Raw genomic sequence first — 72,089 nt, 5'->3', positions numbered from 1 at the left:
AATTTCAAAACCGTGACTTTCAAAATTTTTGTGAGGTTAATGGATACAATCACAACTTCTCCACTCCGAGGAATCCCCAACAAAATGGAGTAGTTGAAAGAAAAAATAGAAATCTACAAGAAATGGCAAGAACTATGTTAAATGAACATAGTTTACCTAAGTATTTTTGGGCCGAAGCCGTAAATACGGCTTGCTACATCATGAATAGAGTCCTAATAAGACCATCCTTATCAAAAGCTCCCTATGAATTATGGAATAACAAAAAACCAAATATTTCCTATTTTAAAGTTTTCGATTGTAAATGCTTTATTTTGAATGAAAGGGATGCCTTAGGAAAATTTGATGCTAAATCCGATGAAGGCATCTTTCTTGGTTACTCTTCCGTTTCTAAGGCTTTACGGGTTTTTAACAAAAGAACCTTAGTAATAGAAGAGTCTATTCATGTAGTTTTTAATAAAATTTCTAATTTAAAGAAAAATGATTTTGATGATGATCTTGGTTTTGATAATTTGAATTTAAATGAACCCCCTCCTCAAAATAGCAACTTGGATGCACCTTCTTCCGAAATTTCCTTACCCAAGGAATGGAAGTATATAGATGCTCATCCAAAGGAGCTAATTATAGGAGATACATCAAAAGGGGTTCAAACTCGTTCCTCTTTCAAGAATTTTTGTGCTAACGCCGCCTTCCTTTCTCAAATCGAACCTAAATGCATTGACGAGGCCATAAAAGATGATTTTTGGGTTATCGCAATGCAAGAGGAATTGAATCAATTTGAGAGGAATAAGATATGGAAGCTTGTTCCTAGACCTAGTGACCATTTAGTCATTGGTACTAAATGGGTCTTTAGAAACAAGTAAGACGAAAATGGTATCGTGGTTAGAAACAAGGCTAGATTAGTGGCCAAAGGTTTCAACCAAGAAGAAGGTATCGATTACGAAGAAACCTTCGCTCCCGTGGCTCGATTAGAATTCATAAGGATGCTCCTTGCCTATGCTAGTAGTAATAATTTTAAACTATTTCAAATGGATGTCAAAAGTGCTTTCTTGAATGGTTTTATTTCCGAAGAAGTATATGTCGAACAACCTCCTGGATTTGAAAATTCTCTTCTTCCTAATCATGTATTCAAATTGACTAAGGCTCTCTATGGCTTGAAATAAGCTCCTAAAGCTTGGTATGAAAGGCTTAGTTCCTTTCTTATTTTAAATAATTTTACCAAAGGCAAGGTTGATACTACATTGTTTATTAAACATTTTGAAAATAATTTTCTTATTGTATGGCTGGGTGGTACCACTGCCTGACACCCTGTCACTCGATGGTACACTATCTAGTCTGGTGGTATCACCTCCTGACATAGTCTCAAAGACCGTACCATTGACAATTCCACCTATTGGGTTAGTCACCATTTAGGCCTTTCACTTGGCCCAACATAGCCCAAACTTGGGCCCAATTGGCTCCTAATTGAGTTGGCCCAATTCTAACCCAATTACACCTAAAACCTACTTTAATATAGATAATTATTACAAAGATAAATCAAATATTGTTTGGCATGTCATTGGTTCATAGATATCTCGTCTGATTCTTCGACTCATTATCCTCTCTTATGACCTATTATCCAAACGGCTAGTTGATCTCCGTAACTCCGATTTTCTTAGTATAATTTTTGCTCTTCTTGGCCCGATACCCGATCCCATGGCACGAAGCCTTCTATCGATACGTCGATCGATCCTTCGGCTCGATGTCCAATCTTCTAACATGTTCCACTTCGACCGAACATGATTCTTCCTACTTTAATTGTCTCTCCCTAATCAAAGCTTCATATGTCACTCAAAACATAGATTAGATCATAAACACTATCAACTGGTTTCATCATCAAAATCTGAGATTCAACAATCTTTCATTTTTTTATGATGACAATCAATTGATGACGAAGTTAACCTTAACTCCCCCTATCAATATGTCATGTTGATAGAACTTTTGAATTCAAAAATCCAAGCAACATGTCATTATAAAATCATATATAAGATTTTAATATCGTCATCATACTTCTCCCCCTTTGTCATCAATATAAAAGAGAAGTGCATCTAGCTAGTTTTTGAGATATGTAAGTTTTACAATATACAAGCTAGTAATAATTTGTTAGGACTCTAGCTAAGAGAGTCCTAATTGAGAGGGGCATTCATGTAATACCTACCTAGTCACCCCTATTAAAGAGATGAAGAGGCCAACTAAGGTTAAAAGGTTGTTTCTTATAGAAGCATTAGGAGTTGTAAAGGAATAGGAGTCTTAAGTAAGAGTCCTATTAGGAGTTGGGGTTTAGAAGCCCTATAAATAGTCATGTATTCATCATCTTTTCTCAAGCAATAGATGAATCTATTCTGTAGCCTTTGAGTAGCAACTTGGAGGAAGGAACCCCTATAGAGTTCCAAGGAGGCTGATCCCCTAAAGAGATCAACCTCAAGCTTAGAATCTACAAGGGTTCTAACACTTGGTATTAGAGCAGTGTTCTTAGCATCTCACTGCCCTTCCATAACCATCCATCAGCCCTCCACAGCTGCCCAAAGTAATTCCCACAATTGCTTAAAAGATCATCGTCGAATTCCATCGTCATCTCCACCACCGCAAATCATCCTTTGATCTTCTCGTGAATTACAATAGGTTCTGGTTTTCTGCCTTACTGTTACTACAATTTAGTTATCCTTATTCAAAAATTCATCCATCCATAAGCCCTCCACAACCACCCAGAGTAATTCCCACAATTGCTTAAAAGATCATCGTCGAATTCCGCCATCATCTCCACCACCGCGGATCATCCTTTGATATCCCCGTAAATTGCAATAGGTTCTGGTTTCCTACCTTATTGCTTCTGTAATTTAGTTATCCTTATTCAAAAATTCAAAAAAAAGTTGTTCCTATATTACTGCATAAAGTTTTCATCTCTATGACAAAAGATACACTGTAGAATTCCAACCGCATAGCACAACCTATTTGATCTTGCTATTATACTTTTTTTATCCAAATCTCTACAAAATTTTTATGACAGCTTTGATACTTCCTAACAATAGATTTTTCTTTGATTTCATTAAAAAATTCTCAATATAAACTATTCATCTTTTATATGCAAGCTGCTACACTTGAAAATCTACACTATAGAATTCCAATCGCATAGCATAGTTTGTTTGATCTTGCTACTATATTTTTTCTATCTAAATCTCTATGAATTTTTTATGACAACCTTAATACTTCCTAACAGCAGATTTTTCTTTGGTTTTATCAAAAAATTCTTAATATAAACTACTGATCTTTTACGTCCAAACTACTACACTTTAGACATAAAAATCTGCTACAGTACCTTTCCGTGATCCTCAATTCTTTCGAACCTTCCACCACCCATGCCATTAACCCATCAATAGAAAAAAAAAAAAAAAGGATATCTCTAATCCACAAGTATATGCTATAGCTTCCCAAGATCCAATTGATGCCAAATTTGAAGCATGGGAATCTTGGATTGAATCATGGCTTGAATCGTGCTTGGAGGACAAATTACGCACTTTGTTTGCATAATTCAGAATTGGACAACCGTCAAATCCAACCAAATCTCAGCGAGGATAGAGTTTAGAGAGACCTCCAGAGAAGGAGGGATAGCCCTCGGACATGCTTTAGCCATACATGAGGGTGGACTTCTTGCGATGGGAAGAAGACCTAGCGGGGTGGATTTCATACACCGAATGTTACTTTCACTACTACCGAACGTTAGATGATGCTATGGTGGAAATTACTGTCATCTACCTTGAAGGGGATGCTATTCAATGATACAATTGGCTAGAATACAATCATGGGGCTCCAATGTGGAATCAATTTAAGAACACATTGCTGAATCGTTTCGGACCTACGGAGTATGAAAATATCGATGGCCAACTCGTAAAGATTCGACAAACCTCTACAATTCAAGAGTACCAAACCAGGTTTAAGAAGTTATTCTATTTTGCTCTGATTAGACTGACCATCAATTATTAGGAATACTTATCAAAGGACTCAAGCCAGAGATAAAAGGGAAGGTTAAGGCGCGGTAGCCCCATACCATGATAGGTACGATTTCTTTCGCCCAAATATAAGAAGAACGACTCAACCAAGATGCTCGGAGGATAAGAACATCTCCTAGGCCCATGGCATATAAACCTCCTTCTGCTCCTAGCCATTCTTAGCTGCCAAAAAAATTGACAAGAGAAGAACTACGTAACCGATTAGCAAAAGGTCTTTGTTGGCATTGCGACGAGCCATGGAACCGTGATTATCGCTATAAAAGAGGCCGCCTCCTACTGATTGAATCTCTTGAAGACATAGAAAAGGAGGTCTAGGAGTATGAGGAAGAGGTCACAGATGAAGAACAATAGTCGGTTGACATTACAATGCATGCCCTTGCCGGTTATGCAAACCCGCAAATGATGAAAGTGGGAGGAATTCTGAATCAACAACCAATCATAGTTCTTATTGACACCGGGAGCACTAATAAATTTATAAACAATAAGGTTTCTGTTCGAATGGCCTTACCTATCGAGAATTGTAGCAGGTATGACATTAAGGTCGTCGACGGATGAATTTTGAAGTGTGATCATAGGTGCCCGTGAGTGAAACTATTGCTGTAGGACTAAGAGATAATTGTAGATTTCTTCCTCCTCCCTCTTGATGATTATGAGGCCATGCTCAGCATTGAATGGCTAACAATATTAAGTGATATTTCCTAAAATTTTATGAAACTAATTATGAAATTTTACAATAAGGGGAAATAGGTGATACTGCACGGGAAACGTAGGGGCGACATAATGACGATTTGCATACAACGAATGGAGAAGGTTTTGTACAAAGCATATAGTGGCTTTTTAGTACAACTTGAGCAGTAAACTAAGGGAGAGCCAACAAAATTTGAAGATCCAAACCTACTTCCTTTGCTTGTTGAATTTTCAGATATATTTGACGAACCGTACAACCTACCTCCTACCCGTCGGCATGATCATTGTATACTGATTCTTTCGGGCAAACCTCTAGCAAATACTTGGACATATTGGTATTCACATCTCCAGAAGGATGAAATAGAAAGAATTATAAAAGAGATGCTCAAAACAGGAGTTATTCAGCCAAGTTGTAGCCCCTATTCTTCACCGGTGCTCCTCGTACAAAAGAAGGACGGAACATGGTGAATATGCATTGATTACCAAGCTCTCAACAGCATAACCGTCAAGGACAAATACCCTATTCTAATAGTAGATGAATTGCTTGATGAATTAAAGAGAGCACGAATCTTCACAAAGCTAGACCTTCGATCCGGGTATCATCAAATATGAGTGTACGAAGAAGAGATACCGAAAACTGCATTTCGAACACACAACGGCCACTACGAATTTTTGGTAATGCCCTTTGGTCTCACCAATATTCCCTCCATCTTCCAAAGCCTTATGAATGATATTTTCCGGAATTATCTTCATAAGTTTGTACTGGTTTTCTTCGACGATATCCTTATTTACAGCCCTTCTCTTAAAAGTCATTTTTAGCACTTGCGACTTGTTTTGACAATTTTATGAGAACATATTCTTTTTGTCAAAAAATCAAAGTACAACTTTTTTTAATAGAAGATGGAATATCTAGGGTATATCATATCAAAGGAAAGTGTGACAGTGGACCCCTCTAAAATTGAAGCAATGCAAAACTGGCCGACCCCGAGGAATATAAAATCGCTACGTGACTTTCTCGGTTTAATGGGATACTTGTTGAATCTCGTATTTTGATGATGAAACTACTTGATATATATTTATGATTTAATCTGCGTTTTGAGTGACGCAGGGTGCTTCGATCAGGATGAGACAATTAAAGCAGGAACATCATGTTGTGCCGGAGGAACATGTCAGAAGATTGGACGTCGGGCCGGTGGATCGGTCGACGTATCGACAGAAGGCTTCGGGTCGTGGACTCGGGCATCGGGCCAAGAAGAGCGGGTATTGTGCCAAGGATATCGGAGTTGCGGAGTCAACTGGCCGATTGGGCAATAGGCTGCAGGAAAGGACGATGCGCCGAAGAATCGGACGAAGCGTCGAGGGACCAATGACATGCCGGACAACTTGGTTAATTGCTTAGGATTAATTGTCTCGATCGAAGTTTTTGTTTTACATGTGCAGGATTAACTACGATGAAAGTAAGACATGCAGCAGGAGTTGCGCCGGAGTCATGACAATGATCACGTTGGGAGTTCGAGAGCTCGACGGAAGTTCGGACAATCGTCGGAGGTTCTGCGGGAACAAATCCGAGAAGTCCAGAAGCTTGCCAAAGGAGCTCGTTGGAACTTGCCAAGTGGATCGTCGCAGTCCAGGAGTTTGCCGGAAGTCCGCAGGAGCATCACCGAGGGTTCATCGGATGATCGACGGAAGTTCGCCGGAAACTCGCCGGAAGAAGCAAGTGACGCACCGAAGCAAGCTGCAGAATATATCTTAGGAAATAATCGTAGTTAGCACTTTGATTAAGTTAGAAATGGGAGATGATCCCATTAGCTTAATCCTGGGGGAATTGGGCCCCTGAAGAACTCAAATTGGGTCGAATGGTTCAACCCATTCGGACCCAGGTTGCTGTGAGAGGTGCAACCGCCCAGGCAGGGAGGTAGCACCGCCCAGGCTATGTCTCCGAGCGAGATTGGGCGGTGCAACCGCCCCAGCCAAGAAGTGCAACCGCCCAGGGCTCAGTCTCCGAGCGAGACTAGGTGGTGCAACCTCCTTTGTCAGGAGGTAGCACCGCCAGAGCTCAAGTTTCGAGCTCTGCCAGGCGGTGCAACCTCTCCAGTCAGGCGGTGCAACCGCCTGAGCTCAGTCTTCGAGCTCTGGCAAAGAGGTGCAACCACCCCTGATAGAGGTAGCACCGCCCAGAGGCTCAGTCTTCGAGCTCTGCCAGGCGGTGCAACCACCCCAGTCAGGAGGTGCAACCGCCTGATCCTGGAATTCCGGGATTTGATCGTTTTGAGCTCCAAATTTGAACTGGGTTGGGGCCTATAAATACCCCACCCATTCAGCACTGAAAAGATACAGCACTACATCGAATTCTTGATCTTTTCTGTGAATCTAAGAGCTCAAATTTGTGTAAAGTCCAAAAGTTCTCCTCTTTCTGTTCTTCAAGTCTTGAGTTGTAAAGAGAGGAGAGAAAGGTTCTGTAAGGGTTGTCTCCTGAGCCCGTCAAAAGGAGTGAAACTGTAAAAGGGCAGTTGGCCTTCGCCTATTGAAGAAAAGCCTCTAGTTGACGTCGGTGACCTCATCGGTGGAGGAAGCCAAAAGTGGAGTAGGTCAAGACTGACCGAACCACTCTAAATCTCTGGTTTGCTTTTATTTTGAGCACTTTATCATTACTGCAAACCTCCTACATAGCTACTGCTCTCTGCGCTTTTACGAACAAGTTTCTAAGTTCTGATCTTTCCGAATCTGCATTCAGACGTAAATCGGTGTTTTCGTACGATCTTTACATTGCAGTTTACATTTACGTTTTGATTCTATTTATAACTGCAAACTGTCTTCTGCACTTTTACGAACGAGTTTCTTTGCAGTTTACGTTTACGTTTTGATTCCATTTATAACCGCAAACTGCGCTTAGACGCAATTTGCGCCTAGACGCAAACTGCGCTTAGACGCAAACTGCGCTTAGACACAATCTGAGCTTAGACGCAAACTGCGCTTAGATGCAAACTGCGCTTAGGCGCAATCTGCATTTAGATGCAAACTGCATTTAGACGCAAACTGCATTTAGACGCAAACTGCGTAAACTGCGCTTAGACGCAAACTGTGTTTAGACGTAAACTGCACTTAATCATAAGTAATCTTAGAATTGGCTTTTGCATCAAAATAGTTTTTATCGAACGAACGCAGCTTTCGATTTTAATCCCTGAAAGATTTCCGCTGCACTAATTCACCCCCCCCCCCCCCCCCCCTCTTAGTGCTCTCGATCCTAACACTACTACCGTAAGTTCATGAAAAACTATGGAACCCTTACTTTCTTGCTGAATAAAGATGCTTTCCAATGGTCAGATAAAGCCACCACTGCCTTCAACGAACTTAAAGTCGTGATGATGACAACGCTCGTACTAGCGCTACCCAACTTCGGTAAGACTTTTGTTATTGAAGTCAATGCCTCCGGAGTCAGAATTGGTGTTGTACTAATGCAAGATAGCCGCCCCCTCGCTTATACTAGTAAGGTATTATCTCCCTCCCATCTCAAGATAACTATTTATGATAAGGAGATGTTCACGATTGTGCATGTGGTGGCCAAGTGGAGACCGTGCTTGATCGGGCGACGCTTTCAAATCAAGGTCGACCATAAAAGCCTAAAATATTTCTTAGAGCAGAAGATATCTTTCCCAAGTAGCAAAAATGGGTAACAAAGCTTCTTGGATATGATTATGAAATAACTTACAAAAAGGGGAAAGAGAATATTGTTATAGATGTGCTTTCGCGGCTACCCGAGCAAGCTGAATTTTCTGTCGTTTAACTTCCGACCAACGACTTCCTTGAGGATATTAAAAGGGAATGATAGGAAGATCTGGAGACTAGTAAGATCATAAAAAAATTAGAGGAAGCACTAAGCACCGTGGCTCATTATAGTTGAGACTCAAAAGAATTGTGCTATAAGGGACATATTGTGCTTATGCCAAATTTTACTTGCATCTTCACGAGTAGATTTTGGACAGAGTTATTCCTAATGTAGGGCACTAAATTAAAAAGGAGTATGGTGTATCACCCACAAACCGACGACCAGATGAAAGTGGTGAATAGATACTTGGAGACATATCTCAGATGCTTCACCAATAACTGGCCAAAAGAGTAGATAGTGGCTTTCCTAGGCCGAATGGTGGTATAATACAACTTATCAGTCATCCATAAAATGTACTCCCTATGAGGCTTTGTATGGCCGACCTCCCCCTATGATCCTAAAATATGTGTTGGGCACCACTAAAGTGGAACAAGTAGACATAGAACTACAAGACCGAGACAAAATGCTGAAGTTGCTAAAAGATAATCTTACTGTAGCTCAAGCAAGGATGAAATAACAATATGATCAACATAAAGGCAAAAGAGAATTTTTAGTAGGAGATTGGGTCTTCCTATAGCTCCAACCATATAAGCAAACATCAATCCAGACCAGAGCATCTATAAAACTTTCACCTCGGATCTATGGACCCTACCAAATTTTGGAGCATATTAGAGCTATAGCATATAAATTGGACTTACCCACCAGCTCTCGAATCCAGCCAATCTTCTATATGTCATGTTTAAAGCTCAAGCTGGGATAAAATGAGACAGCACAAAGCCATCTACCAAATATGACTACCCAAGGAGAACTCCAGACCCAACCGAGTGCCATTATTGATCGACGGATTGTCATGACTCGATGATGATGATATTGAAGTGCTAATACAATGGACGAACTTACTAGCAAAAGGTGCCACTTGGGAGAACTATGATGATTTGAAGATCAAATTCTCAAAATTCATGAATCGTCAATCTCGAGAACAAGGCTGATTTGAAGAGGGCGGGTCTGTTAGGACTCTAACTAGGAGAGTCCTAATTAAGAGGGATATTCATGTAAAACCTACCTAACCGACCCCCATTAAAGAGGTGAAGAGGTCGGCTAGGGTTAGGAGGTTGTTTCTTAGATAAGCATTAGAAGTTGTAAAGGAATATGAGTCTTGAATAGGAGTCCTATTAGGAGTTGGGGTTTAGAAGCTCTATAAATAGTCATGTATTCATCCTCTTTTCTTTAGCAATAGATAAATCTTTTATGCAGCCTTTGAGTAGCAACTTGGAGGAAGGAACCCCTATAGAGTTTTAAGTAGGCCGATCCCCTAAATAGATTAACCCCAAGCTTAGAATCTGCAAGGGTTCTAACACAATTTTAAGTTGTGCAAGTTTGCAAATTTAGCTTCCTTTTTGAGATATTCAAGTTTGCAAGTTTTGCTTCTTGAGATAGGCAAGATAACACATTTTCTTCTCTTGAGATTGTAAGCTAGTAATTCTTTGTGATGTTCAAGATAGCAAGTTTCCTCTTCTTTTTTGAGAAATGCAAGCTAGCAAGTTTTTGCTCCCTTTGCAAAGTGTAGGCTAGCAAAATTTTATCACTTTAAAATATGCAAGCAAGGTAGCAACAATTTTGAGTTTTGCAAGTTTGTAAATTTAGCATATTTGCTTTTCTTTACGATGTTCAAACTAGCAAGTTTTTGAAAAAGAATGTGAGATAGTAAATGATCTTGATTCATAAAAAAAATCTCATGTTATAATTCCAAGAATTCACAAGAAAAATCATGATTCATTTAAATAATTCTCCTTTTTAGTAATTAGCAAAAAGAAACATAGGAGTTCTAAAACAAGATCTTGATTCATAGAAAAATCTCATGTATCAAATATCGAGAAATCAATATCATGATTTGGATAAAAAATAAATCTCAATCCATAAAATTTTCTTGTAGGAAATGCCAATTCATCATCATTATCACTTTGGGCATGATACCAAATCAATAAATTTTCAAATCAATATTATTTGGATATACATGATACCAAAACATAGTTTCAAGTCTTCAAGATATAACATGCACAATTTCAAACCATTATCAAAGTCATAGTTTGTTTGCATGAGTCTCTTCTTTAGTAAATGGTAAGAAGGAACCATTAAAGATAGAAAATATTCTAATTCTCATAAAAGATAGCTCAAGTAGAGAAATCAAAAGAAAGTTCATGATTTGGTTAGAAAATTTTCATTCAAATTCAATTTATCAACTCCAAACTTATCATCAAAATCACTTTTCTTAATTCAAGAGATAACATAAAATAGATTCATCACTAAGAATCACTTGTTAAAAAAATTGAAAAACTTTAGAGATATTTTCAAGAAATATGCATTCTCCCCTTTTTGTTTCAATTTAAGTGATTTAATTTTATACAAGCATGCCTTTATCTTTTATGCCAAACAAAAATATGTATCATCATTTAAAACCGAAAAGGAAACTTTCATTATGACAAAAGCCATAAATCATAAAAATCATCATGCATAATTTTGAAATATAAGCTCATTAACAATGATTTCAAATCATCATTACTTTAAATTATTATTACATCATTAAATCATCATGATTTCATTGAACATAAGGTATTTTCAATCAAAATCATTTTTGACATAAAGTAAAATGATTTACAAATTCAAATCATCATAACTTAAATTTATAAAATGATCATTTTCAATTAAAATGAATAAGTGAATCTAACTCATCATACTTATAGGAGTTAATATGCCATTGTCATGCTCAATTTTTTATTTTTCAAAATCGGTAGAAAGATAAGCATGATCCCAATTTTTTTAACAATTTATATATAATATTTAAACCTAATTTAAAACCAACTTATGAAATGCATCAAGTAATTTTAAAATAAAGTAAAGGGTTTTTGGTTACCTCGTCATTGAAAGTCATTAAGGCATAGTTCGCCACCTTGTCTTTGTTAGTTTGCTTCTCATCTTCGGATAAGCTCGATTTGTCCCAAACCACCTTGAATACTTACTTCTTCTTTGGTAGCTTATTTATTAGTTTATTTTTATTTTTTAATTCTTGTTTTAAAATTTTTTTATTCTTTATTGTTAAGAGTTCAAAGTCATCATCACTTAAGCTTTCGCTTAAGTAGTCTTCATTTATTCTAAGTGTCAAATCCTTCCTATTCTTTGGAAGGTTGTTCTCAAATTCATTATGTTCATCATGTGCCTTACATGTCATTTTATATGTCATCAATGAACCAATAAGTTTTTTTAGAGAAAAATTATTTAAGTTCTTTACCTCTTGTATTGCGGTTATTTTTAGATCCAAACTCTTTGGAAGGGATCTTAATATATTATTAACAAGTTCAAAATTTGAAAAACATTTGTAAAGAGCTTTCAAACTATTGACAACATCTATAAAATGAGCATACATGTCAATAATATTTTGATAAAAATGATGTCAGTTCTAAAAATCTTCATTTTGATAAAAACAATATCAAAATGCTTAACTTTGAAAATGTATGGAAGCGTAGTGAAAGTAAAAAAATTAGTTTACAATGAAAGTAAAGAGCTTAAAGTATATGCAAACTGAGTTTTATAATGGTTCAATTATCATAACCTATATCCACTCCCGATTTCTCTTCCATCGGGGCTACCAGTATCCACTAATGATCTTTTCTTGTAAAGAGCTTTTTCCTTTTCATAAGTTTAAGAGACAACCCTTACAAGCCTCGCACCTCTTCTTAGATGATTGCAAAACTAAAGAGAGAGGAGGAGGAGGACTCTTTGCATTTTTACAACACTTTTACACCCCAACACTTAAAGATTTTTTTTCACACTTTGATTGCCCTTTCATGCAGAAAAGGATGGGGTATTTTCCAATGGCTTCAAAATTGAAGCTAAAAAGTATCTCATCCCGGGTTTCTAAGGTACTGGCGGTACCACCGCTTGTGTTAGGTGGTACCATTGCCTACAGCACTAACACTAGGTGGTACCATCGCCCAATCTGACGGTATTACTGCCTGACAAAGCCTCGAAGATTGGGCTCTAGCGGTGCCACCACTTGACAAGGCAGTACCACCGCTTGACAGTAATAATTACCGACAGTATCACCACCTAGGCTTCTTGGAGACTGATCCCTTGGTGGTTCCATCGCCCCAATCTAGTGGTGCCACCACCAGACAGGGTTCAACAACCTAGTTGGGCCTTGAATCCAGCTCAAACCAATCCAATTACGGGCCCAATTGGCCCTTAACAGGTTCAATTGGATGTCCTCCTAAACCTAAGCTTAATTATGTGCTAACTATAAGTTTTAAGGCATACACTAAACAAAACAAGTCTAGTAAGTCTAGGTTTTTTTCGGCGAGTTTCCGGTGGATTTCCAACGATCTCTCTGCAATCTTCCAGCGAACTCCCGACAAGCTCTTAAACTTTATGATGATCTTCTTGGCGAGTTTCGATGAGCTTTTTGGCTAATTTTGACAGCACTTTCAACGAACATCTGGACTCCCGATGAACTCTCGAACTCCCAACGAATTCTTAATCTTGACTCTGGTACTTCGTTTTGCTTTATGTCTTGATCGCTATCATAGTTAATCCTACACACTTTTCTCAATATATAGATTGGATCAAACAATTTATCAATTGATTTCATCATCAAAATCCGAAATTCAATAATGTATCCTACCAAATTGTTGCCACTCCTTTCAACTTATATGCAACAAGCTTGACTTACTTGTAATCAGGAACATCCATCACCTCAAAGAAGTTCTCTACTTCATAACTCTAGTAAAAAAAAAGCTTCAATATTGAGGTGGCCAGTAGATAGCATATTTTGTTTAGGTGATGCTTGGTGTCTTTTGTATCTTTCACTGTTATCTTTTGAGTCATCATCGTATGCTGTTGGTTGTTGTGGACGGATAGTATCACAATGATATAAGTGTCGAGGTTGAGCCGCACTTGCATCTCTTCTTTGGTTGGTTCTATAATAGTCCACAATTCTTTCTTCTTCATCTGACACATCTTCATAGGCTAGTTGCTTATGTTAGATTATTAGCCTATGTCGATGATTAGGCTAGCCATAAGCATCAACTCCAACATGATTGATCCTACCATTATCATAAAATCTATTAGCGTTTAAACCTAAATTAGCAAACATATCATGAATCTCTCGAAGTTCCTAGGTCATCGTCACTTCTTGTGCTTTTAACATTGCCTATAAGGTTGGCACCCCCCATCATTATTGTTCGGGTTATTATAATTGCCTCCCTATCATTGTACAAATTAAGTTTTTAATACATAAGATCCTAGCGAGTATAGAATATACCTTTTAATTTTCTAACCATAAACCTATTATTCTAACACTAAAAGCAAGCCTCCGATACAAACTGATGTACAATGGAAATAAAAAAAAAAATTACTATCAGAAAGGATTCTAGTAAACGGACTTGATGAAGAAAATTAACTCCTTACGGTCGAGAAACCTTCACAATACTTGAAGATATTATTATTTTTTATTATTTTATAAATTTAGATGAGGTTTTTATTTATACTAATTATAGGCCTTCAAAATTAGCTATCTAACAATGTGAGACTATTGAAAGAAATATAAAATATAAAAATTAACAATGTGGGATAAATAAAAATAATAAGTGGGTAACTTGAAAATAGTTTCTTCTTATTATTTCGTATTAGATATTGTAATGGAACTAGATTTTGTAGCTACTTGGGACTCTTTTTGGAACTGGATATTTGAAATTATAAATGTTAATAAAATTGAAGTTTTTTGTTTTTAATTGAATCTCTACATGTAGACGAATTGCAGGAGTTCAAACTCTTGTAGATCAAGCATCATATTCCTTAGGGGAAACTTATCACCAATTACTTGTTGTGGGCTGCCTTTAACTGTTGATGCATGGTTCATGTATGCAGTAACATGCCACGAGAAATATACCATTTGGAAAACTGTACACTTGTGTTCTTTTCTAAAGCCATCCAATGCAATCTGTCATATTCTTTCCACATCTGCATCGAGTCTTGTGATCACAAAGCAAATTATCCATTCCTACACCTTTTTTGTCTTTTCGTCTAATGGATGGATATCCGCCTCACACATTGTGTCGTCTTCTCTACTTTAACTGCAATTATGTGCAAATATTTTATATGGGATCATCCAGCTATGTTGATAACAATAGGTTTTGCCTGTAGGCATTTCTAGCCACAGGCAATCAAATATGAGGGCTCTCATCTTATCTTACTCCCTGCTTCATCCTCAAACAATCAGAGAGAGCAGTTCTTTGAGAGCCACCGTACGTGTTTCTCGTGCGGTGCCTCAACTCTAACTCTACAGCAATCACAGCCGTGCATCGCCGGTCCTCCCGGAGAAAAAGGCCAAGTCAACCTCAAATGCATGTAACACAAGCCAAAACCACGTGCAACTCTCCCTCTACATCAAGCAATCTCTCCAGTGGAATTCAACCCTATGATGAGCAGACCATTCAGAACAAGTAATCCCCAATCTGTTGCTTAATTCAAAGATCAACAGGTGCGCCTCTCTCATCAAAATCCCTGAAACCGAGGATCCAATGTATAGTATATATGAAGTATTAGTTCCGCTGTCTTGCTTGCATCATTCATGAATCAAACATTCCATGAGAATTAAGCAAACCAACTCCAAAATCTAAGCCGTCCCTCACGGAAGGCGTAAGACCGAAGACTAAAGCTGATAACCATATGTTCATGTGCATATATATATATGCGCTTGTGGATGAGGCTTTCTCATTCCTCTTCTCTTTACGTTCATAACCAGCAGCCGAAGAAGAGATCGATATGGCCTCCTTCTCATCCTTCGTCCTGCTTCAACTCCTCATCGGCGCAGCGACGCTTTGCGTTGCCTCCGCTCGGAACGCGACCACCGAGGGTGCTGTCGTTAAGTCGAGCCGCGTTAGCCCGGCGGCCGCGGTGGCGGAGTTCGTGGCGGCGCACAACGCGGCGAGGCGGGAGGTGGGCGTGCCGCCGCTGACTTGGGACGCGAAGCTGGTGAGGTTCGCCAAGGCGTACGCCAACCAGCGGCGGAAAGACTGCGAGCTGGTGCACTCCCCAGGGTACGCCTACGGGGAGAACATCTTCTGGGGGCAGGGGCGGCGGTGGGCGATACCGGACGCGGTGGGCAAGTGGGTGGAGGAGAAGCAGTGGTATCATCACGACACCAACTCCTGCTCCGGCCCCGAGTGTACCCACTACACCCAGATCGTGTGGCGCACCACGCAGCGCCTCGGCTGCGCCAAGATCATTTGCAACAGCGGCGACACCTTCATCGTCTGCGAGTACGACCCGCCCGGAAACTACGTCGGAGCCCGGCCATACTGAACAGCCCAACACTTGCTCCTCTACGTACTAGTACCACTACTGTTGTTATTATCATTATAATTCGAGACTGTCGATGATTGTACATATAGCGTATAGCCCTCCACAAAGTTTTATGTATGCAATTTACGATAATATAATAAATAATTTATAATAGAATCTATGTTGGCATTTTAGAATTCCAATTAACGATTGTGGACATGTACAGATCGAAAATATGTTTAAATTACATCATTAACTAAGCACATCTTCATCATACATACATAATACACGTCCTACAACATGCAAAGAAACTCCAAACCCCCCATCTTCACACATAATACGCGTCAAACTTGAGGTCAACGATTTGTTCGAGTGAGGAGCCTGTAATAATCTGCCTGCATAATTATCCATCCACTCAACGTACCAAATAAAAACCAATTAAAACTTGAAGTTTAGTAGCCAAGAACCTCTGCCTCGGTGGGTGGTGGCCTTTGATAATTTACTGCACTAGAAAGGACTAGGCTATGATATGAATTGTTTCTTGGGTGAAAACAGAAGACGATATTTCTTGAGAAACAAGACATTATTTTCCATAGGAATTAGCACTTGCTGTGGCCGCCCGCCATCACGGCCACAATCGAGTAGACAGACTACGATTTCACTTGAATCCATCATCCATACATCCAGTTGGCAATCGATGTACGGTGGCAAGACATCCGGGAGGCAGCAGTGTCCGTCTGTTTCACCAACCCCGCTTCTCCTTGCCTTGTTTGCTGCATCTGCAACATGAGAAACCATCACAAATAGGTAAAAGCTGTTGCCGGCATGCAGCTAATATTCTTTTAGGAGAACCAGAAACTGTCACCTCAGCGTGAGCTTCTCCTGCAAAAAATTCTTGCAAGGTACACCCCAAGAGGAATCTCAGGAACCGGGATGAGCTTTCCAAGGACTGCCAAAGGCCAACTGAAAAAAAGAAGAAAAAAAAAGCATCGGAAGAAGCCAAACCCATTCTTATTTCCGGATAGATCAACAAGTACTAATCGAATGGCGAGCAACATGGCAAAATCCAGATTGACTTAGTTTATGAAGGAGCGTCACACAGTACCTTACAAGAGCGATCGCTACCGAGACCAGCCACAGCTTCGGATCGAGCCTGACAGTCGATGTGAACTTCCCAAGGAACTCGACAATAAGAACCTGCATCAAGGAGCAGTGCAGTGCAGTGCAGTTGGCAAACGATAAGCAGTACCGGAAGGTTCGCTTCCAGTCCCTTGATACAGAGAGTCCACTACAAGTCTTCTTACCTGAAGGAGGAAGGTGGTTCCTATTATCACCATAAAGAAAGGGCTCTTGGTCACCCCTCGGAGTATATTTATCTCATCCGGTTTGCGGGCATTGAATTCATTGAATATCTGTTGCATGTCATTCAGAATACAACGGACGAGAGCATAATCTGAATCAGAATTCGTTTGAGAAATAAAAGCAGTAGATTATAGTTTATAAGTTAATCTTAGAAAAAAAAATTAATAACCAAATAATAATACAAATATCTCAAAGAAGGCGATAACGAATAGTCTTAAGCAGCACCAAAGCTGACATCAGTTGCTCATAAATGTTGTTTCAGCTTGTAAGCTAAAACATACTTACTTGGCAGAACACAAATGTATTGAAAACAAAGGTATTCTTCACTTTTTCAGCATGTTCCAAAGTTTCATGCTTCAAGTGCAGTATACTCCTTCCACCAAAGTTGAAAATGAGCAAGATTGCCACTTGATATAAAGCCTGCAGCTCACAAGAAAGGTGTGTGGAGAAGATGGGGTAAGGAAGGTGAAAAGAACAATGTTGTTATAAGACATACCTGTACGAACAAATTTCTCCACATAATATTTGTAATCAGAGGTTCCCTACGAATAATGACAAAGCAAAAGATATATCATTTAAAATAACTCTACTTACACAAAAAAAAAAAAGGAATGGTGCAATAACGATTCACATGATGGACTATAAAACAGGATAACAAAAATTTCCAGATGCCAATGCAAATTAACAAACATTAGCCGGTGATATTTCAACTAATTAATTGTCATCTAGAAAACAAATGTCATCACCATTGGAGTCCTTTAGAGCCAAGAGGGTGCAGCGTGCTTCCATCACCACCTTAATTTGGTTGTTTATAAAGGGGTAAGAAATCGATATGGACAAACTAGAGGTGAGGACATGAAATCCTCAAGAATTGGTTAGACCATGAAAGAGAAAAAATGATTGTTCATATCCCCTAGATACTTTGGTGACCACAGGCCAAGGAATCTCCATATACTCTCATGTTTACTAGTAGAGAAAAAAAAAATCACAATTAAGAGGTCTGGATTTGTCTTTTCAAATTATTGATCTACGATGTGGAATGTGAAGAAAAGGCTATGTCATTCATCCAATACCATCCATATGTGGACTAAAACCAACAAAAGGAAATTGCAGATTCCTTTTCAGGGACAATCAGTGGGCAGGTAGCTATGTTAATCACAAAAGGCTTGCTTGACAACTTGGGCGGGTAGCTAAGTCAAAAAGTTAATCACTTACTCAAATTAATAATGCCAAGAACAGTGAACATATTGACAGACCAATAATGATCACAAAAAGATTCAAAACATGGGGTGCTTGCATCGGTTCCAACATTTGCAAAGAATCGGAAGAACAAAGATTGTGTTATGAATAAGGCAGAATAGCAAAAGTAACTTCAAGGTAGCTGTTGATGATTGGTGTATTGGTGTTCACAGACCAACCCAGATGATTCTTGATGCATCATTGACTATATTATGTGCATTACATTCTAAAATCATTTTCGTGTATTTCCATTCAGTTTTCACTTGAAATGGAAAGCACATAAGCAACAACAAATTCTGACATCCAGGAGAAATGTTTAGATAAAGAACACTGCAATGTTTAATGACACTAATCATGAATAACTAAAGACGAAAGCGTTTTAATAGCCTGTAACAAGTACATTGACACTGCAAAAATGCTAATAAAGCAAGATTGATTCTGACCTGCGGCCAACAGGAGATCTTTTCATAAGTTTGTCAGTGGGTGGTTCCGTTGCTAGTGCTAATGCTCCAAGAGTGTCCATAATTAGGTTGACCCAGAGAAGCTGTTGGACACCAGAATGGGTTAAAAATTTTGGGCATTTGAAAAGAACCAACGGGTTTCCTTTGCCATAATAATAGTTTCTCATAATCAAAGAGACTAAAGAAGCCATTAGCAAGACCGCATAACAACCTGAATTGCTCATTGTGGTTATTTCATTCCTCTAAAAGCAAAGATCAGTTTACATATAGAATTTGATTTCCTTTGATCATGTTAAAGAAGAATGATTGGGTAATCATAAGCATTTGTAGCTGGCAAGTATTAAGTTAGTGTTGGCCTTACATAATCCTAAAGTTAGAAAACTAGGAAAGGAAATTTGTAATTAACCTGAACGGCATTTAGAGGCACGTCTCCAGATGAAACTGCAGCCACCACATTTATAACAAGTGCTGCAACATTGACAGTTAGCTGGAATTGAATAAACTTCTGAATGTTTGCATATACAGAACGGCCCCACCGGACAACCTAAAAAAAATAATATATATGGACTTCAACATACTGAACCAAAAATCCAAAATTAATCACAAAAAATGATGTCTCAAGAATTCAGGCTAACCTTTACAACAGATGCAAAGTTGTCATCTAATATTATGATGTCTGAGCTCTCTTTTGCAACTTCTGTCCCCTGAATACCCATTGAAAGGCCTATATCTGCCTAAAGAAGAAAATGAAAAGCTTGTATGATATATCTACATGGTAATTTTATATTTAACATATAGGGTGTTAGAAAAAGTAATCTGCAAGCAGATCTCACACCTCATGTAGTGCTGGAGCATCATTAGTGCCATCCCCAGTAACTGCAACCACATGTCCTTTTTTCCGTAATGCTTGGACAAGTAGAAGTTTGTCATTTGGTGAGGATCTTCCCATTACCTGCAAATAACTTACAGAATTGAACATACAGATTTGAATATAATCACCAGAAATCCGGAATAACTAAATGTGCATTAATCTGGAGATAAGAAGGTTGACCTGTATGAAGTAAGCATGTCAGCAGAAAATACATAGATTGCACAAGCAAAACGTATCTATACTATATCGTGTTTCCTTCCATTTGAGATAGGAAATGCAAAAATGATACTTTAATAATCTTCAGATATGGACAATATTGCTATTGTCACAGATAACAATGAGTTACATATGTGCAATTAGATATGGAGAGGATAGGATCATAATCCACACGATTTATGTCTATACAATGACATGCAAAGATCTTGGTGACAAAAGACTGACAAATGCAAAAGCAGAATTTATTCTAAGGTCCATAACATGTTAGTTATCATCTATCTGTAAACTGACCGTCCTCAAATGCACACAGCGCATAATCTTGCTTTTTTAAATTTGTATTTTTAATGGTGGATAGAAATGTCTGAAATGATAACATTTCTATGTTTTTAAGGTTTCACGAGGTTTTTAACACCAATCCAATACTGATTTTGGTAACCTATCAAACTGACACGATAGTGATATCCTGGGTGCTGTATCAATATATATTATATACCACTCATTATCATTAAATAAAATAATAAAAAACCTTTTTGATTTTTAAAACCTTGTATGTGTAAATAATAAAGTATTAATACTGGATGGTATGCTAAAGTCTAATTGGTATTTATAAGCTTGGTTTCACATTTCTATTTTCCTAGGCCATGCTTAGAAATTTCAAGCCAAAACCAAATCACTTAAACACCTCACATCTTTTTTAAGACATTCAGTGCAAGTAAGATTCACTAACGAGTATTTGGAAAAGAGTTCAAGAGACTAAATTGTTATCAAGCATCATGGAATTCTTGTAAAGGCGTAGCAGGTGAACAAAGTAATTGTATCTTAAAGCATAGTAGGCATTCTGATTGCGAAACAAAATACAGAGGGATATAGGTGGATAATATCAGGATCCTGAGATCTTTTCCAATTTCTTTCCAAACTAAAACATCAGAAAGCTTCAAAACATATGAATGGAAAATGGGAAATAACAGATCAAACAAAAGTAAATAAAAAGGATCACACTAATAAATTCTATAAGCACCACTTCTTAACATGTAATGTCATGTTCGGTTAACAAGGACACTAGCATTTTAATATAGTTTTTCATGTGTCTGTCTTGATGTCATATTTTGTCAACACTAGAAGTCTGATTATGAGCAATAGTCAGATCTTAAACTAATGACAGGAAATAATATTCAAATATTTCACCATCTATTTTATTTCCTAGCACCAGACTACATATATTACAGATTATATAACTATGCAGTGTAACACAAAACTATAGAAGACTGCAGATTGGATGTCATCCAACTTGATCACATAATTTACAATTTAGAAATTAAATTTGTTTACATTTTTCAAACTATATTTCTTGATATTTGCCAACTTTATCACCAATTAGAATGGATCTGATTGAGGGTTGATCATAAAGCTTTTACTGCATTATTTACTTACAAGGATCCAGTTGTGCAATATTCGTGATGAAAGAGTATAATAATGTTGTGTAATTAGAATGTTGTGTAATAATTGTGCAAAAATCAGCATAATTATAGACCAAGAAGTAGTTCAGCTAAAAGAAATTTAGAACAAGTTCCATAAATCCAAAATTTTCGTGATGAAAGAGTAAAGAGCAAGAGTTTTTTTTTTTAACTCAACTCTAAAGTTCTAGCCAAATTCAAACTATTAGACCTAAAGTAAAGTCTAAACCAAATTCAAATATTGGACGCAAAGCAATGCTATTAAAGAGTTAAAGCCTTTCTCAATCAAATTTTAAGAGGAGATTATGTCCTGACTATAAAAAGTCTAAGGAGTATGTTTATTGTCACTTATGAAGGTGCTTATCAATTGAAAAAATCAATGTCTTTTTTAGAAGATAACACTTGCAGGTTTTCTACATTTATAAGTCAGCATTTCAAACACATCAAACTACTTACTAAACTTAGTAATTAGACATACAGAAATTTTCTCCGCAATTGCTTCTCTTGCTGTTTCAGAAAGGGCACGGAATGCTCTGCCCTCTATAATGGTTGGCTCAGTAAGATCTTCACTGGTATCAAGTATTCCACACTCCAAAGCGATGGCCTTAGCTGTCTGAATATTATCACCGGTGACCATGCGTACCTAGTAATCAAGAGATAATGGGAATAGCATCAAAAGCTGATAATGATACAAATTATAAATGCAAATCAAGAAAACCAGTAAGATCTATAATCTCCAAATTTGAGGAGTGCAATTGTTAAAAAGGTTAGATAAGTAGACTTCAATTCACGAATGGTGCATGTGACATAAAAGATCCAAACTATTTGGAATTGGTTATATGGGCTCACCATTGAGATCTTAGTAGAGGAATATCCCTATTATAACCAAAATGAAATGATTTATTAAGACTAGCCATATGTCCACTTTTCCAAATTGACAGGTGGGCACAACCAATTAAGTACTGGAACAAAAGTATGATGAATTATTCTTCTACAAAAAGTGTGATAAAAGATCCCAACCAGAAATTTCTAGAATATGTATTGTATATACAATTTATGCATCATATTGGAAGGGATACCTTGACACCGGCAGTAGTGCATAACTTTACAGCATCTTTTACGCCTGGACGGCAAGGATCCTACATGCCCAAAAATATTGTTAAGCAAATTTGTAGAAAAATATAAAAAAGAGATCAGCAATATAGAGCAACCAAATCAGTGCAGAGAGAACCTGGAATAACAAATTCTGGTGTTCCATTTAAAGAATAATAAAAATTAATTATAAACAAGGAACAATGTGCTATTTCAGATTAGATCCAGGCCCAGTACTTTTTAACCTTTTGTCACGAACGGTTGTCGCGCACCCGCAATAACTTCGTTCAATGAACCATTCGTCGCTTTTGCATACTTGTACAGATGCTTGCCAGCATGTTTTACCTTAGTTTTGTGTATTTTGCTTATAAAAATATAAGCTCGAACAGGTTGCAGCGCTACAGTGCGACTGCTTATTGCGCCGAGTAAAACTAACCCAAAATGGCTCCGTTTTTACGTGTCATGACCCTGTTTTCTGCAGACCACAGCTGTACACAAAACACCAGCCATTCCAGCACCTTGGAACCCCTGGGTGGCATCAAGGGGGATGGGGTTTCGAGATAATATCGGGCATTAAACACTCTTCACAAGTTCGCACGTTAACTTGATGGGAACTTGCCTTCGGGCCTGACACCCGGTGAGCAGTTGCCAACAAGACAAAGTGGAGCAGCGGAAGCCAGTGGGACTTTTGGAGTCATTGCCCATACCAAAATGTCGTGGGAGAGCATTTCCTTGAACTTTATATCAAGCTTGCCGACGGTAAGGGGACTCAGATCGATACTTGTGGTGGTTGATCGATTTTCAAAGTATGCAACATTTATTGTTGCACCCCTACAATATTCAGTAGAGGAGGCAGCCAAGTTGATGATGAAGAATATGGTGAAGTATTAGGGAGTCCCATACAATATCATCAGTGATCAAGACGCTCGGTTCCTAAGACGATTATGGACTGCGCTATTCAAATTGTTGGGGTCTAAGTTATACTTATTTACAAGCCTCCAACCCCAAATGGATGGCCAAACTGAAAGGATAAACTCGCTCATTGAGCAATATCTTTGGCACTACGTGAGTGCCAACCAACGAGATTAGGTAAAGCTATCAGATATAGCCTAATTCTCTTACAACTTGCAGCGGACCTCTGCATCCAATAAGAGTCCCTTCGAGATCATTATAGGACAACAACCATTGACTCCTCACACCTTGACTATCGATTATACTAGGAGTAGTCCATCAGCCTATCACTTTGCAAAAGAATGACACCGAAATACAGATATTGCATGGGCTTATTTGGAGAAGGCGACCAAAAAGATGAAAAAATGGGCAGACTTAGGAAGGCGACCATAGGAGTTCAAAGTTGGTGATTTGGTATTGGTAAAACTCCAACCAACATCACTCCAGTTCTTTAGGCACAAAGTGCATAAAGAATTGGCACACAAGTATGAAGGGCCCTTTCTAATTATCAGTAAGGTGGGCAACGTCTTCTATAAGTTACAGCTACTAGCATGGCTCATAATTCATAATGTTTTTCATGAGCAACTTGAAAGCCTATCACTCAGATCCACAAGATGCTTCCCGAAGTGTTCCAACTCGGCTACCCCCTACCAAAGCCTCCTATGAGAAGAGAGTTGAAACTATATCGAGAGCTTGATGGACAATGTAGTAGAGGAGATTGGACCACAATATATTGTCTAAATAGTCATTGACAATGAATCGAATTTCAAGAAGGTCGGTTTACAATTGATGAAAAAAAGAACAACATTGTTTTGGATTCCATGTGCAGCTCATTGCATGGATCTAATGCTGACGGATATTAGCGAGCTAAACGCAATCAGAAAGTGTGTAGCTCAAGCATAGTCAATTATAAAGTTTATATATAATCATCATTGGGTCCACTCTTTAATGCAAAAGTATGTACGACTTAGAGTTAGTCGATTTGCTACCAATTTCATTCCATTAAAGTCATTACAACAAAAGAGGTAGGACCTCAAAGCAATAGTCACCTCACAAGAATGGTATGATTCTAGGTATTTGAAATTGAGCGATGGAAAGAAGATAGAAAAGATTATTCTTTCTTCTAGATTTTGGGAGACCGTGATTGAAATCGTAAAAGGTGTTTAACCACTTTTTCTTGTCCTTCGTAAGGTCGATATAGACAAGCATCCACAGATGTCTTATCTTAAACACATGCTGATTATAGCAAGAGAAGAGGTCAAGAAAGCACTCAAAGATGATTTTAAGGCCAACCAATATATATAGATCATTGATTGTCGGACTAAAGTTTATATAGATCAAGATATCCTTAATGTAAGTAAATTCATATTCACTATAATTTAATTCATAATTTTTTATTGTATAAAAATTCCTACTAACAAAATTTTGTCTTACAGAATATTATCTAAACCTAACAATTTAATATTGATATACTCTTAAAATGCAAAATGATTTACTAACAGCACTAAGAAATATTATAAATCGACTCTTGTCAAAAATTGCTAATGCAATCAATGCTACGATGGAGGGCCAATTATTCCGAGATTCAATTGATTCATTCTCCGACGTTGTAGCTATATCATGTTGTTATAGTATAGATTTTGGTAATGAAAAGTTACACATTGATTATCAACTATATTTGATATTAATTATTTGTTATACTAAATGCTAATAAAATCTTATTTATATCTTTTTGCAGTCAAGTAATGAATATAATTTAGAGGGGACGCACCAAATTTAAAGGTTACCGTTCATGCACTTTCACAGACGATGGCATCTAGTGGTTGCAAACGTAATTGATCAACATTCGTATTGATTCATATGAAGGTCCACAACAGACTATCATATAGACGATTGAAGAAATTGGTATATGTCCACTATAACATACGGCTAAGGTTGCAATGTGCTAAGCTAGACAAGGAACCAGATAAATTAGAGATTGATCTCATCGACCTCCAATTCTATAACGAAGATTCAAAACCGATGTTAGAGTGGGTTGAAACCAAGGATTGAAATTCCGTATTGTACCAAAACTTCTAGAAATATATATGTATACATATGTATACATGTATACATGTATACATACATACATACATATATATATATATATATATATATATATATATATATATATATACAAGGTATGCAATACCGTACCGTACCAGTGTTTCGAGGTTGGCTCGTTACGGTACGGTGCCGGTGTACCGAACGGTACATCTTGGTGTACCGAATAATTTTATATATTTTCTTCATACTGTGGCATCACTGTAGCACTGTTACTATATAGTACTGTAGCACTGTAGCACTATTACAGTGTAGTACTGTAGCACTGTAGTGATACCAGACGGTCCGCGTACCGATATGCTGTCGGACCGGTACGTACCACCCGTACCGGGCAGTACCATTCGGTACTGCATACCATATATATATATATACATGTACATATATATACATACATATACATATATATATATACATATACATACATTTATATATATGTATATATATGTATATATGTATATATATGTATATATGTATATATATGTATATATATGTATATATACATATATACATATATATACATATATATACATATATACATATATATACATATATACATATATATACATATATACATATATATACATATATACATATATATACATATATACATATATATACATATATACATATATATATATATATATATATATATATATATATAAATATATATAAAAGAGGTAAACCATTCGCTATACCTCTCTTCTCCCCACATACGGCAATGTCACCTTGGCGACGTCGCGTTTCTTTTCGAGCGACATCGTAGAAAAAGAAAGAAAAAAATTGCAACGTCGTAGGAAAAAAAATTTCAATGAGGCGTTGCCTCTTCGCCCCGTGACGCCGATACTCTTCTCCCCGCACGTGGATGAGAAGTCACCACAAATGAGGAGAACGGCGTCGATCTCAAGTTCTCCTTTTTTTTTTCTTATTTCTTTCTTCCCCTTCTGCCTCTTCTTTCACCTTCTCTCTCTTTCTTCTCCCTCGGTCACCATCGATGATAATAGTCTCAATCGATACTATCGCTTGGTAGCAGGCGGTTCGTGTACTAGTCTGTTAACAGACCAGTACATACCACCCGGTACGAGCAGTATCATTTGGTATTACAAACCTTGGTTGAAGTAACGAGTAACCTCAACATTCTTCGCATTTTATCACTGAGGCAATAAAAGAAGAGGAAGTACATCCCCAATAGGAGGAAAATCTCCCTCGGTCAGAACGTGGTGGAAGGAGCCAAACAAGATCGAGTCAAATTATTCTAAAAACTAGAGACACCCAACCATCAAAGTCGTCCACCTAGTGTACAAAGGCGGGTAAAGGAGACAGCAATAGCAATAACTACACCGTTGGAAAGAATCGAGTCGGGCGATAAGACACCTTCACAATCACATTCAGTAACTTGCTCAATCTAGAGACATGGTAGCAATGTGGACACTAGGGAGTTGTTGGGTCCTATCTACATAATTTAGGGAGCAATATTTTACACATGCCACCCATGATTCAGATCATGGAACTTAATAAGGTATTGGTCAAGTTTATGCATGGAAGGAGAAGGGAAAGCTAGTGGATTATTTTGAGCAGATGTGATAGAGCCTACACTATGTAGACACAAAACGAAGCTCATCGTATTCACAACCATCGTATTATGGAGAATCTTACGGCCAATAGCAGTACGATGATAGTTGATCATACTTGCCTGAGGAGCTGCCTAGCATTCACTAATACATGCATAAGGAGCTACCTCGGAGACATATGATTCACGACAATTAACCTTCAACCATCATCATATTGATACACCAATGGCATACGGTATATCAATATAGTATGTTGTGGAATCAATTTCAAGATTGGGTCCGACAGACATATCATATTGATATATAGATACATAGGATCGAGGATCCCGATCCATCACCCATAGAGGCTCATCGTTCGTTTTGTTGGTAGAATTAGGTATATCTACATATGTGATTTCTTAATTTATTTGAATCTTAAAGTTTAAGTTGTATACAAAATAAACTAACAATTCAAATAATTTTTCTATAGATAATTTAATATTAACAAAAGGACGAATTGAAACAGACTGAAATTGTAAATCTTGCACAAAGCTACTCTTCAAAGCCCAAAAATGATATGTGGCACTGTTCTTAACTAATTTACATTAGTTTTACTAAAACTATACTAAATATATATTTATTTCTAACTTAAAAATCCCATCCTAACTATTTTTTTCTATTTTTCAAGTATTTTTGGAGGGTTTATGCATTTTTTAGGTATATCGCTCGATATCCCGTATCGTACCATACCGAGTAAAGCTCAGTACACCAGTATGGTACGATATTTAGAACCTTATTACAAACCCCTATCATCTGACATTCACAAGAGGACAAGCCCAATTCAACCGAAGATACCACATCATTGGTTCCATTTTGGTGCTCATCAGCTCATCTTCAGGATCTTTATCTAATTAGAATAGAGGTATGAGAAAATAGTGTACCACCCTGCCATAGTTGTGAGAATCTTTATGGTAGGCTGTGCCATTTGGCAAACGTGGTAGTAACTTCTATGAAAAAAGTGTGGATGGGCAGAAACATCCTCCTGGTAAACAAACCATCAGCCCGCTGAAACTGTCATAAGTAGTGCTCATCAAGACAACAATGCTAAAGAAAACATGACTTAGAACTCTTACTATGATAAGCTTTAAATTGGAACGCTTGACAGAAAGTGATAATTCTAACTGTCCTCAGGTAATAAAATTGCTTGTCACGTAATTATTGACCTACAACATTCCCAAGACAGTATTATATACCTCTACATAACTACCATCATCATTTTGACATGGATCTGCATGAACATTCATGGTTTTAAATTTGTAAATGCCATGACAATCCAATGCTAGGAACTTATGAGGCCAGTGTGTACCACAGCACTCGACCTACTAAGGAGATGGATCTGAACATGACAATGCCCATTAGCTGGTAAGGTATTTGTGCAGATTGGCATGGATATATATGTTGTCATTTAATATGAAGTTGAAAACAACAAAGTGTTGTAAAACCAGGGTGGATGAAAGATGCTTAGATCAAGAAGTCACACTGGTGCTGGCTTCTTCAATACGTCAAGCAATATACATAACAGCAAATCATTCTTAATGGACACCAGTGCCCAATGTTCTATTTTAACTTCAATATCAGGAAAAGAGAAACTTATCTCATCCTTCTCTAATTTATTTTGGCAGAATATTGACTAAAATACATACCATGAGATGTGATCTATAGACAGAAAATAGTTGACCAAGAAATAAACTACCTACTTGGTCAATTAAGACTTTTTCAAAAACAAATTATGCAACAATTTCAGTTGAGTGTTAAATTTATCTTTCTCTCATCCCTAGGTTTTAATTGACACTGCTGTGCTCCCTGTATATTTATGTCTTGTATATTTTAACTGGTCTCCACAGAAGTCAATGACAATTCAATTGCTATTTCATGCTCAAAATATAAATCCCAACAGAAAAATTAATTCAGGAAGCTACACATAGCAAGGGACTGGACATGGTCGATAGGAAATTGAGCAAAGTAGGCAACAAAAATGATATATAATAAGCATTAATATTTTTATTCGAAACAGTTCCATGATAATATACCAAGTCTTTTTTACAATCTATATGCCATGGATTTGCTTTGAAAAAGAACCATATATTAAAATCTCTAGGGAATGATGGTTAGTCTTACTGCATTTTATTATATTTATTTTGGTTTTTTTTTAAACATCTATAAGTGTGCATTTTACCAACAGTCCCGGGTATTGTATCAATGCCTTTAATGAGTTTAAATATTCAACTTTCTTGTCCTATTGCTTTTCCTTTAACATATAATTAAACATGGCTTTTATGATGTAATGTGCAGCAGCTCTGTTAGAAAGCTTCATCTCCTTCTTGACATTCTGTCAATTTGTACATTAGAGGCCAAAAGAGATACTTTTAACTCTGGATGTTGTTGCAAACAAGAATTGAAGTTTGACTGTATGGGTTGATACAGCTTATTTATACCAGTCTGATGGCCAACCAATACATTAACCAGATAATGTCTCACCTTCTCCTTTTCTTCCTTGTCCTCCTCCTTGCTCATGTGTTGTAAGCCTCCTCCTCCCCTTTCTTTCTTACTCTCTGCATGGCTTACACCATATCGGTGTGGCTATAGAACATTATCGATTCTAGACCATGATTTTAGTTCATGTTGTTCGGTACAGGCATTATACGGGTCCTATTGCTGACCAGTATTAGTCTTGGACCAAAATTTAATCCATGTTTGGAAGTTGGAACTACTTGATAATGGACAACTAGTTACCAGAAAAATAATTAATGGACTGCCAAGGGTTAAATTTATTTATTTTTTCTACTATAAAATGTTATGACAAGGAAGGACTCAACAATCAAAACCATAGTTCTAATGTATAAGATCAATCACTAACTAAATTATAAAGATTAGAGCAAGACATGACTAAAAACCATACACATTAATAATTAAGGGAAGAAACTTAAGCAATCGTCCATGAAAATATCAAATTTATTTCTGAAAAACAAACCTTTATTCCCACTATAGCGAGTAGAACAAGTTCATCCTCAGGCAACTCCCACTTGTCCCTTTTGTCCTCATGTGGAATTTTATCTAGATCATATAATCTGTATGCAAATGCAACACAACGTAGGCTAAGTGCTGCCATGTCTTCAATTGAATTTTTAAACTCATTCACCTGAAAGAACTTGATATGTTAGAAACATAATTGATAGTAAGGTCAATGAAATAAAAGGAGCTTTTCCTTGTCTGAAGTCATTGGACGAATAGAACCATCGGCATCAAACCAGCTCGTACAAGCAGCTAAGATTAGTTCTGCAGCCCCTTTCCAGTGCACATGAATCTTGGAATCTGCCTACAATTATAAAGAAAGAGAAAAAAGCATACAAGGAAATAGAATCAACAAATTCAAGCACATAGGATTAGATGAATCTGAAAATTTAAATAATATGAAAACCATATATAAGGACAATCTGCAAAGAAACCAAATGGAAGAACAGTTGCTATAAAAAAAGTGCTTAAAATAAATATTATTGCCAAGAGATGAAAATTCAAGCACAGATCAAATGAGCAATAATTTGTCAGATATGAAACATTGTACTAGTATCACTGGTCAAATTTAAGTATGTACTTAATCGCAGAAATGGAGATATAAGAGATAACAAGTTATTAACTAGTTTACTGAGTTGAACTACGTGAAGGATTTTTAGCCACTGACTTCAACTTGCAGGAACTCCAAGAAGAGTCTGTTTGAAACTCTGTTGGAACTGTCTTTCTAATTCTGCTTGGTTTTCTTCCATCTTACAGTGTCAAACTAAACACTATTATGTCTGCTGATGCTGCTTTGATTCTACCTCCCATATCTTCTTTGAATATTCGTTTGACAACTTCTCAGCTCTAAAACAGGCTTCTCCTTCAATTACCTTTCCACCGGGAAACAGGGTGATTGGTTACTAGAAGGTTCTCATCTTGGAAGAGATTTTGTCAAAAGAATTCAAAGTTTGATAGCCAAAACATTGTGGTTCCTATGGTTAAACAGGAATAGTGCCAAGTTTTGCAACAACCTCTCCAGCCATTCATTCCTAACTTGGAAGTCTCTAGCCCTCACCAATGACTTCAGCCCAAATCCTTTTTGAATTCTAACATCCCTAGAATGGAGTCTGCCATAACTATGACTTTACTTGAATGTAATGGCTCTTTTGATAATACTACTTATGCAGGTATAGGTTATATCTTTAAAAGATGGGATGGATTTACCCTTGAAGCTGGATATGTACCATGTCAAGCTAACCACCCTAGTGCAGTTGAAGGCTTGGATTTATTGGAGGCTTTAAACCTTGCTGAACATGGATGATGGCACAATCTATTGGTCAGATAGGATCCTGCCAATATTATAGCCATGTGCTTAATGGAGAAGCTCTGGCTTCCTGGATTCTTCATGAAATCATTTTGGGTATCCAAGCTGGAGTTTCTAAATTTTCTGTAAACAGTTTTTCTTATTTTAACAGATCTCTCAATGTTGACTCCCACAAACTTGTAGAGCTTGGGATTTGGGAGAATCCATCATACTTATTTTTGTTGGAAGTTGAACATGATTTCTCCTCAAGCGTTTTATGATATAACCAGTGTACTAAATAGTAAATATATCTTATTGACTTGTTTTTGTTTTCATTAAAAAAACTCAAAGAAGAATCTCTCAAGTTTTCATCAGCCCATTTTTCACCATCCCATTATACAGATCTTTATAGAATAGATCACATCATTGGGTTATCAAGCCTTCGGCAAACTTTTATAGAAAGTGCACTCTTCCTATTCATGAAAAGGCAACACTGGTTGTTTATTACTTTATTTTGAGAAAAAAATAACAATTTAACATGGCATGAACCTAGAGAAATCAAATGTAATTTGCACTACGAATTCGATTATTTGGCAATCCAGAAGATAACACCTCTCCGGAGATTACTTCAAGTGAATCAAATATGCAGAAACTTTGCTAATTTACTTCCAAAATTGTTGTATTAGCATAGCTACACAGAGTAATAGAAGCTGTCATCCATATCAATGAGGTTAGCCACATCAATTCATATTGGATTGCATGGTTTAAGATCTCTTTAAGTACAAAATGAAGAAATTGGACCTTTTTTGTGACCTTTACTGATCTTACGGGCAATATAATGATTAGGAGAACAAGGGCCCTTGCTTTTCTCAAGCTTGTACAGAAACAATCAATGATCAATACTACATTTTAGTCAAACTGATTTTTCCTAGCCTGAATTTTTAGCATCAACATAACATGAAATCTTTTTCTTATCCCATTAAGTGACATTCCTAACCAAATTAGTGTGAATAACAAATATATTAGTTCTCACTGGGTTAATAGTTCTCAAGCATTAATCAGATGGTAGTAACATATGACGGTATCATATAACATCCCGATTAGTCCTACATTGGAAGTGAATAAGAGTAAGATTGACTTATAAAAGTCTGATCTGATGGATAAACTACTGTCAACTAAAGTTTAAACATTTTGAACTAGTGGTTTGGGCTCAATTATCCTATCAGGTCAGATCATGACAATTAATCTCAAAGTCGACCTAATATTAGATATTGTGAGGGGCTCAAGTAGGAAAGGACTATTGGTGGAAAGAACCAAAGGGTACATCACGACATGAAGCCACTATTACATTAAATCTTATATACTAGGGTTTCATAAGAATATTAATAATTGTATTTGACTACGACAATTTGTAAAGACAAATAGAAATAAATTCCATGAGAACTAAGAAATAATATAAATTACTAATCATAGTCAACATAGAAGATATTCTATAAAATTTAATTACCACCTTTATTGCAACACCACCATGCTTTTTCTCTGAGTTGAAAGGAACTACATGAAGAATTGATGCTGCTGCCCGCACAACATCAAATTTCATTCCTAGCTATAAAGATGTGGTTCCATTCATGATCTCAAGTTGATAAAAGAGAACAAACAGGGAAGAGGAAATAATTATATAATTTTTTACCTTGATTCCCCAAGAAAGAATGGCCTTTTCTGTAGGTGAACCAGAGACCTCTGCAGGTCCATCCTATTGCAAGTGGGATACAGTAGTAAGTAGTTGAACATGGCCCGCAAGAGTAATGCCATTAATAGAACAATAAATTATGGTAAATTTGAAACCACAAAGTCAAAGAAAAAATACAATATGATTGAGCAATGAAATCTCTTGGGTGCCTGGCATGAATACTTAACATTAGACTAGTCAATTAAAGATCTTATAAACAAGTATTCAGCAAGTCAAATATGGATATTTATGTAGCATATACCAACAAACAGTATCTGGTGTTGTTTGAAACCAACCATACTAACACATAAAGTGGTATATCATGTTTTTGCTTCTTATTACAGTGTTAACTTTTGCAGCAATTGATTAAGCATGAAAGGAAGGATTTCAATGGAGATTTGAACTTCCTGCAACTTTTTGTACACAATGAAATGGGTTAGAAAATTTTCTTCTTCTTGATTAGAGAATATTTTTAAGGACATTTCCATTGTTTCCATTACACTTGTAAGTATATGAATATAAATTACAATGAGAAATAGGACAACTCACTTCTGGCACAAACACATTGCCAGTTGTATTCTGGGCGATGCCTTCAATCAGCAGGTGAGATGCAGCATCGGTCAATATATCACAATTGTCTGGAGAACTTAATTTCATCCCTCCAACATTTGCCTCCACTACAGTCATCTATAACATTACAGTAAACCTTTCAGAGCCAAAGACATAAGAATTTTTTTTTTTTTTCTTTTTTTTTTTGTTATAAACTTTCATCACATGACTGTACATTCAACAGTTATGCTTTAGACTCTTCAAGTAATTAAGAGCACTACATGGTAAGCATATACCCAGAAAATATAAGTTTGCAACCTGATTGAGTGTCAAAGTTCCAGTTTTGTCACTGCATATTGTTGTTGCTGATCCCATGGTTTCACAAGCTGAAAGCCTCCTCACCTGTGATTCAACCATTTTATATGATTTAGTTCTTTTATACTCTTGCAACACTTGATTGATTCATGAGAGATGCATACCAAGGCCTTGTCTGCCATCATCTTCCTCATTGAGTATGCAAGACTGATGGAGATAAAGACAATTAATCCAAAGAACCGATAGAGAGACAGAGTATCAGATAAAATATATATTACATAGAACAGCATCTAATATTCTTACGTCAAGGTAACAGCCAATGGAAGTCCTTCTGGAACTGCAACAACTATTATGGTTACCTAGTTAAAGTCGGTTGAGAATAAGCCACCTTACTGAAAAGTTCTACAGACTTACAAAACAATTGATACATACAGCAATAGTCAGGATTTTAACAGCACCATCAATGGCAGCCTTTGCACTTGTAAGCCCCCTTATGAATTGAGCAGTTCCATCAGGGTTTTTGGTGTGCCCAGTGAAGTATCTGAAATTTGCACAAATACATAGTTTTGATATATATACGAGTCATTGTTTACACAATTGCACATACTGACCTAGCCCAAAGAACAATGAGAACTGCAGCAGCAACTGTCAATCCAACTGTACCAATTAAAGTGGCAACACCATTCAATCGTACCTTTAGCAGTGAAAACCATCCATGTAAAACACAAAAAGCATGTTTCTAGTTTCAGAAAAAAATCACAGCAAGACAAACCTGCAGAGGAGTTTCTTCACCATTATCCTCTGAAATATTAGCCATCAACATACCCCATTCAGTATTAGTTCCAACAGCAATCACCTGGGATGATTAGAAAAGACATATAAGATTAGGTTAGTCACAGCACGTCCTGCATAAAAAAAGTTTTGAAAGAAGGAAAAAGAAGTGACCAAAGTAAACACATTCATATATGATTCTCGGAATAAATTTTTCAAATTTCTGAGTTTTAAGACAACAATAAGCATTATCGGATAGATTTAGTAATTGCATTATCATTCTGCTTCAGCATTTGTGTCCTGGGGATGCAACTTGGGCATGCAGATCAAATTCCATCCATGAGCACCAAAAATTGGTTTGAACATTTTTTTGGACAATCTCTTCCTGGATTTAGAATTAAAACATGCATCAAATACCACTAGTAACCAACCAAAATTGAGGCCAGTATCTGAACATTTTCTGCACAGGCTCACTGCTTCAATAATAAAAGCTGCACATAAGTTCAAGTAGGGGAAAGCTTGAGCTGAGATATCTGCTAATGTCAACATGTCATCCTTCTGATCGTTTCTGACTGTTGGTCAGAAACCCAAATAACAACCAGTGTTTGACAATTTTCTTTTTGTTCATGAACTCAACATGTTTAATTATGATTGCTCCTTATTTTTGGCTAGCAATAGTACTGTCAAATGAGTCTCACAAGTAACATAAGCTCATTACTATTAGCATCTGTATTGCTCTGATCTATGACATCATACTATTGTCATTTGGATCTTACAAGTAATATTCAGTAATGCAATTAAATAATGAATTATAATTATAATATGGTTAATAACTTCATATAATATGCATATGGAACTCCGATTCAAAATAGAAAATACTTAACAATGAATATGGAAAATTGCTTTACACACCCTATTTATTAAACACTGATCATAAACACTGGCAAATTTCCCCTTAATTCCATTCCCATCAGTTATGCCTCAAACCGTGCAAACCACTTATCAATTCAATTCTTTGTTATTTTGTGAGAGTTTGAGAAAGGAGGTAAGATAAGGACTCTTTAATATGTAAAATTACATAATTGAAAGAAAAGTTTATCTGTGGATTGAATAGTTTAATGGGTATGTGATGTGAAAATTGCAGGCTTCAGTCACAAACTTTAGATAGCAGCTCTAATGGATTTAGCAATTAGACTGCCGGTAAAAGCTCATGAACATTTAAAATTCATTTACAAAAAATTACAGGCTCCACCACTACTCATGAACATTTAAAATGCATTTATGATAATATTGTGTTCCTGTATGAATGTTTTCTTGCAGGAATTTGACTTATGCTTTATTGCAGGAATTTGACTTACAAAAAAGTTTCTTAATGTAAGTGCAGTAGTGGAGAAGCCAAGATTGTGAATGTTAAACTTTAGTAGATATCATACTTCAAAGCAAGAAGCAAACAAAATCTTTGATGAGACATTGAGAAAATTTCCAGTCAACATACCTTACCCATATATACATGTAGAAATTTTCCATAAAAGAATTTTAAAGGAACATATTAGAACCAAACTTCCTGTTGCCAAAAATGCTACATATAGAAGGAGCCTCATGCACTAATATCCAAAGTAGAATCTGAAGAATTATCAGCATATTAAAATGCTCTAATATCATAATCAGATTCTCAATTTAGGCATACAGCATTTTTCGACAATAAAATACAAAATGGAATCTGAAGAATTATCAGCATATTAAAATGCTCACCAACATGGTGCCAAAGCCATCAGCAACCTTGCAACCAGACATCAAAAATGGTGCCTTTTGGTCCTTGTGAACCTGAGGAAGAAAATCATATGTTCAGATATGGTTATCAAGTAAATCAGTAAGAAAAAGAAAAAAAATGAAAACTCACAATCTTGGCTTCCCCGGTCATGCTAGATTCATCTATAGCAAGAGAATGGCCATCAATTAGAATACCATCAGCTGGAACCTATAAAGCACATACAAGTAATTAGATCATTTTACACAATCGAGGTTTCAATAAGTTGAACTGTACCTGATCCCCAATTTTAAGTGGAACAATATCACCAACCACTATATCAAATATTGAAATTTCCATCCTTCTACCACTTCTAGTTACCTAAAACAATACAGAATTTAATGAGTTTGACTTAACAAGACTTGATATTCAAGCATATGAATAAGAAGTCGTATTCCAGAAAAGAAAATTCAGAAAGAAACATTTCTGTAAGCTAGTACATACCTCCAAGTGAATATTTCGCTTCTCCTCATTCAGACACTGGAACTGGAGGGATTGTCTATAGTCGCTGACAGCTAAAAAGAAGATGAAATCAAGTGAATTGAAGAACTTTAGTAGCACTTCCTCCAGGATACCAAAAGCAAAACTCACATGCCAAAAAAAAGAAGCCCGATCATAAAGACTAATAAACCTAAGACTGAAGGGGGGAACAAGCAAAATCTTCTGATATTATTGTCACAATTGTGAATGCCATTTTCTGATAAATAACATTTGTTCAAACAATAGAAATTTCCAACCACACAATGCACACAGACATGCAAATTCCCAGAAGTATTGATCTAATAGATGGTAACCAAGTATTTAACCAAGAGCAAGAATTTGTGAATGAATCATCATCCATATTCCACAGCTTAATTATGCAACTAAATGTTGTCAAAATTGCAACAGTTTTTTTTGTCAAGTAATGGATAGATCGTCGTCATGTTAAACACCCTTAGCAGGTATAGATAGATGCAGAAGTTTGCATCTGGACAAGGTTGTATGTTAGACACCCTTAGCATGTATAGATAGCTACAGAGAGAAAAAAAATTCGAAATATCTAGGAGATACTGCTATTCAAGTAAAACTTGTTGCTACAAGAAAAATATGAATCTACTATGGACACAATCCTCTATCCAATAGACAGAACAAATATTTTCCACAGCTTTTATGACCAAGAGAAATCCAATTAAGTGGCCTAACAACTGATTCCAATAGACACCCACAGATGAGGAAAAAGAAAAGCACTTTCTTGGTATTGGGAGGAGAAAAGAAGCTTTTGTTGCATCAATTACTAAATTATTAACTGCAGTTAAACATTATTCTACTCTCTATTAGCTATGATAACATTTCGCTGCCTTTTTATTAAAACCTCTTCAAACATCATCTTCAATTTGGATCTGACCTAAAACACTTCTGACTGCTCAGTACCCTCCCAAAATCAGAGGTTGAGAAAATGTAGTAGGCAAGAAACAAAATAAAATACAAACAGGAAACATGAAAAGCTATTAACAATAAATTTAACAAGCAGACACTAATGGCAAATTTCTTTAATTGGCTTGACAATTTGACCATATTGTGGCTTCATAAGAAAATCTCACAAACTATCAACTATAGAAATAATAGGTTCACAAAATCTTAATCCAACAATAAACAATCATTTTTTTAATCAAGTATATTTTTTAATTTTTTGTAGTATCAAAATCCATATTTCTATGTCTTGTAGCTAGGAAGAAGTCATATCCATTACAATTTTGCTGATCTTACAATGAGAAAAACCAATCGTACTGCATTCAGAGTTCAGAATCAAACCTAAGCTACTTTAGGTATCTATTATAGATAATAAACAATATTCTTTTTTCTGTTTGAAAGGAGATACAATTAAAAGAGTGAACGGGAAAGGAGGGTGAAACTGTGGTAGGGAAGAAGATGGGGTTAGAAGTTGGGTGGACCTTGCAAGCAGAAACAAAGATAGACTCAATACTTCATCATAACTCCATATATGCTAAAGTCTCTTGATCAGACACCTATTACACTAACAAAGGAAATATCTAGTTGAGAAATGAATTAAATAAAGACTACACTTAATTTATTCTACTATCTCTTCTCCTTCCCTAATAATAATCTTCAGTATTGTCACATCAAGGCTGACTTGTTGTATGTTGTCATATTTATTCACAAAAGTAACTCATGATCCAATCAAATATAATTAATCATAAAAAATCGAGTAATATTCAACCAATCTATTTTTTTTACTCGATTAAGGACTAATTTAACTGAATTATGGATTAAATCTGATTTCCATCACAGAATTAAAATTATTTTCTCAAATTGCTTATCCTCGGGAAAAGACCTTTCTAATAGTTGACTCTTTCACATTGTGGACTTGGAAAATCTTGGTATTAGAAAGCTATAGTCATACCTCAGCCATGCATGATGCCACTCTACAAAAACTTTCAGCCATTGAATGAATAAGATTTATTATGCTCAATCTATGCTGGACTTTGAATGTTATCATCATCATCATCATTTCAAACACTAGTGACAGTTTGGATTTTAGCCCATGAAGAGAATTTCAACCTTGTTTAAGACAAAGAAACATCACGCCCAGAAGGAAAATCTGGCCTCCACCTCCATTCCCCACCACCATCACCACCCTTCCTTTCTTAGGAAAAGAAAAGAGACCTGAATCACGTGCTCTCTGATTATAAAACTTTTTTCTTATTATCTTATACTCAAGTCCATTTGCAGTGACAGCATCCTGATTGCTGTTCTTTGGATGGGACATGTATAAACATACTTCTTTTATCTTGTATAGTCTTCCAAGTTGCAAGTACCCTCCATAACCATGAAGTGAAAAAATATTAGAATAAAAATACCACCGGTAGAGGCAAATATTAATCACAGAAGTAACTAATAACAACTTCAAAGGGGCACACTCTTACTGCAAGTTGTTTTATCAGAGGTTAAATTCACTCAATTAGTAAAAGCAAATAGAGAAAAATTAGATACTCATATATGAGATCTAGATATCATACCTGTAACAAGTACAACAAGAATTACAGCAAAGGCAATGCTTCCACCGTCGTACCATCCTTCACTTAGGCCCTAGGTAGTAGATAGTAGTACATCATTAGAAGAAAATTACCAGGCATTCTATAGCCAATATGTTATGGATACAACTAGCTGATCCATCAAGCAACATCCAAAGAAATCTAAAGAATGCATAAGATTCCAAAAAGTTTGGAGTCTCATCAAAAGCAGAGACTTTCAGAACTCTCATTTGCAGCTGGCCATTTATAATATGGGAACACAAATATATGTACATACCTATGGAACAAATTCATTCACTGTTTTGATGCATTTTTCATACAGAAAATGCAGAAACATAAAGTATGTGGAGTCTTTGTAAACCATATTAATTAAAAGAGGTGGAAGGGAAGAGAAGAGAAGAGAAGAGAGGAGGAAAATAACAAGCCAAATTACATGAAGAATCCTTCAACTTTGGGTGATATTGCAAGTTCGTCTTGAAACTAAAAGAACAAGCCAAAGATGAGTTAGTGTGATAGTCAATTTAATTCTTTTCTTCACATACCTTTCAAAAAATACACATGATATCCACATGACATTTACATGTCACAAAAATCATAAACTGACTATTGAAAACCTTAGTTCCTGTGTTTGGTCCCAAAACCATCAAATTTTAGTTTTTAATTTTCCCTATTGACTTGATCATTGACTAACATTTCATGTAGATAGCTTTATGTCAAGCGCATTGTCACAAATCGCGTTAGAGTCAACTTAGCATTGGGCATACTGAGGGGTTCAAGGACAAAATGGCTATATGTGATGCGGTTAGAAGCACATCACAATGTGAGTCACCACTGGATTGAGTCTCACGTTTACTTAACATGGTTCGTGACAAATTATAGTAGCCCCCATGTAATCCCACGGCAAAAGTGGGAAAATAATTTAAATAGGTTGTAATGGTTTGATGAGTATAATAATTAAGCAAGGAATGATATTTTACTCAAACCAATAACAAACGAGTGGTACATATCGGTCTGAGCGTCCGTTGGTACGTGGACTGCACCTGGTCCGATCCACCATATAAAAGGAAAACTTCTTACCCTAATCACTTCCACTTTTCAAGCATGCCGCCTCCACTTCTTATGCAATTGTGACCTCTGTTTCTCACCATGACTTCTCACCGCGATCGACACCACTGCTTCTCATGCAACCATAACTTCACAGCCCAAATGACCTTTGCTTCTCATGTAGGCCACTAGGTCACCACACATTGCAACCTCCACTTGTTGCAATTTCATTGCACATTGCTGCCATGCATGACCTTTGCCCTAATTACTTCTCCGGTATGCCTCTTCTCCTTGTCCTCTTTCTCCTGCTTCTTCCTTCTTTTCCTCCACTATCTCCTCTTCTTCCACCTTCCTCCTTCCTCCTCTTCCTTCATCTGCCCTTTCTCTTCTCTTTGTTCTTCCTCTCCGAAACACTAGTAAGTACCACATTATATACCAATACTGACTAGTATGTACCGGTCCGACCAAATCACCAAAACAGGTCCCGTACTTGAAACCATGGTATGCAATACCGAATGGTACCGCCCGAGCGTTACGTACCGGTTCGACGACATACCGGTACGTGGACCACCCGGTACCGCTACAGTGCTACATTATTAGACTGTAGTAGTGCTACAGTGCTACAGTTCTATACTGTAGCAATATTACAGTGCTACAGTAATGAAGAAAAATATATAAAATTATTCGGTACACCAGGGTGTACCACTCGGTATGCCCTGGTGTATCGCTCGGTACGTCGGTACCGTACCGTACCGAGCCAACCTCGAAACACCGGTACGGTACGGTATTGCATACCTTGCTTGAAACGATGATCCTTGATAATAAGTATCTTGGACCATATGGTTTTGTTTATCAAGTTAAAAGGTCAATTTGGCCATGATAAGACCACATAACTATGAGTGATTCTTCGAGTTAGAACAAGTTGAAAAGTTATCCTTGATGGCATGGCATTATCACCAACTAATGTAGGACAACAGAAGATGTTGCAGATATGGCAACTTATAACATTTGAAGACCACTTAACTAATAAAAATATAATGAATTATGCTTATATCTAGGTCAATTAACATTCTATTAAATAAAAAAGTTATGCGTATAACTATTATGTAGTCTTTACTCCAGGGTTTTGAATACCGGTTCATACTGACGTATCGAGCAATGTACCAGTATGTATCATCGATATGCCCTAGTGAACTAACAATATATCCTAAAACCTTAAAAATATCTCCACCTACTACGCTAGGGCATACCGATTGGTATGCCTTTGTAATGGTCGAAATCAGGGGTAATACCGGTCAGTATGCCTTGATACTAGTCAAAACACTAAAACTATCCAATAGAGAGCAGTTCATATACCGATATTCTCTCGGACCAGTATGTACCGATCATACCGGGTGGTACACATCGAAATTGAGAACCTTACTTTACTCAACCATGGACTTACCAAATTACATATGTATCATTTGATAGGATTGATTTGATATTTTATAGTTTAATATTCTTGCTTCGAAATGACCTTTTAAATGATACACATTAGCAGCTACAAAATAAATATGGATCAGGTAAGGGCGACCAACAAAGAGATAAAGAGCAACGATGGTGGCAAGATAAAAGACATTATAATGTTCTTCATCCTTAACCTAGTATTAGGGATGGGAAAAAGAATATTTTCTAAATTGAGTTATGGAGATAGGCTTTAAAAATCAAAAGGTTTGATTTCAGTATAACTAAGAATAAATATATGTGATGTAATTTTAGTAATACTACAAGGAAAACTATGAATATAGTTAATATGAATGGACAATTAATTTCAGTAAGAGTACTAGGTATCTTGGCTTTGTTATTCAACATGATGAAAGATTGATGAAGATATTATATACAGAATAAAAACTAGTTGGCTAAAATCTAAAAAGAAATGGCTCCAAGTGTCCTTTTAGATTAAAAGAACAGTTTTACAAGATAGTTAAGATATTCATGATTTATAAATGTGAGTGTTGGGTGATTAAGATGCATCATATACAAAAAAATTTTGTAGCTGAATGTGAATGTTAAAGTGGATCTTGCTTGGAAGCCAAAAAAAAATATTTCCATTTCTGTACAACTAGTCTTAACTCAGGTAAAGAATAATATGAGGAAGAATTACCTAAGATGACATAGACGTGTTCTAAAGAGAGACATGGAAATGCACGAGTGAAGGCTTTAATTAAAACTATAAATATGGATATAAATCTTTTAATTTAACTAAAGATATTTATTAAAAGGATCAATGTCAGAAAAAATTCATGTAGTTCATCTCAAATAATTAAAGCATTATAGTTTGTGGTTGTTGTTGATAATGATCAAATAAGGGTCCTCATGGATTATACAAGAGATAAGGATCACTTGGGAGCAACATTCATACAAGAGCATAGTAACTCATTAGATAAAAGGTCATTTGGGAAGAAATGTACAGACTGAAAACTCGTGCATGAAATAGTAAAGAATTTTACCTAAGGTCTTTAATTTTGAATAATACTGTGTGGAATGGGCGATACATACCAGTCCATCAATAGACCAGTACACGGACCGCCCGTTACTGGGCAGTATATATATATATATATATATATATATATATATATATATATATATATATATATATATATATATATATATATATATATATATATATATATATATATATATATATATATATATAATAAAAGGTGATGTCGCCTTTTCCTTCTCCCATGCAGGGCAATGTCGCCTTTTATAAAAATATTTATATATAAAAAAATCTTATATATATATATATATAAGATTTATTTTACTTATATATATATATATATATATATATATATATATATATATAGGTGACGTTGCCGAGGCGACATCGCCAAATGTTTAATTTATTATATATATATATACCTAATGGTATACCGCTTAGTATACAGTAATACCGTACCGAGCGAATGTCGAAACTCCGGCACGGTACGATATTTCAATCCTTGATTTTACCTATTTACTATTAGAACTTCATGTAAATAAATTTAACTGACAAGTGAAAGACTTAGGTATAAAACAAAGTATCACATTGGGTCTCCAAATAATTGTCCTATTTATCAAACTAAGCAAAACAGCAATTGAATCAGAAAAAAGGTATTTATTTCTAAAAGCTTTATGATTGGATTGATTATAGAATTCCACAAACTTAGTAGGCTTGACAATCAGATTAGCGTAACTTGTATTTTGATAGCAACAAATTATTATGCTTGTGGCAATATCTATCGTAGAGAGATTATATGGACATCTTACTTCTGTTTTTATGCCCAGTACCAATGAAATAACAGCAGCAACCATCAATATGATGAGTGTCAAATCTTGGCAAGCCTCCCACAGGAACACCTACAAGAGGCAGATGTAAAAAATGAAGTTCATCTGTCAGCAATTGTAAACAAGAAGTAGAAATAACAATACATACACAAGCATAGTAATTCATACCAAAAAGTTCCGCCCTTTCTTTTGTGGATATGTATTTGCTCCAAATATGATTCTTCTATGCAACAATTCAGATTCATCTCCGATGATACCCCTCTCAATGTTGGATTTTAACATATGTGATAATCCCTTGACCTAATCACCAAGATAACCACGTAAACAACATAGGATGAAGATTAACAATAATGCATTTAAATGTCAAGCTACTTGCCCCTCCATATTCTTGCAGCCTGGCGAAGTCATGTTCCCTGGTTAATGTAGTAAGCTTGTCCACACTGATTGGAAAACCATCTTTGGGAATTACTGGTTTCTCTCCAGAAGCATCTATGTTTTAGGACCAAAAGATATTGATGCAAGAAAGATATAAGACCACATAGCAACACAAACATCAGTCATAATGAATTAAGCAGTGAAATAAGAGATCTCTGAATAAAAAGCATGAAACAAGGTACTAAAGAAATAATAGTCAACATAATTTAATTTATACATTTTGTGACATTGAAATGCATGATTATCAAGTACAATAGAACTATTAGGCATTAAGCAGAAATTGATATAGCAAGATGCCAAAGTACCTGGTGCCTCTCTTTCCCCAGCTTCTTTGAAGAGAAATGCAGCCTGGAAAAGAAAAAAACTGATGAACAAGCAAAAGCCTAAGAAATATAAAAGACACGTGATTGAGGATTATACCCGTATAACTTGCGCATGAGTCCTTATTTTCCTCCTTAGGTCTTCCTTCTCTTTCTCCTTTTTTAGGTCAAGAGTATATCTAAATCGACGTGATGCATTCAACACAAGTGCTGCTTGCTGTCAAAAGAGCAAATAATTATGTTAGCTGCTATGTTGCATTCATCTCTTTAGTTGGGAATTTCATAATGCATAAAGTTATTTTCTCATTTTCGTTTTTTATTTGTCCCAATCATCATCATGTTTTTTGGCACTATCCTCTTTACTTTCTTTAATCATTCTTTTCTTGCTTTTACTATAACACATTAATAACTCATTAAAATTTAGATTTTTTTAACCTTTTTGTCATTATATTTCATAATTTCAAAATTTCACAACTTTGTTTTTGATATATATATATATATATATATATATGTGTGTGTGTGTGTGTGTGATTGTGTGCGTGTGTGTATATGTATATATATATATATAATCTAAAATATAATTTAATTTTAAAATATATTGAACATGTAAACCAACAAAATTTGGAGTCCCATACAAGTTTGGTAACCATACTTTGTCCTTTCAATAATGTTAAAAGTGTACATAAGAACAAAAATTTTTGTTTAAATCATTTTAAAATTTTCAACTCACATCATTCTCTCAAACTCTTTCTCACTCATATCTCTCTCTCATTCTCACATTTTCACTCTCTTAAACACAACAAAACTACGATTTTGGAGGATTAAGCGGAAGAACACTCTAATCAAGAGGAACTAGAGACACCCAACCGTCATAGTCATCCACCCAACATATAAAGGCAAAGGCAAAGGGGAAGGCAGTAACATCAGCTACGCCATTGAAAGAATCGAATCAAGCGATAAGATACCTTCACAATCGCATTCAACAACTCACTCGGTCCAGAGACATGACAACTGTTAGGATCAAGAACGGCACTAAGAAGTAGGGTGAATTAGTGCAACGGATAAAAACGATAAATTTAAACAATTTCAAAAAATTTCGTATGATGAAACTCTTAGTTCGACAAAAACCATTTTGGAAAGAAGTTTGACTCGAATAAGTTTGTAAGTGAGTAGAGAGGAGGGAATTGGACAGTTTGCAATGAAGTAATAGTATAATGCAGCAAAAGTAAAGTATGCACCAAGAAGAAAACACGCCAATTTTATAATGGTTCAGTCGTCCGACCTACATCTACTGCTGACACCTCCTCCAATAAGGTCACTGGTTTCCACTATTGATCTTTCTTGAAGGGTAAAAATCAATCACCCCTTTATAGAACTTTCACAAGTGGCTCACTCTCCTTTTACAAACTTTCACACTTAGAAACGGTGGAGGTGAACTCTCAACTTTTGTAAACTATTTCACTATGGTTTCAGTTCAGTTTTTATCACTTCTCTGTGTGTTACCAACTGAGAAGTAAGGGATATTTATAGCCCTCAATTGGCTTTAGAATTGGAGTCAAAAAGTGTCACATCCTCGATTTTCGGGATACTAGCGGTACTATCGCCATTATTGGGCGATACTACTGCTTGACACTCTGATACTAGGCGGTACCACCACCCAGTCTGGTGGTACTATCGCTTGACAGAGCCTGGAGACTAGGCTCTGGCGATACACCACCGCTTGACAAGGTAGTACCACTGCCTGACATTATTAACTGCCGACGGTACCACTGCCCAATCTGGGCGATACCACCACCTAGACCACCTAAGAGGCTGAGCCTCAAACGGTTCCATTGCCCATCCTGGGCAGTGCCACCACCTGGCAAGGCTCCAAGTGGCTGAGTGAGCCTTCCATCCGACCCAACTTAGCCCTGTTTTAGGCCCAGTTGGCCCCTAATTGAGTTAGTGAGATTACCTCCCAATCCTAACCCTAATTATGTGCTAACTTCGATTTTTAAGGCATACACTAAAGAAAACAAGTCCGGTAAGTCTAGGTTTCTTCCAGTGATCTTCCGGCGGACTTCCGATGATCTCTCGATAATCTTCTAGCGGACTCCTAGCAAGCTCCTGGATTTCACAATGATGTTCTTGACGAGTTCCGACGAGCTTCTTTGGCAAGCTCCTGGACTTCTCGGCCAATTCCGACGGCACTTCCGACGAACCTCCAGACTCTCGACGAACTCTCGAACTCCCAACGAACTCTCGATCTAGACTATAGCACTTCGTTTTGCTTTATGCCTTGATCGCTATCGTAGTTAATCCTACGCACTTTTCTCAATATATAGATTTGATGAAATAATTTACCAATTGATTTCATCATCAAAATCCGAGATTCAACAATCTCCCCATTTTTTATGATGATAATCAATTGATAATGGAGTTAACCTTAACTCCCCCTATCTATATGTCATACTTGAGAAAAGATACTCTTGAATTCAAGGTCTTTGAATTCAAGCATCAAACTGATAAGTCATATACATTTAAACTTATGCACATCATAATACTAATCATGATTTACCATCTCAAAATACGATACCACATATTTATCATAATAAAAATGATGTCAAAGCATGATATCCATTTTCAAGTCTAATATCGAATGATCATTTTCAAGTATGTACAAATTTCAAATATGAAATTTAGTAAGATTCAAATTCCAAGTTTGATAAAAGATAACAATTCATCAATTCGAGGGATGATACAAATTGAAAGTAAGAAATTAAGCATGATAAGTTTCATACCTCATCATAATGATAGACATTCATCATTTTGTTACGAAATCAAGTATGATTTTAAGAATGAAACATTTTCAAGTATCCATGTCACATTATGATGTGTTTCAAGCATGATACATTTCAAGTATTTACGATATATTTGACGATACTAATCATATTTCAAGCATTCACAATACATTCAAGCATTTATAATATGATACATCTTATACATTATTTCAAACATTCATAATGCTAAGTTGTCATTAATTTATCACATTTCTCCCCCTTTGTCATCAACCAAAAGGAGAATCATTCAACAATGCAAGTGTTTAAAAAAAATTATCCAAGTAAGTTCTATACCAATTTATCCAAGCTAGTAAAAAACGAAGTTAAGCAAAAAAAAATTTTACATGATAACTACTTTTGATTTTTGAAATGGATAAGCTAGCATTTGTGTTTTAGATGTGCAAAAGCTTTTTGGTTCTTCTTGAGATGTGTAAGTTTCTTTCTTCATTTGTCATAAAAATAAGAGGAAGAGGAAGAAGAGTAAGGGAGGAATTCATTCTCCACAAGAAAATCAAGAACCAATTTCTTGAAAGGATTTGAACCAAGTCAAATCTATAATAAATGAGTTTCATTGAATCAAGTTTCTAGTTTAGCAAAGAGAAATAATTCATTAAAAGGATCAAGATGTTCATACAAAATCAAATCCCTATTCCTGGAAATGATCATCACATACTAAAAGTCCATGAATAAAAATTTTATAAATCAAATCCCTTTTCTTGTAAATAGAAGGAAGAAGGATTCAAAGGAATTAATAAAGGATCAAGTCATTTATCCAAAAATCCATGAGTGAAGGGACTAAATGTATCAAAAATCATTAAATGATGGAACAAGGGTATAGAGTAAATTTGATACCAAGTTAATAGAAATAAAATAAATTCATGACTCATGCATTCGTATGGTTTAACATCCCTAACTCTCTTCTAATGAAATTAAATTATTCTTTATTTAAATGTTTTGTAAAGATATCGGCTAATTGATGTTTTGTATCAATAAACTTTAAAGATATATCATTGTTATTAACATGATCTCTTATAAAATGATATCTAATATCAATATATTTAGTTTTAGAGTGTTGAATAGAATTTTTTGTTAAACATATTACACTCGTGTTATCATATTTTATGAGAATATTCTTAAAATGAATGTTATAATCTTTTAATATATTTTTCATCCATACAAATTGTTCACAACATGCACCAATTGCTATATACTCAACTTCGGTTGTAGATAATGCAACTGAGTTTTGTTTCTTGAAAGACCAAGGGACAAGTGCATGGCCTAAGAATTGATATATTCCGGATGTGCTTTTTCTATCTTTTCTACATCCAGTAAAATCTGCATCAACATAAGCAAATAATTCAAAGCTTTCAAATTTTGGATACCATAATCTTATATTAGGGGTTCCTTTAAGATATCTAAGAATTCTTTTAACAGCTTTAAGATGAGATAGCTTAGGATTAGATTGAAATATAGCACAAAGTCATGTGCTAAACATGATGTTCGGGCTAGTTGCGGTGAGGTATAGTAAACTACCTATCATACCCCTATAAGTTTTTTGATCAAAGCTTTCTCCACTTTCATCCATGTCTAACTTAGTGAAGATGCTTATAGGAGTATTGATAGCCTTTGAACCATCTATATTAAACCGTTTTAGCAATTCTAATGCATATTTGGTTTGACTAAGAAAAATATCATTACTAAGTTGTTTGATTTGTAAGTCTAAGAAGAAAGTTAGTTTACCTATTAAACTTATTTTTAAATTCTAGGCTCATACTCTTGACAAACGATTCGCATAAGGATTCATTTGTAGAACCAAAAATAATATCATCAATATAAATTTGAACAACAAGAAAGTTATTTTTAAAATTTTTAATAAACAATGTAGTATCGACCTTACCTTTAGAAAAATTATTTTGGATAAGAAAGGAACTAAGTCTCTCGTACCAAGCCCTTAGTGCTTGTTTCAAACCATAGAGAGCTTTAGACAATTTAAAAACATGATTCAGAAAAGTGGTATTCTTAAATCTGGATGGTTGTTTAATATACACTTCTTCGGAGATAAAGCCATTTAAGAAAGTGCTCTTGACATCCATTTGAAATAACTTAAAGTTATTACTACTAGCATAAGCAAGGAGCATCTTTATAGCTTCTAATCTTGCCACAGGAGCGAAGGTTTCTTTATAATCGATACCTTTGTCTTGGTTAAAACCCTTGGCCACTAATCTAGGCTTGTTTCTAACCACGATACTAAATTTATCTATCTTGTTTCTAAAGACCCATTTAGTACCAATAACTAAATAGTCACTAGGTCTCAGAATAAGCTTTCACACCTCGTTTCTCTTAAATTGGTTCAACTCTTCTTGCATTGTAATAACTCATAAATCATCTTTCAATGCTTCGTCAATGCATTTTGATTCAATTTGAGAAAGAAAAATGATGTTGGCACAAAAATTTTTAAAAGAAGAATGAGTTTAAACACCCTTTGATGTGTCTCCTAAGATTAGCTCCTTAGGATAAGTATCTATATACTTCCAATCCTTAGGTAAGGATTCTTTGGAAGAAGATACATTCAAGTTACTAGTGGGAGGAGAGGGTTCATTCAAATTTAAACCATCAAAATCAAAATCATCATCAAAATCATTTTTCTTGGATTCAGAAATCTCATTGAAAACAACATGAATAGATTCTTCTATAACTAAAGTTCTTTTATTAAATACACGAAATGCTTTAGAAGTAGAAGAATAACCAAGAAAAGTGCCTTTATCGTATTTTACATCAAATTTTCCTAAGGCATCTTTTTCATTCAAAACAAAATATTTATAACCGAAAACTTACGAAACATTGGGTTTTTTATTATTCTATAACTCATAAGGAGTTTTGGAAAGTAATGATTTTACTAGAACCCTATTTATGACATAGCATGCCATGTTAACGGCTTCGGCCCAAAAATATTCGGGTAGGCTATGTTTGTTTAACATGTTTCTTGTCATTTCTTGTAAATTTCTATTTTTACTCCATTTTGTTGTGGGTTTCTTGGAGTAGAGAAATTATGGTTGTACCCATTTGATTCACAAAAGTTTTAGAAATCATAGTTTTGAAACTCACCACCATGATCACTACGTATAGATACAATTATAAAGCCTTCGTCATTTTGAACAAGTTTACAAAACTTAAAAAAACACTTAAAGCAATTACATTTGTGTGCCAAGAAGTATGTCCAAGTATATCTACTAATAATCATCTATAATTACAAAGACGTATGTGTTATCTCCTAAGTTTGTTGTATCAATTAGTCCAAACAAATCAATATGGATCAATTGCAATGGTCTAGAGGTGCTTATTTGATTCTTTGATTTAAAACTACTTTTTATTTGTTTTCCTAGTTGATATACATCACACACACTTTGATAAACTTAATATTAGGAATGCCTCTTACAAGTTTTCTAGATAAGATTTGAGAGATTAGTTTTATGCTAGCATGACCTAATCTCCTATGCTAAAGCCAAGCATCGTCATTCAAAACTGAAAAACACATTTAATTACAAAGATCATCAATGTCAATAGTGTATACATTATTTTATTTTAAGGCAATCATAGATATATTTTTATGTGGTTTTTCAATAATGTAAGTATTGGATTCAAATCTAATGATGTATCTTTTATCATACAATTGACTAACGCTCAAAAGATTATGCTTTAAGCCATCAACCAACAACACATCTTCAATCAAAAAGTTAGATTCGTTACTTATGGTTCCTTTGCCAATGATTTTACCATTGTTATTGTCTCTAAAGGTGACATATCCTTCGTCTAGGCAAGTGAGCTTAGAGAATTTAGATGGATCTCTAGTCATATGCCTTAAGCATCCACTATCAAGGTACCATCTCTTGCTCCTAGCTTGGATGTTAAACATTTCTACAAAAAAGGATGATTTTTCGATACTCATTTGACCTTGGGTGCCTAAAAAATTGATCTATTCAACTTATCATTTTGCATGGGGTTCTTTGCGGTTCCTTTAGGAACCCAAATCAATTTGTGTGGACTATGTCTCTTAAACGGACATTTATAAGCAACATGCCCAAATTTATAGTAAAAATTATATTTTATGAGGGGTGATACATGTAAGGTAGGGCCTTTAACAAAGGTGGTTGGATTTTAGTGAGAGCTACTCACGAATCAAATTCCACCTCTTTTATGAACGTGACATTTATTTGCAAGAATCATATTCAAGGACTTGCTACCAACCTTAAACTTTTCTAAAGTTTCTTTGAGTAGCAAGTTTTCCTTCTCAAGTGTCCCGAAGTGTTCACACTTAGTGCATGGAGGCAACGAAGGATTAATATGCTTAAGTTTTTCAAATTCATTATTTAAAACAACATGCTCCTTTTTCAAAGAATTTGATTTTTTACTCATTATTCTACATTCATCAAACAAATCATGAAAAGCACTTAAAAGCCCATTGAAGGATAAATTTGCATCTAATGAACTACTTACCTTATCTTTGATAGCCATTAGTGCGTAGTTGGCGATTTCCTTGTTGCTTTGTTCTTCATCTTCAGAATCGTTAGAATTATCCCACTTTGCTTTGAGCGCCTTCTTCTTCTTTGGTTGTTTCTTCTTCACTTGGGGACATTCGCTTTTGAAATGTCATGACTTCTTACATTCGTAGTATATAACTTGTTCTTTCTTGGGTTTAATTTTATTTTTAGTGTTATTTTTAGATTTATTTTTTTTATGAATTTTTTGAACTATCTTGTCAAGAGTGACAAATTATCATCATAGTCCTCATCACTTGAACTTTCTTTCAAGTGGTCTTCATGAGTTCTTAGTGTCATATCCTTCCTCTTCTTTGGAAAGTTGTTCTCAAGCTCTTTATGAGCGTTGCAAGTCATCTCATAGATCATTAACGACCCGATAAGTTCTTCGAGAGGAAAATTATTCAAATTCTTGACCTCTTGAATGATTGCTATTTGAGGGTCCTAACTCTTTGGAAGGGATCTCAATATTTTATTAATGAGTTCAAAGTAAGAAAAACTTTTACCAAGCGTTTTTAGACTATTGACGACATCCGTAAACTGGGTATACATGTCTCCAATGGTCTCACTTGGATTTATCCGAAACAATTAATAAGTATTGACTACAAGATTTATTTTGGGCTCCTTTACTCTACTAGTGCCTTCGTGAGTGATTTCGAGTGTGTGCTAAATATCAAAAGTCATTTTATAAATAGACACTCGATTAAACTCATTTTTATCTAAAGCACAAAACAAAGCATTCATAGCCTTGGCATTTAAAGAAAAAGTCTTCTTCTCTAACTCATTTCAATCATTCATTAGAAGAGAACACTTTTGAAAGCCATTTTCTATAATGTTCTATAACTCAAAATCCATAGAAATTAGAAAATTTCTCATTCTAGTTTTCCAATAGGTATAATCTGTCTCATTGAACATGGGTGAACATGTGATTGAGTGACCCTCTTGGTTGCCGACAAACGCCATCTCTCTTAGGTTTCAAAACAAAATAAGAGTAATCTCACTTTGATACTAATTGTTAGGATCAAGAACGGCACTAAGAGGGGGGCTGAATTAGTGCAGTAGATAAAAACGATAAATTTAAACAATTTTAAAAAATTTCGTACGATGAAACCCTTAGTTCGACGAAAACCGTTTTGGAAAGACATTTGACTCGAATAAATTTATCAGTGAGTATAGAGGAGGGAATTGGACAGTTTGCAATGAAGTAATAGTAGAATGCAGCAAAAGTAAAGTAAGCACCATGAAGAGAACACGCCAATTTTATAGTGGTTCGGTCGTCCGACCTACATCCACTACCAACACCTCCTCCAATGAGGTTATCGGTTTCCACTATTGATCTTTCTTGAAAGGCAAAGATCAATCACCCCTTTACGGAACTTTCATAAGTGGCTCACTCTCCTTTTACAAAGTTTCACACTTAGAAACGATGGAGGTGAACTCTCAACTTTTGCAAGCTATTTCACAATGGTTTCGGTTCAGTTCTTATCACTTCTCTATGTGTTACCAGCTAAGAAGTAAGGGGTATTTATAGCCCTCAATTGGCTTTAGAATTGGAGCAAAAAAGTGTCACATCCTCGATTTTTGGGGTATTGGCGGTACCACTGCCATTATTAGGCGGTATTATCGCCTGACACTCTGACACTAGGCAGAACCACCGCCCAGTCTAGCGGTACTATCGTCTGACAAAGTCTCGGAGATTAGGCTCTAGAGGTACCATCGCCTGATAAGGTGGTTCTACTGCCTAGCAGTATTAACTACCGATGGTACCACCGCCCAATCTGGATGGTATAATCTCCTAAACCACCTAGGAGACTAAGCCTCAAGCAGTTCCACCGCCCACCCTCGGCGGTGCTATCGCTTGGCAAGGCTCCAAGTGGCCAAGTGGGCCTTCCATCAGGCCCAACTCAGCCTTGTTTTGGGCCTAGTTGGCCCTTAACTAAGTTAGTGGAATTACCTCCCAATCCTAACCCTAATTATATGCTAACTTTGATTTTTAAGGCATACACTAAACAAAATAAGTCTGATAAGTCTAGGTTTCTTCCGGCGAGCTTTCGACGATCTTCCGACGGAATTCCGATGATCTTTTGGTAATTTTCCTGTGGACTCCCAACAAGCTCCTGGATTTCATAATGTTCTTAGCGAGTTCCGACGAGCTTCTTTGGAAAGCTCCTAGACTTCTCGACCACTTCCGGTGGCACTTCCGATGAACCTTCGGACTCCCGACGAACTCTCGAACTCCCAATGAACTCTCGATCTTGACTCCGGTACTTCGTTTTACTTTATGCCTTGATCGCTATCGTAGTTAATCTTGTACACTTTTCTCAACATATAGATTGGATCAAACAATTTACCAATTAATTTCATCATCAAAATCTGAGATTCAACAGCAACAACATGGACAATAGTACCTCGATCGATGATGCGACAACGTCGAGGAATCGATGGTCCCGTTTATACAATTTGAGGGTAGTGCATGGACTGAAGAGTAGTATTTTATATACATAACCCAATATTCAAAACGTGGAGTTCGATGAGATACTTGTCAAGTTTATACATGGAAGGGGAAAGCAGTGAATGATTTTGAGCAAATATGACAGTGTCTAAACGACGTAGATATAGAGCGAAGCATGGTTCGCCTTATTAGTCCGTACCAGTATATCGACCAGTTGTTGGTACAGTACGTACCAAGGTGTACCAAGTCATACTGAGCGAATTGACACACAATACATGAGGGGGTACCCAAGGTTCTGAATATCGTACCTTATTAGTATACCAAGCTTTGCTCGATATAGTACGGTACAACGTACCGAGCGACAAGGATTAAAATTTTGTATCATACTGGAGTTTCGAGATTCACTTGGTATGGTACGGTACTATATACCAAGCAATATATTTCGGTATATTGCTTGGTATATTATATATATATATATATATATATATATATATATATATATATATATATATATATATATATATATATATATATATATATATATATATATATATATATAAAGTAAAAAAAATCTTTTTTTCTACGACATCATCGAGATATATATATATATATATACATATATATAAATATATATATACATACATATATATATACATATATATATAAATATATATATACATACATATATTTATATATATAAATAATAAATCATTTTCGTCACGATGTCGCCTCTCTTCTCCAAGCGATGATGAGGACTCTTCTCCAGCATAGATGAGAAGTCACCAACAGACGAGGAGGGAGAGCGGTGCCAATCTCTAGGTTCTCTTCTTCTCCCTATTCTTTCTTCCCCTTACTTCCCGGTAGTGGGCAGTCTGTGTATCGGTCTATTGGCAAACCGATACATATCATACAGTACAAGCAGTATTATTTAAAATTAGAAACCTAGCTGAGCAATATGCCTAAAATAGGCATAAAATCCTCCAAAAATACCTAAAAATAGAAAATAAGATTAGGATAGGATTTTTAAGTTAGAAATAAATATACATTTAGTATAATTTAGGAAAACTAATGTAAATTAGGTAAGAATAGTGTCACATATCTTTTTCAGGCTTTGAGGAATAGTCTTGTGCAAGGTTCGTAATTTCGATCCATTCCGAATCATCCTTCTGTTAATACTGAATTATCTATAAAAAAATTATTTGAATTGTTAGATTATTTTATATATAAACTTAGGCATACCGATGTACCCCTCGTATTGGTCTCATGTCGGACTAGTACACACCGATTGTACCAAGCAGTACCGAGTGGTATGGTGAACCTTAGAGCGAAGCTCATCATATTCGTGGTTGTCATATTATGGAGAATCTTATAACCAATATCAGTATAATGATAGTTGGTCATACTTCTTCGTCCAATAGTACGATGATCGATTTTACAAAACAAAGTAGTAGATCGATAGTGAGAGTAGAAGTCCTGACATTCTCTATAGTTTGCACCAGTATATGCCACATTCGTCCTTACCTCAAGAGCCTCCTTGGACATATGTGATTCACAATAATTAGAGTACGACCATCATCACATTAATACACCAATAACATATAATGTATCAACATACTATGTCGTAGGATCAATTTCAAGATTGAATTGAACAAACATATCAAATTGATATATAGATATATAAGATCGAAGACCCCAATCCATCACCCGTGGAGTCTCATCATTCTTTCAGGTGGTAGAATCAAGTATATCCATCGATTGATTATTTAATTCATTTGAATCAAATGGAATAAGTAATTTAATAATTCAAATCATTTTTTGATAGATAATTCAATATTAATGGAAGGATGATGTGAAATGTACCACAAAACTACTCCTCAAAGCCTGAAAAAGATGTGTCACTATTCTTTCCTAATATAGATTATTTTTGCTAAAATTATACATATTCTTAACTTAAAAACCCTAATCTAACTTTTTTTATTTTTAGGTATTTTTGAGCTATTTTCGATGATTTTAGGTGTAGCGACACATGATACCTCAGTATGCCTTGGCACATACCATACCAGACTTATCTATACACTGATACGAATTGATAAGGCTAACTTTGTCTTTAAGTAAAAATCTTAGGCATCTTGAATTGATTAATCAATAGGATAGAGCGATTAAAAACATTATTCATAGAGTAAAAATAGAATTATTAAAATAACTTTTATGTGATTATTGAATATCTTTGAAATTAAAAAAAATTCTAAGATAATTGTCGTACTAACAAACTTTATGGATTTGACTGTTGGATAGTTAAGAAATAACATATACAAAAATATTATATTACTAAAATAAAAATATTGATGTGTTTGTCTAAAGTTATAAAAAAGATAAAGAAAATTTTATTCATCAATAATTAGATATCACTTCGATAGAGAATAAAATGAGAGAGAATCACTTAAAATTATATACACATATGTTTAGGTGACCTATAGATAAGGTATTTTGAAGATATGAAATGATTATCGTTAATAATATAATGAGAGATAGAGGAAGACCTAAAAAAATTTTAATAAACATTTAAATAAAAAATTTAAATATTCTTAACTAAACAATTAACTTTTTACAAATTTTAATAACATCAAAAGATCCATAGAGTTAATCCCAAGTAGTTGGGACTTGAGACCTTGTATTGAAAAGTAGTTTATATGCCTTGGCAAATTTCAATGTAGCACCTATCTTTCTTGAAGAAATAGTAAGACTCCCGTTGACGTTGATCCATATTTCTTCCTTTGACCATTGCTACCTACGGCTGTGAATAGCTAGTTTGAGTTAAGAAATATTCTCGAATATTAAAATACCTAAAACATCCTTAATACTTAACCATCATAACTATTTTATATAGAATTTTTCAATGAAGTATTAATGTCAATCATAATGTCCATATCCTTTCTTTAAGGATTAACCTACAAAGATTCACAAGTTTTTGAATTTTACACGAAATTAAATGCTAAACTTATATTTAAATGGACGAACGCAACTCACCCACAAAGTGATGTGATTGGAGAGAAAACTTGCTAGAATAGTTGGATTGCATTTTAGTGAAACAATCTTATATGAGAAGGATATGAAAAAAAGGGTAAATGTTGATGACTCACTGCAAAGCAGATTTTGCCAATTATAACATATTCGAGCTTATTAGAAGCCACATTGTGAAAGGCTATGGAGTAAGAATATTTTCACAGGAAAAACCAATGGCACAAAAGGTAAGCCTCACACAAAGGAAAAAATAGAGTACTTTTCTAGGGGACACCTACTAATAGAATTTGAAGTATAGGATAAGATATGGACAACGGCTTAGTTTAAGGAAGCATATGATGTAAAAGATTCAATGATTACTTTCTAGATCACCCTCAACCAAAAGAGAGAGAGAAAGGAATTACATGCTAGATGCTAAAGAGAAGAAGCATAAACAAAGTGTAGCCTAAAGTTAAATCTAGACCAAGTAACAATATGTACATATTTCCTGGCATATGTGAGACTTTTGTTAACATAACATGAATGTGACAAATTTTGTATAAATTTTGAGCAAACGAAACATGCAAAAATGGCAACAGATGAGTGACAAGCAAAAGCCATGGAGGACACCAGGCAGAAGTACAACTCTAGGTGACATGTAATAAATATATATATCCAAGTCAATACTGGATAGTGGTGATCAAGAAAATCCATGATGTGTCATCCATTAATTCTCCTTGTGTTATCTATAGTAACATGTAAGCCAGTCAGTCTCATATATAAGAAGTATGATCAAATTTATTTGACGAGAAAAACCATGCTGTTTATGTTTGCTCAATGTTCCTACAAACAATGAAAAGTAACTAAAACATCTCGTTTTACACCCATTCCACTTTAGACAACCCAGATGAATGTGTTTCTCGGATTACATGACCGACTTAGCATGGGCATAGCACTCTATCTAAAGAATTCTCGGCATATATATCCAAGACTATATGATTACAAGCAAGGTATACAGTTTCAAATAATACCGTCCTGTCACGGACTTAACTGGAAGTGCCTAAGTCATAAGGCACCATTGCGGCCAAAACGTGAACTTTGCTTGAGTTGCTTAAGTCGCGATGCACCCTTACGCCAACTTCTTGGACTTAGCTGAGATTGCCTAAGTCTTGAGGTGTCCTTGCGACATATGCGTCCACAAAGGTTCAGCCTAGTTGCAACCTCGTACAGGTCCCGAAGGACCTGTAAAATAAAAAGTTGATTAGATTGAAAACGAGCGACAGACAAGTCCCGACGTCGCACAAAGAGGGAAGTTTTACAAACAATTCAGCAAGCACCTTATGTGCACAGGAGAAAAGAGAGAGAAGAGGAAAACAAGAACTTTAGAAGGTAGAACGAACAGTTTCAAGTCCACAAACAACTGCTCACCGGGTGCCGGGCGTGAAGGCAAGTTCCCGTCAAGTTAACGTGCGAACTTATGAAGATTTTTCAATGCTCGACAATATACTGAAGCCCCATCCAGCCCTGTGCCACCCAGGGGGTTCTAGGGTGCTGAGATGGCTGACATTTCGTGCGCTGAAGCGGGTTGCAGAAAACAGCCCGCGACACGTAAAAACGGAGCCATTTTGGGGTTTTTTGGCCCGGTGTAGTGAGTAGTCGCACTGTGCACTGCAACCTATTCGAACATGTATTTTTACAAGCAAAAACACACAAAACCAAGGCAAAACAAGCTGCCACGTCTCTGTTCAAGCATACAAAAGCGATGAACGGTTCGTTGAACGAAGTTGTTACGAGTGCGCGATGACTGTTCGTGACATTCTCCCCCACTTAAACTGTCGACGCCCTCATCAACGCTTGTTGGTAGTTGTTAATGGTTGCTTCTTCATGTCGTAGGGCATCTTCGGGATCCTAACTGGCTTCAGTCCGGGGAAGCTTTTGCCACTTTACCAAGTACTCGATCTGTTCAGCTCCATTGGGTGGCTTTATCTTACGATCCGCTAGAATGGTTTCAACTCGCTTCTCGTAGGAGGCTCTGGTGGGGGGTAGCCGAGTTGGAACACTTCGGGAAGTATCTTGCAGATCTGAGTGGTAGGCTTTCAAGTGATAATTAGGAAGGGCCCTTCATACTTGCGCACCAATCCTTTGTGTACTTTGTTCCTAAAAAATTGGAGTGATGATGGTTGAAGCTTCACCAACACCAAATCATCGACTTTGAACTCTTGCGGTCGCCTTCCCAAGTCGACCCACTTCTTCATCTTTTTCATTGCCTTCTCCAAGTAAGCCCATGTAATATCTACATTTCGGTACCATTCTTTGGCAAAGTGATATGCTGATGGACTACTCCTAGTGTATCCGATAATCAGGGTGTGAGGAGTCGACAGTTGTTGTCTTGTAATGATCTCGAAGGGGTTCTTGTTGGACATAGAGCTCCACTGCAAGTTGTAGGAGAATTGGTCTATGTCCAACAGCTTCACCCAATCTCGTTGGTTGGCACTCACGTAGTGCCGAAGATATTGCTCTAGGAATGAGTTTATTCTTTCAGTTTGATCATCTGTCTAAGGGTGGAGGCTTGTGGAGAAATATAACTTAGACCTCAATAATTTGAATAGCTTAGTCCAGAATCGTCCCAGGAACCGAGCGTCTCGATCATTGATAATATTATGCAAGACTCCCCAATACTTCATCACATTCTTTATCATCAGCTTGGCCACCTCCTTTATTGAACAGTGTAGGGGCACAAATGAAAGTTACAAACTTTGAAAATCAATCGACCACTACGAGTATCGATCCCAATCCCCCTACTATCGGAATGCTTGATATGAAGTCTAAGGAAATGCTCTCCCACGGCCTTTCTGGTATGGGCAATGGCTCCAAAAGCCCCATTGGCTTCCGCTGCTCGACCTTGTCTTGTTGGCAAGTGAGGCACATTCGAACATACTCCACATCAGTCCCCATCTTCGGCCAGTAGAAGGCCCTCTCCATGAGAGCCAAGGTTTTATAAATGCCCGGATGTCCAGCCCAAAGGGAATCGTGACACTCTTTTAAGAGTTCATGTCTCAAATTATCCACTCGAGGAACATAAACCCTATTCCCTTTTGTGTAAACGAGTCCCTCCTGGACCCAAAATCGTTGTGCCTTGCCTTCTTTGATGAGTTGCATCAGAGTTACTGCTTGAGGATCACTATATAGTCCATCCCTGGTCCTGAAAAGGAAGTTAGAGTGCAACTGACTTGCTTGGCCTCTACCCTCCAACTGTATGGCGTTCACTCGCTCCACCTTCCAGCTCAATGCATCGGCCATGACATTTACTTTTCCGGGCTTGTACTCCATTGTCATATCAAACTCAACCAGGAAGTCCTGCCATCGTGCTTGCTTTGGGGAGAGTTTCTTCTGAGTTTGGAAATAGCTCAAAGCGATGTTGTCTGTCCTCAGCACAAATCGCGATCCAAGAAGATAGTGTCGCCAAACTCGTAGACAGTGGACCACCGCTATCATCTCCTTCTCGTGCACCGGATATCGCCGCTCGGTCTCGTTGAGCTTGCGGCTTTCGTAGGCCACCGAATGACCCTCCTGCATGAGTACTCCCCCAATAGCGAAGTCTGAAGCATTTGTATGGGCTTCAAATGGCTCCCCATAGTCTGACAATTTGAGCATCGGTTCTTCCAACACAGCAACCTTCAGATCTAGGAATGCAGCTTCACATTTGTTAGACCACCTCCAAGGTTGCTCCTTCTTCAGTAACTCTGTCAGTGGAGTTACACACTTCGAATACCTTGCAATGAAGCATCGATAGTAGTTGACGAAACCAAGGAAAGATCTCAACTCTGGCACCTTCTTTGGAGTTCTCTATTCCGCAACTACTTGCACCTTTGATTGGTCCATCTGAATGGAGCCATCACCGATTTGATGCCCCAAAAACAAGATCTCTGTTTGAGAAAAGTAGCACTTCTCCCTCTTCATGAACAAAGTGTTCTCCCTGAGAACCTTAAAAATTGTTCGAAGGTACTCGATATGCTCCTCGAGTGTTTGGCTATAGACGATGATATCCTCCAAGTAGACGATCATAAACTTATCCAAATACTCTTTGAATAATTAGTTCATAAGAGTGTAGAACATGGCCAGAGTGTTGGTTAAGCCGAAAGGCATCACCAAGAACTCAAATGCTCCATACCTGGTCATACAAGTAGTCTTCACTTTGTCGCCTTCAGCAATGCGTACCTGCTAGTATCCCGATCGGAGGTCGAGTTTGGAGAAATACTTTGGCCTTGCCCATTTGGTTGAACAAGTTCGTAATGAGTGGGATTGGATACTTGTTCTTCACTGTCACTTTGTTGAGGGCTCGATAATCGATGCATAGTCGGAGGCTCTCATCTTGTTTCTTTTGAAAGAAAACTGGAGCTTTGAATAGTGTAGATAAGACCACCGCTTAGCAGTTCATCTAACTACTTTTTGAGTTCTGCCAACTCAAGAGGGGCATGCGGTATGGTGGTCTCACTGGAGACTTCACTCCTGGTTCCAGCTCGATATGATGATCTACGCCTCTACGTGGCGGTAGAGTCTTCGGCAACTCGGGTGGCATAATGTTTGTGAACTCCTTCAGCACGTTAGCCACGATAATAGGTTCATGAATGGCCTTCTCGTCGAGTGGCTTTAGCTTCATAGCAGCCACGAATGTTAATTCTCCTTTTCGTACCCCTTTCTTTAGTTGTAATGCCGATATCTATTGGGGTTCCCTGGTTCCCCTCCGAGAGATAGGAACCACACAGGGGTCATCATCTCCCATCATACATAAGGAGTTTAGGAACAGCATTGGCACCGACTTCGCTGCGTGCATGAATTCCATTCCAAGAATCACTTGGAAATCATCCAGTGGTACTGTCATCATGTTAGTACTCCCGCTCCACATTCCGATCTTGATGGGAACTCCCTTTGTCAACCCGGAGATTCGCTTAGCCTCCGAGTTCACCGCCTTTATTCGATTTGGGTTCTTCTACAAGATCAGCCCAAGTCGCTTTGCTTCTCGATCGGTAATAAAGTTATGGGTAGCGCCCGTATCCACTATTGCATGGGTTATTTGGTCATTGAGCTCAATATCTACATACATCAGCTCATTACTCCCTACTTTCAATGGCTTTGCCTTCATGTTCTCTCCCACTTGACCCCGCATTCTAAGAAACATTTCATAGACATTGCAAATTACAAACAGACTTTACAAGCTCTGAACTGATGAGAAGGCCATGGTTAAGAGTGTATGAACAAATGGTTTCCCTCCTACCTCGCACAACACAGCGAAATCTTCCTCACTGCACCCTAAGCTTGGCCTCTCTGTTAGCCCTACCAAGCTTGGCGCAGCAGTGAGATAGGAAGGCGAACCAGGCCGAGAGGGCGCATATCGCCCAGGACAACACCAGCAGTAGCCTGTCCTTGATGAGCGCCTTCGGCCGGTGGCTCCTGTCCGCCACCGCCAGCACCTGGAGGAAATGCATTTAACAAACGCATTACTCGTATTCGGGACCCTGCGACTTCTCATCGTCACTGGTAGATTCTGAACTGCTTGAACTAAGGGCGATGGCTTTGCCCTTGTCTGATTTTGGGGGATAGATGAAAGCTGTTAAAGCAATGAGTGCCTGTTTCTATGGGTATTCCCTCACCATGTGTGGCCCTCCGTACAAGAAGTATCCGCCAGTATTCGGGGCCTTACCTTTTGAGCTTGGCCCTTTGTGGGAACTCTTCTTCTTTTGTTCACCCTTGGGCTCCTTCCCTCGAGAATATTTTGGAGGGCGATTTCCTGAAGATTATTTCCTTTTTCCAGGTCCTTAGAGGTAACAAAGTCGATGAGCCTTTCTACAGCAACAATTGCCCCGATCATATCGGTGACATTCCTTCGATGCAGTTCTTGTTGAGCCCAAGGCTTTAAAATATCGAGGAAGCTGAACAGCTTATCTTTTTCGGACATGTCCTGTATGTCCAGTATTAGTGTGGAAAATTGCTTTACGTAGTCTCGAATGGAAGTACTTCGATGGAGTTGTCTTAGTTTCCTCCTTACAACGAACTCTATGTTCTCAAGTAGAAACTGAGTTCTCAACTCCCACTTTAAGTCCTCCCATGTGTCCACCCAACACCGACCTTGTTGGATCTCCTCCCAACGGGTTCGCCACCAAAGTTATGCATCCTCGTTCAAATACATAGTTGTTATTGAAACTTTGGTATCTTCAAAATCAGGCCTTGTAGCTCGAAAGTACTGTTCCATGTCAAACAAAAAATTCTCGAGCTCTTTTGCATCCCTAGCACCTCCATAGCAATGAGGCTCAAGTGCCTTCAAATTTTGTAGCGGTGTAACGTGGGTGTTGCATCCTCCCGCATTTAGTGCCCTTGTGAGTGTTGTCACTTTAGAAGTGAGTTCCGCCACAACTTCGTGCAAATGTTGCATGGAGAATTTAGTATCATCTGTCAATCGATCGACTAGGGCCTCAACCTTGTCAATTCGGGATTCAGCTTCTTGCGAGCTCTCTACCCCAAGAAGCCTTCGCTGGCCTTGGTAGAGTTCCTCTAAGCTCGCTTCAAGGACATCTAAGCGGGTTTTTGCCATTGTGAGTCTCTCCTTATGGCTCTTCTTTCCAGTTGGCGCTCCATATTGTGCCTCCTTCGCTCGCGGAGAGTAGCCAATTTCTTGCTCATCATGTTTGCTGCCACGATCCTCCAAAGCGACTCCAATGACATGAGAGCGAGTTTGCACTTGCAGCCCACTTGCGGCTGGTTGGGGCAAAGGTTCGGCTTGTCCCGCCTTACTTGATTCACCACGATGTTTTGCCATAGCGAAATTATGAAGTTCCTTCGCTGCTTGCTCGAATTGCTTGCCCAATCTGATACCACAATGTCATGGACTTACCTGAAAGTTCTTAAGTCATGAGGCACCCTTATGGCCAAGATGTAAACTTAGCTTGAGTTACCTAAGTCGCGACGTACTCTTACGCCAACTTCTCGGACTTAGCTGGGATTGCCTAAATCTTAAGGTGTCCTTGCAACATATGCGTTCGCAAAGGTTCAGCCTAGTTGCAACCTCGTACAGGTCCCGAAAGACTTGTAAAACAGAAAGTTGATTAGATTGAAAACGTGCGACAAAAAAATCCTATCGTCTCACAAAGAGGGAAGTTTTATAAGTAATTCAGCAAACACCTTGTGTGCACAGGAGAAAAGAGAGAGAGAGGAGGAAAACAAGGACTTTAGAAGGTAGAACGAACAGTTGCAAATCCATAAACAACTGGTCACCGGGTGCCGGGCGCAAAGACAAGTTTCCGTCAAGTCAACATGAGAACTTATGAAGATTTTTCAACCCTCGACAATATACCGAAGCCTCATCCAGCCCTATGCCACCCCAGGGGTTCCAGGATGCTGAAATGGTTGACATTTTGTACGCTGAAGCGGGCTGTAAAAAATAGGCCACGACACGTGAAAACGAAGCCATTTTGGGGCTTTTTGGCCCGACGGGATGAGTGGTTGCACTGTGCATTGTAACCTGTTCGAATATGTATTTTTACAAGCAAAAACACATAAAACCAAGGCAAAACAGGTTGCCATGTCTTTGTTCAAGCATACAAAAGTGACAAGTAGTTCGTTGAACGAAGTTGTTGCAAATGCGTGACGACCGTTCGTGACAGCTCGTTACCGGATGGTATATATATATATATATATATATATATATATATATATATATATATATTTTTTTTTTTTTTTTTTTTTTTTTTTTTTTTTTTTTAAGGCGACGTCGCGTCGCCTTGGCAACGTCGCTTGGAGAAGGAAAAAAAATTATATATATATACTTTTTTTTAAGGCGATGCGACGTTATCTTTTATAAAAATATTTTATATATAAACAATCTTTTATATATAAAAAAATATTTTGAAAAATATTTTATATATAAAAATAAGACGACGTCGCCTCGCTTTGGAGAAGAGAGAGACGATGTCGTCGAATTATATATATATATATATATATATATATATATATATATATATATATATATATATATATATATATATATATATATATCTCGGTATACTGTATCGTATCATAACGAGCAAATGTCGTCCACTAATAAGAAACTTTTAAGACTCAAATATCCACTAATAAGAGTGATACCAAAATTTGTTTACTTGATAAGAACCAAGATATTGCCATAGGCAAAGCATTCAAGATCTCGAAACTACCATGTTCATGCTTGCTCAATATTTCTACAGTTAAAAAGTAACATTTCATTGTATGCACATTCTACTTGAGACAAACCCAGGTAAAATGTGTTTCCAAGATTAGTACCCACTATCTAATGCAGCACATCGATACACCAAATGCGGAACCGTGTTCAAGGATCTTGGGACGTTGAAATCAACAACAACACCACAAATTAAAGTAGGTTTTGGGCGTTGCCAGCTTGCGACGAAGAACATCCAAATATTGGATGAAAGCAATAGAAGACAAGCAACCAAATCTACACACCCAAGACAAACAGACCCCTAATTGCTCACAGCACCAATACAACCACCCACTTGTGTGTCTCCACTCCAAGAATGGAGAAGCAATCAAGAAGCACGAAACCCACCCTCGATCCCTGTGCATCCCAATTCCAAGATTGGCGAAGCACTCAAGACACACGAATCCCACATGGAAAACCCTCCCGATCCTTATACGTCAAGCGATCAAGACACACGAAACCCAGACGTCGCCCGTCGAAGCAACATACATTGCACCGAGCCACATCAAGCCATGACGGAAACTAGAAAGAAAACACAAAAACGAGGAGATAAAAGCAACATAACATCATAATGTCATTCAACATAAACACATCCATCGATCAATCGGTGAGGAGACGAACGTACCCTCCACCGGTGGAGCCGCTCGACGGGGGCGTTCTTGGCGGGGATATCGAACGCGTCGTCCTCGCAGGTGATCTCGCGCTCATCTACGAGGGCCGCCGCCGCCGCGTCGGCGAGGCCGCACTCCTCATCGCGCTGCCGCGCGTAGCGCTCCGGCGACGGCGGGTCCATCTGCCGGCTACTGCGGGACACCTGACGCGCGATGTGACTCAGGACCTGGGCCGCCCAAGGAGCATCAGACGGCCTAAGGCAAACAAAAAAGAGAGAGAGAGAGAGAGAGAGAGAGAGAGAGAGACGGGTGCGTAAGATCAAGAATGCTGGTGGCACGACGTCGATGTTAAAGTAGCTCACCTGGGGCTAGGGGTGGGAGAGAGGACGGCGGCGAGGCGGTGGAAGAGCGGAGAAGAAGATCTTACTTTCTTCCTCGCTCTCTCTATTTCTTCTTCTCTTTTACCCTCCTCTCTCTCTTCGCCTTCTCTCTGACGAGATCATCGGCGGAGAGCAAAATACGAAGCGAGAGCTAAGGGAGAGAAGTTTCGCGGCAGCTTCGGGTTCAACTATTTATGGAAAACATTAGGTGACAAGATTTGCACGATTTGGCGGTTATTAGCCTTCCCTCTTGTAAACTCAATCGACGCATAGATAAACGTAAGTGGGAATATGATCCACCGTCCGATTCGCTCTGATCATCGCCACGGGCGCAGCGAACGGCGTGTTCTCAGCGTTCGTGATTAACGACAACACTCTTTTTCCTATTATTCTTTGTGAGGATGTGCTCCGATTCGTGCCTGCCTCTAGTAGACATGAAGCACTAATTCGTGCCATCGACTCGTGGCACTAAGGATTTAACTCGATAAACAAATGTTTTCATCTTTGTCTTATCTCAATCAATCTTATTTGGACCAAAACAAATGTTTTGACCACTATCTTTGTCGCTGTCCAACCAACCATTTTCGAAGTCCATAGTAAATCACATCTGCCGCCAACCATCACAAGAAACTCTTGGACTCTATCGATTTCAATTCCTCTTTCGAGTGGCTTTACCAAGGATTTAAGATCACTGTAAGACGATCTTTGGAAAGGGAAAAACAATCTATATTGCATTAGAAAAGGACCTAAAACATGCAACTACTAAGTGATTTCTTTGAGCAACAAAGCTCGGACTTCTTATGAAAAGTATCTCACTTCTTGCGGCTACAAGGTTATTGATATCTCTATTTTTTTATCTCCTTCTCTTTCTTAGCTAACCGGATCTCTCTTTAAAGTATTGCAAATGGCTCCTTGATAAAGAAGATATTATTGATAGATTTTATGGCTTTTTATTATTGGATAAGATATATAACTAATTAGATTCTGATTAAATATTTTGATTAATAGAAAAAAAAAAGTCCACTTAAAGTATGATTCCTTAGGAGATAACCTTGATGGGAGGATTATAGTCCTATATATAGATAAGACTTCTAGGGACTGATTATAAGAAGAGAACAACTCATAGAGATTATAGTTGAGGGATTATAATCTTTCCCCCAACTCTTCTCCCTTAATCATCAATCTATGGAGTCCTGTGAAAGGATAGAAAGAGAGAAGAATGATCTAGTTCATTTTTGCATATTGACAACGATCTTAGATTAAAAACGGTGTCTTACAGATCAAACAGAGATCTCTGAACAGATGACACATCATTAAAATAGATATAAGTATTTGATTTCAATCTTAATATAAAAGATTGTTTCTGCATTCTTACGGTTGTTGCCTACTGTTGGAGTTGAGCAAGAGGAAGTTACTAATCTCTCGTTATGACTTTCGAAGAAGACGAAGAAGCTGCTATGGTTTCTGGTCTTTCCTTAGGGTCAGTTGGAGGCTTGTTACTAATCTCTCGTTAGGGCTAGCTGCAGGTTGCTATTGATGTCCCCAATGCTGCTACACCTCATCTCGTTTTATAGTCTTGGACAAGAGGTCTCCTTGCTAGGGTGAGACTCTCATTTGGAATCCAATTTGACTTTCTATATAAGTCAGACTAGGATTGAACTAAATTGACACTTTGAGTTGGCCAAATCTACCCATTGAGCATAGATATAAGCTTGAGCTTGGTTCGATCAGATTGGGATTTATTTGAAGTTTGACTGAACTCTAGTTGAGTTAAATTGGAGTATGACTCAAATTTTGATCGAGTTGAATTGGAGTATGACTCGCACTAGGGTTGAGTTAAATTGGCGTATAAATCAAACTGAGTTTGATCATCCCTAATCATAGCTCTCCCAATCGGGTGATTTAACTCGTGTTGCATCTTGAGTTGAAGATGAGGAAACTATGCTTTGTTAGCTTCTTTCGATAACCACCTTATTTAATTTGGCTTTGGCCCTTTGCCCCTTACTTTGAAAAGTTATTTTGACGCCTTGTCTTGTAATAGTAACTTTCTTTTTAACAACCATAGTCATCGATTGGTAGGAGGAAGAAATCGATGATAATTTCTTGGTCTTGCAGTAATAGTTTCACCTGCGGGCATCTTTGGTCGCACTTTAGGATTCTGCCATCGGTAACCTTTACATCGAACTTGCTGTAACCTTCAATATGCAGTGTCATCCGAGCAGCAACCTTACTATTTAGGAAGTTATTAGTGCTACCCGTGTCGATGAGGGCTATTGTTTGAGAAGGCCTCCAACTTTCATCGTTTGCGGATTTGAGTAGCCAGCTAGTGCGTGTACCATAATGTCGGTCGGTTGTGGCTCTTCTTCCATATCTTCTTCTTCATGTTCAAGGCTCTCTTCTAGATGTTCAATGACCTCTTCTTCTACTAGTTCAATCATAAGAAGTCTACCTTTTTTACAGCGATGCTCGTGGCTCCACGGCTCGTCGCAATGCCAACATAACCCCTTCGCAGATCGCTCCCGAAGTTCTTCTCTTGTTAACCTTTTCGGTGCAGGGACTCGGTTGATAGTAGGGGGGGCTGAGGGCTTTAGTATTGTACGTGGAGTGATCCTAGTCCTCCGGGCTTCATGGTTCAATTACTCCTCTTGAAGTCGTGCGAAAGAGATGGGTGCCATAAGCGTGTATGGTTGTCGCGCCTTAACTTCTCCCCGGATCTCTGGCTTTAAGCCCTCAATAAAGGTCCACAATAACTGTTTTTCAGACCAATCACGAGTTTGATTAGATAACCTTTCAAACCTGGTCTGGTACTCCTGAATGGTGGAGGTTTGTCGGATCTTTGCTAGTTGTCCGTCAATGTTCTCGTAATAAGTTGGTCCGAAATGGATCAGTAGTCCTTCTTTGAATTGTCGCCATGAAAGGACTCCATAAGTGTGTTCAAACCAGTCAAGATGCATCCGCAGTTTTATGGTACCAAAAATATCGCTCCGCGCGCGAGATCCAACCAATTGGGTCTCCTTCTTCCCATCTAGGGAAGTCCACTCTCATGCGCGAATAGTTGGGGTCGGTCATAGAGCCTCCCCTCTCTTGGAAGTCATCTCTTTGGGCATGATGTGATTGGTTAGAGCTCTCTCCTTGATGTGATTTCTTCGGGTTTGGTGGTCGGCCCAAACTGAATTCGGTAAGAAGAGTCTGAATCTTATCCTCCATTCGTGCCTCAAAGGCTTCAAATTTAGCATTGATTGCCTCCTCAGATGCCATAGTATATGACTCCAAATCTGTGATGTTAAGATCTCTCTTTTGTTGACGGGTTAAAGGCATGTATAGGTTTGATAGAAATCAATGAAAGTTTGCTGCAGAATTGTGTTGTCTTGTAAGAGCAGAATTATTGTCGAAGAAACAGCGGTTTCTCGACAAAATCTCCATAAAAAATTTGAGAGATTTGAGGAGGGAATTGACAGTAATATCTCAGTTTATATGACAACAAGGATGTCCAATTTAATTAAGAAAATTTCGGTAGTAACAACAAGAAAATTGGTGTAAGTTGCGATAACTTGAAGGGGATGCCATACAATGGTTTGACTGGTTTGAACACACTTATGGAGTCCTTTCATGGCGACAATTCAAAGAAGGACTACTGATCCGCTTCGGACCAACTTATTACGAGAACATTGACGGACAACTAGCAAAGATTCGACAAACCTCCACCATTCAGGAGTACCAGACCAGGTTTGAAAGGTTATCTAATCAAACTCGTGATTGGTCTGAAAAATAGTTATTGGGGACCTTTATTGAGGGCTTAAAGCCAGAGATCCGGGGAGAAGTTAAGGCGCGACAACCTTACACGCTTATGGCAGCCATCTCTTTCGCACGACTTCAAGAGGAGCGATTGAACCATGAAGCCCGGAGGACTAGAATCACTCCACAACCTACAATACGAAAGCCCTTAGCCCCCCCTACTATCAACCGAGTCCTTGCACTGAAAAGGTTAACAAAAGAAGAACTTCGGGAGCAATCTGCAAAGGGGTTATGTTGGCATTACGATGAGCCGTGGAGCCACAAGCATCGCTGTAAAAAAGGTAGACTTCTTATGATTGAACTAGTAGAAGAAGAGGTCATTGAATATCTAGAAGAGAGCCTTGAACATGAAGAAGAAGATATGGAAGAAGAGCCATAATTGACCGACATTACGGTACACGCACTAGCTGGCTACTCAAATCCACAAACGATGAAAGTTGGAGGCCTTCTCAAACAATAGCCCATCACTGTTCTCATTGACACGGGTAGCACTAATAACTTCCTAAATAGTAAGGTTGTTGCTCGGATGACACTACATATTGAAGGTTGCAGCAAGTTCGATGTAAAGGTTGCCGACGGCAGAATCCTAAAGTGCGATCAAAGATGCCCGCAGGTGAAACTATTACTGCAAGACCAAGAAATTATCACTGATTTCTTCCTCCTACCAATCGATGACTATGAGGCAGTGCTTGGTATAGAATGGCTGACTACACTAGGTGATGTCTCTTGGAACTTTTCTAAATTAATTATGAAATTCTATTGTAAGGGCAAATAGATCATCCTACGCGGGAAGCGCGGAAGCAACGTTACCACTGTTTCGATCCAACGAATGGAGAAAGTTTTGCACAAGGTAAATGGTGGTTTTTTGATGCATCTCCAGCCACAACAAGAAGAGAAGAAAATAGAAATTGAAGATCAAAATCTTGCCCAATTGCTTACTGAATTTGCCGACATATTTGTTCAACCGCGCGGTCTTCCTCCTTCTCGGCAACATGACCATCGAATTCCAATCCTTCCAGGCAAGCCACCAACGAACACTCGATCGTACCGATATCCTCACCTCCAGAAAGATGAAATTGAAAAGATCGTAAAGGAGATGCTTGAAACAGGGGTGATTCGGCCAAGTTGCAGCCCCTATATCTCACCGGTGCTACTTGTACGCAAGAAGGATGAAACTTGGCGGATGTGCATCGACTACCGAGCTTTAAATGGAATCACCGTCAAGGACAAGTACCCAATACCAATGGTGGATGAACTTCTTGATGAATTAAAAGGAGCTCGAGTCTTCACGAAGTTGGACCTCCGATCCGGTTACCACCAAATTCGGGTATGTGACGATGACATTCCAAAAACTGCATTTCGCACACATAATGGCCATTATGAATTCTTGGCAA

The 72,089-nt window shown here is 37.3% G+C and overlaps 3 protein-coding genes across 4 annotated transcripts; 1 reads left to right on the top strand and 2 right to left on the bottom strand.

Annotated features, from left to right (window-relative positions):
* Window positions 1-14,775: 14,775 nt before the first annotated feature.
* LOC103973847 (pathogenesis-related protein 1C) lies at window positions 14,776-16,055 on the top strand. 2 transcript variants are annotated; one of them, XM_009388512.3, is made up of 2 exons: window positions 14,776-15,088; window positions 15,356-16,055. In XM_009388512.3, the coding sequence occupies exon 2, from the start codon at window positions 15,373-15,375 to the stop codon at window positions 15,910-15,912; it is 540 nt and encodes a 179-aa protein (XP_009386787.1). In that variant the 5' UTR covers window positions 14,776-15,088; window positions 15,356-15,372; the 3' UTR covers window positions 15,913-16,055. The 2 variants fall into 2 exon arrangements, with proteins under 2 accessions (XP_009386787.1, XP_009386786.1); XM_009388511.3 differs by having other exon boundaries at window positions 15,353-16,055.
* A 91-nt stretch (window positions 16,056-16,146) lies between these two features.
* Window positions 16,147-44,399, bottom strand: LOC135585972 (calcium-transporting ATPase 5, plasma membrane-type-like). The gene is made up of 29 exons (XM_065085736.1): window positions 44,269-44,399; window positions 44,083-44,172; window positions 39,733-39,802; window positions 37,160-37,230; window positions 36,953-37,036; window positions 36,809-36,886; window positions 36,661-36,732; window positions 34,910-34,993; window positions 34,749-34,831; window positions 34,570-34,678; window positions 34,441-34,496; window positions 34,302-34,344; window positions 34,141-34,224; window positions 33,823-33,960; window positions 33,235-33,297; window positions 30,455-30,563; window positions 30,219-30,388; window positions 22,574-22,633; window positions 21,973-22,137; window positions 19,789-19,905; window positions 19,589-19,687; window positions 19,360-19,497; window positions 18,936-19,036; window positions 17,750-17,795; window positions 17,539-17,673; window positions 17,196-17,303; window positions 16,997-17,088; window positions 16,757-16,854; window positions 16,147-16,670 (listed from the first exon to the last, which is right to left on the bottom strand). Exons 1-28 carry the CDS (start codon window positions 44,380-44,382, stop codon window positions 16,758-16,760), a joined length of 2,676 nt encoding a protein of 891 aa, XP_064941808.1. The 5' UTR covers window positions 44,383-44,399; the 3' UTR covers window positions 16,147-16,670; window position 16,757.
* Window positions 44,400-44,404: 5 nt separating this feature from the next.
* Window positions 44,405-67,117, bottom strand: LOC103973850 (calcium-transporting ATPase 5, plasma membrane-type-like). The gene is made up of 5 exons (XM_065085627.1): window positions 66,883-67,117; window positions 66,535-66,747; window positions 44,956-45,072; window positions 44,841-44,883; window positions 44,405-44,589 (listed from the first exon to the last, which is right to left on the bottom strand). The coding sequence occupies exons 2-5, from the start codon at window positions 66,700-66,702 to the stop codon at window positions 44,405-44,407; spliced, it is 513 nt and encodes a 170-aa protein (XP_064941699.1). The 5' UTR covers window positions 66,703-66,747; window positions 66,883-67,117.
* Between the last annotated feature and the right edge of the window lie 4,972 nt (window positions 67,118-72,089).

Source organism: Musa acuminata, chromosome BXJ1-10, assembly GCF_036884655.1.
Source record: "Musa acuminata AAA Group cultivar baxijiao chromosome BXJ1-10, Cavendish_Baxijiao_AAA, whole genome shotgun sequence".
Lineage (NCBI taxonomy): Eukaryota > Viridiplantae > Streptophyta > Magnoliopsida > Zingiberales > Musaceae > Musa > Musa acuminata.
The sequence above is the reverse complement of the archived record's forward strand: the minus strand, read 5'-3'. Positions and strand labels throughout refer to the sequence as shown.

Bases quoted from the DNA above. Each gene is read 5' to 3' on its own strand.
- LOC103973847 (XM_009388512.3), top strand. From the start codon at position 15,373: ATGGCCTCCTTCTCATCCTTCGTCCTGCTTCAACTCCTCATCGGCGCA.
- LOC135585972 (XM_065085736.1), bottom strand. From the start codon at position 44,382: ATGTTAAAATCCAACATTGAGAGGGGTATCATCGGAGATGAATCTGAA. The intron at 22,634-30,218 runs GTTTGTTTTTCA...TTGGGCATGTAG, and splicing joins TCGCTATAGTGGGAATAAAG to GATCCTTGCCGTCCAGGCGT. The intron at 16,855-16,996 runs GTACTGTGTGAC...TCTTTTTTTCAG, and splicing joins GTAGCGATCGCTCTTGTAAG to TTGGCCTTTGGCAGTCCTTG.
- LOC103973850 (XM_065085627.1), bottom strand. From the start codon at position 66,702: ATGGACCCGCCGTCGCCGGAGCGCTACGCGCGGCAGCGCGATGAGGAG. The intron at 44,884-44,955 runs GTATAATCCTCA...TTTCTTTTCCAG, and splicing joins CTCATGCGCAAGTTATACGG to GCTGCATTTCTCTTCAAAGA. The intron at 44,590-44,840 runs GTACTTTGGCAT...CCTAAAACATAG, and splicing joins TGGGGAAAGAGAGGCACCAG to ATGCTTCTGGAGAGAAACCA.